Here is a 69,519-nt window from a genome sequence, read left to right as displayed (position 1 = left end):
TGATTTATCCTGATAGAATTCAATTACATTGCTTACATGATATGTATTAAAAGTTTTGTTTTTAGTTGTCATGCTAATTGGGAGAAAAGATTCAAATCCTTTATGTGTTGAGCGGCGGCTTGGAGAGCTAGGTCCATTATTATGCCATCAAAACATAAGACAAAAAAAATAAAATCATTACTATCGCTTGATCTTGATAATATGCAAAGAAATTTTTAATGATTTATCTTGATAGAATTCAATTATATTGCTTACATGGTATATATTAAAAGTTTTCTTTTTTAGTTGTCATGCTAATTGAGAGAAAAAATTCAAATGCTTTTAATAGTTCAATTGTACACAATTAAAGTTCAGTGGTCTAACTGCACAAAAGTTATAAATTTAGTTGGATATTTGACACTTTTACTTATTCAATACAACAGAATTTAATGACATATAACTACATAAATAGACATATAATTAGACATACCTAATAGAGTCAAAATGCGACTTTCATCATTATCAACAAGTGATAATATGTATTCAAAAAAAAAAAACAAGTGATAATATAATAATTATGGTTAATCCTTGGGATTGCAGAACTTAAACCCTAATGATTGCCAATGATTAGGTGATGATTCATGATTAACAAAACCTAAATCTGAGTTATAATTTCAGTTGCTTTAATAATTAGTCATAATATTGTGGACCATCACTGTGCAAAATGGACTATTGACATATATGTCCATTTTTAGAATAGTAAATATTTATTTTTGTTGCATTACATGTTTATTTTTTAAAATATTACTCTTATAGTGTACTATAATTTTATTTTTAATACATTACTTAAAAATAAATATTTATATGTGATTAAATGTGAATTATGGTAAATAGTAAGAGTTTAAATTGGCAGTAATTAATGTAGGGAATGGGGCCACCATATCTTCTAGTAGCTTTTTAAATTTTATTTTTAAATTTTAATTTTTGGTATGCAAATCAGAAATCAGAATATTAATGATCTTATGCAAGTAGTATCTTTGTCAAGCCGGCCATGGCTCACTGCCTCATTGGTCACTGTGCGACTTAACTACTATTGGATCTTCACAATTATTTGCTATCACAAACACTATATATGCTTATCCAATATCTTTCTCGATTTTCTTTTATCTTTTTTCAATAATTAATAATTCTAATTAAATATGATGAAAATAATAAATTTAATTGTTCAAAAATTATAAATATATATATTATATTTATTTTAATTTTTAGCCCAACCGTATTCATTATGCAGTTATTTTGATAACCACAAAATTTTAACGTTGAGAAGGAGATGCATGAATACACTTTAATTTTAAACTCTTTTCTAAATTTTAATAAATTAGCTTGGACAAGTAGTGTGCAACATAAGTCTTCTATTTATACTTGCATGAAGTTAATTTCTATCTTATCTTCAAATTCAAACACTTTTTTGTTGGTACTCATTCCTAGGTCAATATATAGTTGTGTTTATAGCTATTTTTTTCAGGATTTGTGCCACTTAAGCTTGTGAAATACTTTATCTCCTTACTTTTTAGCACAAGTTGATGACTATTTTTTGAAAAGTTTAGTTGCTCATGTTGTCTTTCTTTGTCTTTATGTCACGATTTTGGCGTATTCTCCTTGGTAATAGTTAGATAATATTCGAGATTTTTTATTTTTTATTTTATTTTTTTGGGAGTTAAAATAGAAAATTGCATGGTGATGCATTGATTGATTTACAATTATTCATAACATGAAGCATTTCTTTATTCCTTCCCAAAATGTTGAATCTCCAACCCCAAAGGTCCCACGCTCCGGTCCGACAGAATATTTGAGAGGATGTAAATCATGATATCTTAACTGAACATAGAGGCTAGATATTTGCTTACTGCACACAAGGGGCACAAGGAACCCTCACTTTGACAGGTTGTTCCCACACTGCCGTTGGTGAGACTCGATCGCTGATCTTTCTTTTCAAACTTTACCCCTGTGACCAATTAAGTTGTCCATGCGGGCAACATGAAGCATTTCTTGGATGGATCTGATGTTGAATTTGAGTGAAATTAAAGTGGATTACAACTAGCCTAGAGGTTTGTAGAGTCAGCGGAAATGCGGAATTTAAGGAAAATTAAGGGAATATTTAGGATCCTAATTAGGCCACGTTTGATGAGGTGAATATAAATTAAAGCAGCAGAATAAAACATGTGTAGATAGATTTATATCACTAATATAATTAACGTATGCACAGCTCATGTTGTCGATAAATTCTTAGAAAAAGACAATGTTTGATTATTTCATATGTTGTGCTTCTGGACTGCAAATGAACATACAAGCTGCGCTGTACCCTTAGTTATATCCTTAATAATATGTCGAAGGAGCAATTTAAGTATTGTAATAATCTAGGTAGATATGGTAGAGTTAGTTGCTGTTAGAGGTTCTCATTGCCCCTACGTTGATGACTTCAAATGTGCTTAATTAAATAGCTAGGGGTGATTAAGGAAGTCAAATTGGGATTAACATTGGACAATATAATTAGTTTGAGATAAGTCACATTTTAATTGTCTTTGTACTTCTACAAGGATAACATCAATCTGATTCAACTAGTCTTAGGATCAAACGCTTACCACTACGACAAAATATACAATTAATAGTGAAAACGCAACTTTATAAGCAAAAGCTATAGGTAGTAGCTTAGCTTGTTTTGATGCAAATTGTCATATTAAACGCTTACCATTACGTCAAAAGCTATAACTAGTAGCGAATGCATAACTTTATTTACTTATACTCATGTGTAGTAGTCAACGAATGACAGCGAGCCATTTAGGGAATCTGTTAAAATATGAACATTTTTGTTTTGTTTAAGCATGGATATGAGATTAGTTGTGACTTAAGTGAACGTAGTTATTAATGACTTAATATAGTCAATAATCCTAGTCTAATGTCTTACATTAACAATGAAAGATAATAAATATTAATAATTTTATTAAGATTCTTGTCGTGGAATGTTTCTAAAGATCTACACTACTATAGCTCACCTTTATATCTATTCGAAGAATAAAATAAAAGATTGGCACAAAATTGTAGTTAAGATTTGCATAATATGAACAAATCTATGTTACATAAGAAATCCAATTATTTTAGTTAAAAACATGAAATTAAACTTCTTTTAATAGATCATATCATATAATGAAATTTCATTGTTTTGGTATAAAGTACACATGGAAAGCAAAGAAAAAATTTTAACACCTCACAAGATTGACTTCGTCATCGATATGATGGATGATCGAACATTACATTAGTGCAAGGTTCGTTGAGTGGATCGGAGCAAATCACAAGTTAAAACTAAGTTGATTTGTGTTTTGGTTATTCAAGAGAGCAATTAACATTAAACTAAGCAAGACAAATAAGAAATTTAATAACTATCTACATTAAAACTAAGTATCACATCCATTTGAAAAGTTAGGGTAACCTGAGTATAAGGATATAAGTTGAAGTCACACTGACCGATAGTAAGAACAAAGCAAGTAGTGGTCTCACAGCAAGAACAAATGAGCAATTAATACGAATTGTCGTGTATGTTTGGATGAATTCTTATTTCATCTCACTTAATTTAAATGAATTAATTAATTGTTGGAAAAAAAAAAAGAAGCAGAAAATCGAGAAAGATTTAGGATAAGCATATTGTTTGTGGAAACAAATAATTGTGAAGATCCAATTGTAGTTAAGTTGCGCAATAACCAATCAGCAATCGCCGGCCTGACAAAGATACTTGCGTAAGATCAATAAGATTCTGAATTTTATTTTACTTTTTAAAAAAAAATTCTGATTTGCATACCAAAAGTTTAAAAATAAAAATAAAATAGAAAATAAAAAGAAGAAAAAGAAGGTGCTAGAAGATATTGTGACGCCACTCCCGACATATTAAGTATTAATGACGGCCAGTTTCAACTCTCATGTATAATTAAAGGCAACAGAAATTATAACTAAGGTTTAGGTTTTAATAATCATGAATCATAATCATCTAATCATTGGCAATCATTAGGGTTTAATGATCTACAATCCCAAAGATTATAACTTAATCATCACTTTTTGACTAATAAAGTCGCATGTTTGACTCTATTAATTTCTCTAATCATATGTCCATGTAATTATATCTTTAGAAATTCTGTAGTATAGAATTTTTTTTTTTAAAGAAAAAGAAGAAAAAACTCAACTAAAATGATGGGACAATTGATTTGATAATCACAATTTTTCAAGTTTAATTTATCTTGAGAACTGTCTATTCACCTTCTTGATTTGAACCGTTTAATTAAAGACAACCTATGTTACATTGGACCAAGAAGATGTTGACAATAATCAAATAAATGATATTCATGTACGATGATCAAATAAATTATTTTTTAATTTACAATTAATTAACTATTGATGCTAAATCTTCAATAATGATGAACCATATCAAACTTCATACACATGGGAATCTGAAACAGTAGCCTATCAAAGCCCAAGTATAGGGAGGTGGGATAAATAATTAATCAGATTTTGTTGTTGATGAGGAGATTTCAGTTTTCAAGCCAACTACCCTTGAGAATAAACAACCCAAAAAAGGAGATGGAAGATCGAGATCGAAGTAGCATGCATGTAAGAAACATAAATGATAAATAACAAACTCTGATCTCTATATATGTAAGAAAATAATCGTACATGCGAGAGTAGTTATTGGAGAATACATTCTCTTTGTATATCTAACAAACGAATGAATGAAGATTTAAACATACGCGATGTCATTTATGTAAATAATTAAAAAAATTGAATGAAGAAAATATGTGTATATACCCAAAACAATGAGTGCGCGTTAAGTTTTCTAATCGAAAAATAATGTGTATATAATTTTCATACGCAACATTTTTTTTGGTTAGGCCACAGGTGTCTTGAATATGCCATAATTGTAAGAGACACATTTAAGTCCGTACCATACTCAGACTAATCCCTTTTTGTACTGGGCCGACCCAATTAAGGGCAAAGTGTTAGTCAGATTGATTTTATCATAAGCAGCATTTAAACATGCAAGTTTTGGATCAAAACAATGTGGGTTTCCCTCAAAATGATGGACATGGATTTATCTCAAATTTATGCATGAATTATTGTTGTTGTTGTTGTTGTTGTTGTTATTGTTATTGTTGTTGTTATTATTATTATTATTATTATTATTATAATGTTTTATATATTTACAAAAATATCATTGACTTTTCATTTAAACTTGAAGATTTTTTCAAAATAGTATTGTTTTCAACAAAAGCGAATGTTATTTTCCTATCCTATCAAAGTGATGCTATTTTTCATTAAAATATATCAAGAGTGGGTGATCCATGCATGTGCAAGAATTGAAGCACTCAACATGAGATTTGCCATTAATAGAGAGCATGACAATAATCAAGAACTGGAGAATGTGATGATCAAAGTGAGTGTAAGTTGCATTCATAAGATAACATTTTTTTGTAATTTTCCCACTGTAATACTAGCTGTCTCTAGTATTTAATTTGCAGTCTTGACCGTACCCATTGACTGCCTAGTATTTAGCACATTTTTTAAATTATTATTATTATTATTATTATTATTATTATTATTATTTATTCTCTTGTTAAATATTAATTTTGAATATATATCTAATATTTTGTAGGGCATGCACCGCTTTTTTGCATTGGAGATTGGTGGACAATTGTTAATATATGTTAATTGCAGACACATATCATTTTTTATTAGGGTTCAAAATGTAAGCTACGTGGACCATGATCAATTATATGCCACTGGTGGAGGGGGCGGTACTTAAATAAGAGGATGAGGCTAGTGTCCACGAAAAGGACAAAATCCATCTCCCTTTTTGGTCTTTGGTAGGATTCGAACCTTGCACTCTACGGCTGCTAGCAAAACATTTTTTGAGTACTATTGACTCTGTTACAGAGTAGTATAGCAAAACAAATTTTATGAACTTAATTATTTTGATTAGTTGACTACTTCATGAGTTGTGCACCATGGGTTAATAGTCTATAATTGTAGAGTTTTGCTTTACATACTTTCATTGTATACTCCCTCACTTTTACTTTTATGACAAATAATGATAAGTTATATATCTTCATTTTCTGAGCCTACATCAAGAATTAGTGTATGTGTAGCGACTAAAAGTGGTAAAATAACAAAATTGTGCACTATTTAGAGTTGATTTTAAAATCAAAAGACTAAAAGCTAATAACAATGTTACTCAAGTCAAATGCAATAATCAACATTGAATTCTTTTATAACTCTTGTATATAAAAGTTATGAATTTGATTATTGTCAATATCTCTCAATGGAGTCCGTTGCTTTGGATCTTCTCATAGTGCTGTCTATCTAAAATGTTACGACAGGTTGAAAAGAAAAATTAAAGTTATTAGGCAAAAACTTATGTGCATGATGCTGTCTCACCGATCCTTGTTCAAAAGTATTAACCAGACCCGTGTCACGATAAAGATTGGTGAGACGGTATTATCATAAGAGTGTCACTCAAGCTATTAATATACATAATTACGTGAATTGCAGTAAGATAATGCATGAAGCTAATTAAGGAATCAAGTTTTCTTTTAAGGGTGTGTTTAGAAAACAGAAAAATAATTTCTGAAAAATGAGTCATTTTTCAAAAAACAATTTCATTTTCTGTGTTTGGTTGTATTTTGAAAAATTGTCTTTCTGTGTTTGGTTAATTTTATAGAAAATGGGTGGAATTGTATAATTATATATTCTTATTATTTTATTTAAAATATAAAATATATAAAATAATAATATTTATTATAAAAGAAAGAAAGAAGAAGAAAAACAAACTGGTTCCGGTGGAAATCAGAGCAGTTCCGACCAAAATGGCCGGCTACGGGAGAGACGACCATTTTGGACATTTCGAAAAATGACTTTTGAAAAAAAATTTTGAAAGTCATTTTCTGAAAAAAAGCAGCTTATTTTTCATGATTAACAGAAAATAATTTATCATATTTTCTGGACATTGCCAAACACCGAAAGCTCGAAAAATAAATTCGTTATTACCAAACACCCCTAAGTAGAAATTGGGCGGCGGTGTAGTTTTTGTTGAGGTATATAAATGGTATGACAAATATATAACAGTTGTCAGCAACCAGTATTTAATTACTCTATATATATATTATATAGATAGATATGTATACCTAAAAATCTGGTAGAGTTTTGGTATAGAGAAAATATCGAGTAATTTTAATTTCCTCTCTATATATAGAGGCCCTTCGACAGAACCTTCATCCCATCCCTCACTTCTCTTCTGCTCTTCCTTCTCTTTATATAGATACCCCAGGCCGGCCATTTCTCTGTCCCAAAGAACATTTATTAGCCATGGGTATTGAGAATGAAGAACGAAAACAACCTTGTGTGGAACTGTCAAAGGTTGCCGTGTCAGATACCCACGGCGAGAACTCGCCGTATTTTGCAGGGTGGAAAGCATATGACGAAGACCCTTTTGATGAGAAGCATAACCCGTTGGGAGTCATACAAATGGGCTTGGCAGAGAATCAAGTAAGTTCGACCTTCATCATCATCTTACCACACGTAGTAACGATAATATAATGTTGTTGACATGAGTACTACGTTGTTGTTTGTTTGTTTAGGTGTCGTTTGATTTGTTGGAAGAGTACTTGGAGAAGCACCCGGAAACTAGAACAAGCAGTTCCGGGTTTAGGGAAAACGCGTTGTTTCAAGACTATCATGGGCTTCTCTCTTTCAGAAAAGCAATGGCTTCCTTCATGGAACAGATTAGAGGTGGGAGAGCAAGATTTGATCCTGAAAGAGTTGTCATTACCGCCGGCGCCACCGCCGCTAACGAGCTCTTAACCTTCATTCTAGCTAATCCCGGCGATGCTTTGCTCGTTCCAACCCCTTACTATCCTGGGTAAGTTTTTAGTTTAGACTAGACAATCCTTACTATAGTCTAAGGACTCACATCTCCTGTTCCGAGGACCCCACATTTAACCAGACAGGAATGTGGTGGAATAAATAATTATTAATTAGTAGCTCATTATGTGAGAGAATCAATATTTTAGTGTTTGTAAAAAGTTACCCCACAGGATAAAACTCACACACTGCAATGCAGCTGTCAGGCTAATGAGACAATAATTCTGATTTACTGATGGTATTTTATTTATTTATTTATTTTACAGATTTGATAGAGATTTAAGGTGGAGAACGGGAGTGAAGATCGTGCCAGTCCATTGTGACAGTTCAACTAATTTTCAGGTGACTATGACGGCGTTAGAGACAGCATACAATGAAGCTGAAGTTAAGGGAATAAAGATCAGAGGGATACTAATAACAAACCCGTCAAACCCACTGGGTGCGACCATTCAAAGATCAATCCTGGAAGACATCTTGGATTTCGCGACGAGGAAGAACATCCATTTAGTATCAGACGAAATCTACTCAGGCTCCGCATTCTCCTCCTCCGAATTCGTCAGCATTGCCGAGATTCTAGAATCCAGAAACCACAAAGATTCCGAGAGATGCCACATCGTCTACAGCCTGTCCAAGGATCTAGGCCTCCCGGGATTCCGTGTGGGAACCATATACTCCTACAACGACAAGGTGGTGACGACCGCCAGACGAATGTCGAGCTTCACCTTAATCTCCTCGCACACGCAGCAGCTCTTGGCGTCCATGCTGTCCGACACGGACTTCACCCACAACTACATAAACACCAACCGCCAGAGGCTGAGGCGGCGCTACGACATGATAGTGGAGGGGCTAAAAGCCGCCGGAATCGATTGCCTGAAAGGGAACGCGGGCTTGTTTTGTTGGATGAATTTGAGCCCATTCTTGAAGGAACCCACGCGGGAATGCGAATTGGAAATCTGGGAAAAATTCTTGCGTGAAGTGAAGCTCAATATATCGCCGGGATCTTCTTGCCATTGCTCGGAGCCGGGGTGGTTCAGAGTTTGCTTTGCTAACATGACTGAACAAACACTCCAAGTCGCACTCGCCAGAATCCGCCGTTTCATGAAAAACAGAACCAAGATTAATAATGGGGCCATTTAATACCTTGTTTAAATTCTTAATATTTTAGTCACATTTTTTCCTCAAATCGCACCGTTTAAACTATGTCTGGCGTGACAGTATTTGATTGAAGCGATTTGAGTTATTATTTTTTAAATCTGGGAATGGAGAAATCCAATTCCATGATTTGAAATTTGCTTATGTTGACATATAATGTAAAAAATAATTTGAAACTGGAATTTGATCCTATTGGTCTATATATACTTTGTTTAGGGTATGTATAATATATGCACATGCATATATGGACATATGGTTATAAAAATGTGTTTTATTATGCATAGTCAATATGCTGCTGCTGCAGCAACAAAATTTGAGTATGAATTATGACTTATATGAAATTTGCATGAGTTCCAATGTTAGATATAATATACGGGTGCACGGTCGGATTCAAGCTGGATCAATAGGTTATGCATCAAGCTTTGACCAAGACGTACTTGGAATTCAACTTATGTTCAATTAATGTCATCAAGTAGTGCTTGTATGCCAGCTTATTTATTTGTTAAAAAAAATATAATTTGGCTCAAATATATATATATATATATATATATATATTTATTTATTTATTTATTTAAAGAAATTGCACGGGAAATAGTAGCGGCAATAGTTCTTGCCATATATATATGTGTGTGTTACTTTTATTATTGTAATGTATTTATATTTATTTTCATTTTTTCTTGTACTTTTTTGTATGTATAGTCACGAATTATTGAATCATGATTTTAATTGTTAATAACAAATTTTTTCTTAAAAAATGTTAAGCATATTTGCCCAACCAACGAATTGGTATGCAAAAACACACCCAAATTAGGTTCACGGTGGGGCATGCCTAAAGAGTCGTACGATCGACTTTGAAAATACTAATAAAAGTGGCATACAAAAAAAAATTACGATCTATTTCTTCGTATTTTGACAATGCAATGATCAACAAGCAAAATTATCCATGGTGATTAATTTTTTTCTATTGATAGCCATATATATATATATATATATATATATATATATATATATATATATATATATATATAAATAAAGGACTTCTGAAATTTTTTAATTTCCAAACTCACCCTAAGAAAACTTCATCATGGGAAAGAAGTTATTGAAACACAAAATCCTTCAAAAAAAACAAAAACAAAAAAAACTCATAGATGTAAGAAGAAAACAAATTCCTTAAACATGGAAATCTTTATGAAACCTTATTCTATTGGGAACCAACGTCATGTGTGTTCACATAATTTCTTTTTAAAGTCGTTGTGTTGGTGTAGGTCTAACAAATATTCTCCTTTCTCATCAACATTTATTTGGTACATACGATTTTATTATCATTTGAATACAAAATTTATATGTGGTAATTTCTTAGTGGTTTCATATCATCAAAGAAGATCCTTGCCCTCACAATAGGGTACCAAAGATATTTACTTCTATTTTAATTTGTGAAGACTTCTACACATAGTTAGTGATAGTGAGGATGATAACCTTAATATCACCTTTATATATATATATATATATATATATATATATGTATATATATATAATTTACTGGAAAGTCCACAATCATTACTTAGAGATGTGCTTTAAGTGAAATTTATTTTGTAATCCTAGTAGAAAAATGACCAAAAAAAGATAAACCAACTTAAATTGCACATAGCTGACCAACTCAAACCAAGAAAGCTAATGAACAGCTCCCACAGACAACTTGAAACCTTGTGATTACCAAACTAATTGTTTCGTCAACTTAACTAGGGATTACCCGACGTCTTAATTAGATAAACCATCTAAATCTTATCAACAGTTGCTTTTAATTTGTGATCTTGTTCTATAATGTTCTAAAGCACCATAAAATAGGGAGTATACATGTAATTTCATTATATTAAAAAATGTTTAATTTCTTAATCAGATTTCTTATGTAACATAGATTTGTTCATATTAAGCAAATCTTAATTAAGTACAATTTTATGCAAATCTTTTATTTTATTCTTTAAGCAGATATCTCAAAGGTCAGATATATATAGTAGTTTAGGTCTTTAGAAACAGTCCATGACAAGAATCTTATAAAATGCTTAACATGTATTTATTTATCATTGTTATTTTGGGACATTAATAGAGTAGGGTTATTGACTATATTGAGTAATTAATAACGTTTGCTTGAGACACAATTAATCATATGCTTAAACTAATCAAAAATGTTCATAAGAGAATAAATTATTTAGACTCGGACAATGCAACTTTATTTCAGGATACTAGATTTGACCCTCCAAGCATGTCAAAAGCTATAGCTAATAGCAAAGGTGTAATTTTATTTTCTTATACTAGCGTAACAATCAGTGCCACATTTAATTTCGATAGAAAGATGTTGAACTTAGTCTTCCCAATTAACAATCACATTTGAATAATACACCTATTAAGATGCAATAATTTTAAAAAATCTCTATAGCCACCATCTAAGAATAATACACAAGAGAGCTAAATTGCACTAGTACGAGTTGAGAATCATGCTCTACCAAATTAGCCATAACTTTCAGACACATATTGTCCTTTTTTTTTTTATGTACAAAAACAATATAAAATAAAATGGGAATGTTAATCCCAATTTGGCTTCCTTAATCAGTGTTTAATTAAAGCACCATTTGAGGTCAACGTAGGGGCTTAATGAGAACCAGTAACAACAACTCTACCATATCTACCCTATTACTAGACTTAAATTGCACTTTTGACATCTTATTATTAGGGATATATATATATATATATATATATATATATATATATATATATATATATATATATATATATGTAAGGTTACAGATTGTATGTTCATTTGCAGTCCAGAACCACAACATATGAAATAATCAAACATTGTCTTTTTCTAAGAACTTATCGACAACATGAGCTGTACGTTAATTAGTGATATAAATCCTATATATACATGTTTTATTCTGCTACTCTTTTTTTTTTTTTTCCAAGAGATGCTGGAGCTCCTTTATGCTGATGCCAACAGGACTACGTTTAGAAGGATCAATTAATGCCCGTCATGAGTGAGACGATCTCACCAAACCAAAAAAAAAATAAAAATCAATTGTATATTCCAACTCGTACTCCACTATCGTGGTAATCCAAATTAAATTTGTTCAAACAGAAATTAAAGTAAATATTATCCTTCACTAGTTTCTATTCTTTCCAACTATAAATATGTATCATATAACTTAGTTGAGAAACTATAATATGTATCATAATTCATACAAGTATAATCTTAATATATACGGAGTAGTAAACTAACTACCAATTGCTAATTGTGTGTAGAAATTTTAAAAATAAAAATAGAAGTAAAAAAAATTTGGGTACCCTATTGTGAGGGCAATGATCTTCTTAGATGATAGGTAACCACTCACAAATTGCCACATATAAAAAAAAATTATTCAAATGATGATGATAAAATCGTACCAAAAGTTGATGAGAAGGAGAATATTTGCTAGATACCAACACAACTTTAAAACAACATTTGTTAACACACATGATGACGTACACTTTGGTTCCAATAGAATAAGGACTTTGTTTAATTTCTTGTTACACCTCTGTCTCTTTTCCCCTCCAAAGTCAACATTCTCATTCATTATATATTACAATGTTTTTTTTTTTTTTAGGGATTTTCTTCTTAGGGTGTGTTTGGAAACCCGGAAAATGATTTCCGGAAATCATTTTCCGGGCTTTGGGTGTTTGGCAAGCATTGGAAAATCCAGTCAACGGAAAATGATTTCCGTTGACTGGGGAAAATGAGTCTATTTTGGCGGAAAATGGCTTCCGCCCAAGGAGAACATGGTGTTTTTGAGAGAGGGACGGCTGACTGATTTTCCTCTTTCAGTCCGGCGGACTGGTTTCCGACAGGGCTGGCCGGAAACCAGAGCAGTGGTCGCTGGTCTGGTTTCCGGCGAAACCAGAGCAACGACATCGCTGTTTTTTNCTGGTTTCCGGCGAAACCAGAGCAACGACATCGCTGTTTTTTTTTTTTTTGAATTTTTTTATTTTATTTATAATAAATATTATTAATTTATATATTTTTATATTTTAAATAAAATAATAAAAATATATAAATATACATTTCCACTCATTTTCCGGAAAATAACCCAAACACACAAAGACAGTTTTCCAGAATGTAACCAAACATTGGAAATCAAACTGTTTTTCGGAAAATGACTCATTTTCCAGAAAATATTTTCCAGAAGTCATTTTCTTACTTTCCAAACACAGCCTTAGTGTATTTCAATTACTTCTTTCCTTCAATCACGTTTTCTTAGTTTCTTCCCTCCTTGTCATTGTCATAGTGTTCAAAATTCTTTGCATATATATATATATATATATATATATATATATATATATATATATATATATATATATATATATAGAGAGAGAGAGAGAGAGGCCATTCAAATGAATATAACCAAAAGTATTTTAAATATTAGTTTAAACAAATATTAATATTATCTCAACTAACTTTTAGGTGAACATAATAGAGTATTTGTTCGGATATGTTTTTAGTTTTTTTTTTGTTATAAATATTTTTAGTTATGTTATATACGTATATAAATTTAATTAAGATATCAAATGTAAATATTTTACATATATTATACTTAAAAATAAAATTTATATTTATTCTATTTAAGCCAAACTTATTCAAAAATAATACTTGAAATTAAACTTGTGTTAATTTTATAACATTAATATAAAAAATTAAAAGTGTTAATAAATAAATTTTATATAAAAATAGAGAATTAAAATTAAAAAAAGAAAAATTATAAAAATATAGAACAATTTCTTAAAGTAAACATAACTTTCCGTTCTCCCCTCATCTGGTATCATCCCTAAATGCGAATAGCCTAATATGACGTAGGAGACAAATTATTCTGTGGACTCGGGTCCACCTTATAAGGTGAACCACGTATAAAAATACATAATTTATGTATTATATGTTCACAATTTGCATATTAGATGTTCATAATTTTATATAGTGAATGTTCACAATTTATCTATTGGATGTTCACAATTTATATATTGAATTTTCACAATTTTATATACTAAATGTTCACAATTTACATAGTGAATGTTCATAATTTAAATAGTGAACATTCAGTATGTAAATTATGAATATTCAGTATATAAATTGTGTATTTTGATCCGGGTCCATCTTGCAAGGGCCTGTGTTCATGACATCACTATTGGATTTATGAATAGAGGCGACAACTAGACCGATTTAAACTCAGCCCATGCTGAATTGGTCCGAGATTCGGAACAGTCCAGGTGTCCAGGCCGTTTTGCGAAAGCCCATCGAATTAAAATAGAGTTTGAGATTCTGGGTTAGCAAACTGGTGCCCGCTCCCAAATTAGGAAACTCGGTAGATTCTGGAAACGAGAAATACAGGACCTTACACCCTCCAGAACTCTTCGCTAACGGAACGAGTCCTAGTCAGACCGGTAGATTCTCAGACTTCGAAGCTTCATTCTAATTAATTTCTATCTCATCACATGCATTCTCATGTTTTTTATGCATATTCGTACTCAATGTGTATGTAATGTATTCGTTTCCGCATTTTTGTATTGTGAAATTGTAGCATCGCTACGATTTTTAGCTTGACGCTTAACGTGTTTTGACAAGTAAGTTTCGTATCGTATACTATGCTGCTACAATTGTTTCATTTTTTTTTAAAGATCTTGAGATTTGTAGGTTAAAGATTTGGAATAATTGATTGGCAATTTAGTTTGAAAATTTTAATTTTTTCTGGTATTTGTAGGTAAAGGCATGTGGAGTAATTGATCCTAACTTCTGTTTGAATTATTTTGAAATTTCTAAGTCCTTGAGAGGATTTTTAGCTAAATGAATTTGGAGTAATTGATTGTTATTTTAGTTGGAATTAGAGTGAAATTTTTAGGTTCTTTATGATTTGAAAATAAAACTCATAAAAGAATTTTGAGCAATTGATTGCAATTTTAATTTGAAATTTCTAAGTCTTTGATGATTTGTAGGTTACGGAATTTGGAGTAGTCGATCTTAATTTTAGTTTGATACTTCTATTTTTTATTTATTTATTTATTTTTTTTTTTTAATACTTTGTAGAGAAATGGATTTGGAGTAATTGATTGTAATGCTTTTTTCTTTTTTCTTTTTTTTTTTTTTTTTTTTTTTTTTTTTTTTTTTTTTTTTTNATTTTGAAATTGACTAAATATACTTGGAATTAGGTGATGATTTCTATGGATCCCACTGAAAATGGTTCAACTCAACTTACACCTACTCGAATGGCTGGAGAGAATGATGCAGCTGGACACAATAATCAGGATGGTGATTATAGCTCAAAGAAGAGATCGAGCTCTAAGGTACTGAAAACTTTTGGTGAATTATGTCATGGAAGTAACTTTTCATTCATAAAAGTTGTAGTTTAGGAACTGCTTCTTTCTCAAGTGACTTTTGGATTTTAATTTGTAAGCACCTTAGTTATCTGAAGCTGGTAAAGACACCACCTATCTTGTTTATATTCTTCAATCTGTAACTATAGGATTGGGTTGGCTGAAATGACTATGAACTGTAACTGTATGCTTGGAAGGACTTTGGTTCTACTTCATGTCTTCATCTTTGATGCTTGCTACCGGAGTGCTTGTACAGTGTTTTTTATTTTTTTATTTTTTTTTATCATCAGTTATGCGAATGACAAAATTGTATCCACAAAGCCACAACTGTAAAAGCAGGATTTCCACATATCTAATTTTTTTTTTTCAAAAATCCTGTATAAACCAGATTTCCTAGGCACAAGTGCAAATTTCAACTACTTTTAAGTATCTTTAATTAAATATAAGTCTTTTGCCTTGGCATCGTTGATATTTTGTTTATTGTATCAAGTGTATTTTGATGAATTAGTTAAATATTACCAATTTCAACGAGATGTGCCAGTTCTGTTCTTTGCTTGAGGTTACTCTCAAAATACTATTTGTTATACTCGAATTACTTTGCAGAGATTGTTATTGAAACTATATAAAGTGAATTCCTCTATTTGAAGGGATTGTTATTGAAACTATGTAAAGTGAATTCCTCTATTTGAAGGCAAAATACTATCTTTTATGTTTGTTTATGAAAACTACATCCTGCTTCCTGGCTTTGAAGATCTGTATTATTTGTCTCTATATAGCTTTCTTTTCTGCTTAAGCTTCCAATGTTGTACTCTTCAGCATAGTGACAATGAGGATGAAAAAGAATCTTCTAGAAGCAGGGACAAGGAAAGAGAGAGAGGGCGTGATAAAGATAGAGAAAGAGAAAGAGATAGAGAAAAGGATAGGGGTCGAGAGAAGGATCATGATCGCCACCACAGGGATAGAAGCGAGAGGAGGAGAACCAGAGATAGAGATGATGATGCTGATAATGAAGATCATTACAATGGTCAGGACTCTGATAGGTGCGAGGATACCTGTGGCAACTTTCTTTCTATATGCATTGGTTCTATTGTTTGCCAGTAGGATAATGATGTCTATATTTTCCCTAGTCTTTTAATATAGGGTCATGCTTTGATAGTGCAAAGGGCTGCAATAGAATCAACATTTTCCAGATTGCATTAACCACTAAAATTTTATGATACAAGTTCTAGTTTGTGATAAACATTAATTTGAGTCGTGTAAATTGACTCTTTTGAGCAGTACAATTTGATGTAGTATAGTCATGGGATTTCATAATACTATGACAGAAGTGTCCTATTCAGGCCAATTTTAATTGCTGTAGTTGTTTTTAACAATCATGTATAATGATGTTTCTTGACATATTTTGGCTGAGTGATATATCAAAATATTACTCTTTAGACAATAATCTTGCATGTTTTGTTTGAATGGTCCTATTCTTGCCTGCAGGCACAGAGACCGTGATAGAGAGGAGAGACGTAGCCATCGATCTAAATCCTTCGACAGAGATAGAGAGGAAAGTCACAGAGTCAGGTCCAAATCCTATGACAGAGATAGAGAGGAAAGGCACAAACATAGATCCCGGTCTAGGGGTAGATCTGATCATAGATCAAGGTCAAGGTCCCGATCTCGATCAAGATCAAAGAGGTAAAGTGCTAATTTGCTTTTGATTTCAGAACTCTTCTAGTATTTAGTACTAAAATATTTTAGCTAATTCTATTGTAGAATATTCCTGTCTTCTTTGAATACATCTAGTTATCTCTTTGGTCAAGGACAGGGGGGAATGAACATTCTTACCGAGTAGTGACTGAGGGCACTTTTGGGGCATAGATAGATCCATGTAGGAGTGTTGGATCAGCCTTAGCAATTGTCTAAGGAAACTCTGGTCATGGTGTTATGCTATTGGTAAAGAGGGTATAACCTTTTTACGGGTTCCCTGTGTTGGAGAAGTGAATGCACTATGCCATGGAAATTGCTTTTTGGGCTGATGTAATAGTTAAATCTTTGTTGTGTTGATTTTATCATATTCTCTATTCCTTTCATTCCATATAGATAAACTGATCAAAGTGATTTGCACTTGTTTGTCTCTCTGCATCCTTGGTTGTTGATATAAATGGTAGTAATGATGTTTGTTTTCAGCAAAAGGATCAGTGGCTTCGACATGGCTCCTCCTGCTTCTGCAATGTTACCTGGTGCTCCCAGTGTTACAGGTAATTATTTATTCTTTCATTTTTACCAATATAATATCTTGATAACTGCCATCTTTTTTGTTTTTTCCCCCTTCTTTTGGACGTAGTGTGGAAAGTTCTTATCAAAATGCATGGTTTCATTTCGGTAAGTGTCCTTGGTTCTTTGATTTTGCACCAAGACCAATATAGACTTCTCGTCCCTAGATCAACTGTTAGTTCCAATTTAATTGTTTACTTAGTGAAATCATTCTGAAACTGAGAGTGTTTCTGCTTTCTTGTTGTCTTTGGTGTTGTTTGTTTTTTTTGTATGTCATATCTTATGTTCTAAGAAGGCAATAATGGGCTAGTAGGCCCACTGTGCTGACAATGGGTGTGAGCCGACCTCTGTAGCTTTTATGTACAAGGAAGAAAATAAAGGTCTCTTTCATCTTCAACCAGGAATTTCCTGTTTGGTAGCTTTTCAAGTTTTTTATTTGATACTTATGTCAAATATTTTGTGGTACCAACTATTTATTACAAGGGAGTTCTTTTTTCATACGCCTCAGTTACCACTGGAGAAATAGCTAATGTGTCAAGACGGTCCTTACCATCAAAGTATAATTTCCTCATTTTCATTCGTTTGAGATGTACAGGTCAGCAGATGCTAGGGACTCCTACTCCTATTTCTGGAATATTTCCAAATATCTTTCCTTTGGCTCCTGGACAGGTATTCTGCAACTATCTAATATTCATTCACATTAGAACTTTTGAATTAATATTTTAATTCTTTTTGCTTGTTTATGGCAGTTGGGAGCTCTTTCTGTTATGCCAGTTCAGGCGATGACTCAACAGGTCTCTCCTATCACTGGTCTAGAAGTTTAATGTTATCCCTGCATCTCAAGTTGAAGTTTGGACTTAGGAATTGGATATACCAAAGTGGTTGCTACTAATTTTTTTTTTTTTTTTTTTAAAAAGCCAATTTCTCATAAACTTTCAATTTGTTGTTAGGCATTTTGACTAGAAAAGTTCTATGGCATCATCCTCTATTACAAGATAATTTCTCATAAACATTTATACTCCCTCCCCCCAAAAAAAAAAAAAAAAAAAAAAAAGAAGTTTCCTAGACTCCAAGACACTATTTATTGTGTAATTCATGTGAAACAGAAACAATGCCTCAACCCTAGAATTGTTATCCAAAAATGTTATAGAAATATGCCTTAAAAGAAGGCAAAAGTTAGATTGTGTTGACACTTAGAAAGCAACTTAGGAAGTCCTTTTTTTTTTTGGACTAAGGGAATATTAGAAATTTGTGAAACTAAACCATGGAATTCAATTTGAGCTTACAAGTGAGTTTAATGGTTTATGCACTCCCTTTGATTTTTTATTTTTTATTTTTTAAATTGTGTAAAATAGGCTACTAGACATGCACGGCGAGTTTATGTTGGTGGACTCCCTCCAAGTGCTAATGAACAGGTAATTTGCCCCACATGTTGATCATTTGTTCTTTACTTTGTTATATTTTAATTCTTTTTGAACTTCTGACAATGATTTGGTTGCTTGATATAGTTAAGTGGAATTTTGTTTTATAAATTTTCATGCAGTCAGTGGCCACTTTCTTTAACCACGTAATGTCTGCAATTGGTGGAAACACTGCTGGTCCAGGTTTGTTGAACACTTATATTATAATTTGTTCTATACATTTAATTATAATTGCTTAATACTCATTTCATGATGTATAGGTGACGCTGTTGTCAATGTTTACATAAATCACGAGAAGAAATTTGCCTTTGTTGAGATGAGATCAGTTGAGGAGGCCAGCAATGCAATGGCCTTAGACGGCATTATACTTGAGGTACTGAACATTTCATGCTCCTGAGCTCACGTGGGTCATTATATTTTCTTTGAGCTGTCTGGATGCAGATATTGGGAACACACAATTCAGGACTGTTACACATGCGTTTTTTTCCTGCAGGGAACACCAGTTAAGGTCAGAAGACCAACTGATTATAATCCATCTCTTGCTGCTGCTCTTGGTCCAAGCCAACCATGTCCAAACCTGAATCTTGCAGCTGTTGGGTTAAGTCCAGGATCTACTGGTGGTCTTGAGGGTCCTGACCGTATATTTGTGGGTGGTCTCCCCTATTATTTCACTGAGGCACAGATCCGGGAGCTGCTAGAGTCTTTTGGGACACTTCGGGGTTTTAATCTTGTGAAGGATAGGGAAACTGGAAATTCAAAAGGCTATGCCTTTTGTGTATACCAAGATGTTTCAGTTACTGATATTGCTTGTGCAGCTCTTAATGGGATTAAGATGGGTGATAAAACTTTAACTGTTAGGCGTGCCAGCCAGGGTTCATTGCAGCCTAAACCAGAGCAAGAAAGCATTTTAATGCATGCACATCAGCAAATAGCATTGCAGGTAGATAATATTTCCTTTTGTTGTGGCCCAGATATCTTTATGTCTATAGCAAATGTTTTCTCAAGTGGTTGAATATATGCTCCCTTGAACAAAAGATGGACACTGACTTGTCTTTGCAGAGGTTCATGTTACAACCTGGTGGACTGCCCACAAAGGTGTTATGCCTAACCAATGTAGTTAGTGCGGAAGAGCTCAGAAATGATGAAGAGTATGAGGATATTGTGGAGGATATGAGAACTGAATGTGGGAAGTTTGGTAAATACATTCCTCTTCACACTCTAGTGCATATGAGATTTTTCATTTTCCTTTCCTAATTGACTATCAAACACTATTGTGACAATCCCTTCCCCCACCATGTTGAATCTACCTTACCTTTTTCTGGACTGAAGTTCTTCGGTTCTTCCTGCTAAATCAGCTTATTTCTGGATTGAATATGTATTTTTCAGATTTCATTATGCACTTTATTCTGTTTAATCTTGAACCAATTAAGGATCTCATTTTCATGTCCTTTCTTTGCACATTTATGCTGTAGGTACTTTAGTTAATGTGGTAATCCCTCGCCCAAATCCTAATGGTGAGCCTATGCCTGGAGTGGGAAAGGTTAGTAAAAACTGTGTTGGTGCAGTGCTTCCTACCTAAATGTGATACTTGACATGTTGAATTATTGGGGTCTATTTTTTGTGTGCTTGATTATTAGGGGTACCAACTGATCGGTGTTATTGGTATATAGTGTAACTCCTCTCTCCTGTTAATAAAATTATTATTTGCCCTCAGCAGTGTTTCATGATTTTCTTCATTTAACTTGATGAAATTGTAAAGAAATGTGATGTGCACCCAATGCCAGAAGTTAAAACTGTTGAATGATGCCCAAAAAGTGGGTATAGCATGATTCTCGTACTTAAAACTTAAAAGTCAGAGCTCAATTCTTGTCAACACTTTTTTTGTCGAGCCTGGCACACTGTGTCTTTCTAGTGTGGTTTACCTCTCCTATGTAGTTTGCGGGTTATTATACAAAGAGTTTCCCTTATCACCCAAAAAAAAACTGTTGATTGATATTGTATTTTCCACAGGTGTTTTTGGAGTACGCTGATATTGAGAGTTCTACGAAAGCTCAAGCAGGATTACATGGAAGAAAATTTGGTGGAAATCCAGTGGTTGCAGCCTTCTATCCTGAGAATAAATTCTCTCAGGGGGACTACGAGGGCTAGTCTCTTTTCTTCCACCTCCCATCCCGGATTAGATTGTTGTGTACTAAACTGCGAACTAAATAACTAATCTGACTACATCTCAGTCCGCCTTTGGTAGAAAGCCTCTTCCTTGAACAAATAGATTTTCTAATTTGAACATAAGTGCCCTTCGACTATTTGTATTTGGCATTTTTGACTGATCGTCATTTGTATATACTCTTTGCTCTATCCCCTCAAAATTATAGACTTAAATGAATTTTTAGAATATTCAAAATAATTTTTAATTTATATGTAAATAATTTTTTTTATTAAAGTCCACATATAATAAGTAATTATAATTAATCTATTATTTGTAAAATAAATTGTTGATATTGAGGTTAAACACATGCATTGAGTATATGCTTTTGTAGTTGATGAATGGTGAATGTTTAAAATTTGCATTAACTTTGGCCTTGACTTAATGATGAGTTGTAATAAGATTTATCAATCTTAGTATATTCACTAGTTTTTTTTTCCTGTAAATTTAACGATCATTTATCTTGGCCATCCCATAAGCCATTAAACAATAAACACTACTATCAAGAAACAAATTTTTTTTTTAAATCTTATTATAAACAAGCCAAATGCCAATATTTTGGGTGAAAGGTTGGGTTAAAAAAGAGTTAAATAAATAATAAACAAACAAAATATAAATACAAGATAAATTAATTAAAATTATTACAAATCTTATTTTATACTACGTATATTAACCATTGTCTTTCAGTAGCTCCCTGTTACTTTGGCTGTTTGGCATGGTAGCCCTGTTTGGCTTTAACTATTCATAGTTAGCGTAAATTTATCAAAACTTATTCCCGTCGGAGTGTCGGACTGCGAGCCAAAGAAAACACCTCTCCAATGGCATCTTCTCTTTCTCCACCGGAGGTCCCCATGGAGCTTCACGCAGTCAACCGTGAGAAGCTCCTCAATTCTCTTCGAGCGCATCTCTCGTCATCCTCTCGTCCCTCTCAAGGCTTCGTCCTCCTCGAGGTAGAATGGAATTTCTCTCTCTGCTTCACATCAGTTTCACTACTATTTTCCTTAATTTTTCTTTTCTTTTCTCACTCTCTCTATCTTTATTTTTTGTTTTTACGATCATGTGTGTAGGGAGGCAAGGAGCAAACTCGATACTGCACTGATCATGAAGAACTGTTCAGGTACTTGATTATCCTATCCTCTCTATACAAAAAGAAAAAAAAAATTGATATGCATCTGCAGTTCTGCACTTAGGTTCTAATCGTTTAATTGTTCAAGCACTGGTGTTGCAGTTGTGTATTTGATAACAGACTTTGCTGTTGGAATTAATTGACAAGGACTGAATCTCAATTGGGAGGAACTGCTTTGGTTGTATTAATTTCGAATTTGTGATGAATTGCGAAGTATTTCCGTTTCTTAGTGAATCCATGTTGTTAATTATAACTTTTACAGTTTTACCACCCCCTATCTCTTCTTGTTATGAACTTTGAGAGTTACGTTTATTGTTTGAATGAAAGAGTGTTTACTATTCTGGCCTGGATTTATTAATTTCTATTGGTAATTATGTCTTTTGTGTCTAATGTGAGGTCGGCTTCCATTTTACTGTTATAGTTCTCCGTCTTGATTGATCTAATCCACTGATTGATGGCTTATGCACAGACAGGAGAGCTATTTTGCCTACCTGTTTGGAGTAAAAGAGCCTGGGTTCTATGGAGCTATTGTAAGCTTATTATTCTTGAAAATGTAGCTTTTTTTTTTTCTTTTTTTTGAATAATCAATTACCTATCTGTTTGTGCATAATGCTCAAACAAGTTTGTCAACTCCCAACCCCCAGAATATTGTAAAAAAGAGGTTTATTATGATGTACATCGTACTAGGTTAACTGAAAAATGTGCAGTTGCTGCTACAATTCCCAATATGCATGAAATGGGCAAATCTTAAAGTCCAGATTTACAAAATTACAACAGAAGATTTTGAAAGATTGGAAAGAATAATCTTTGGACAAATTAACTTTTCACCCTACTACATATAAGGACAGTCGGTATTTTCTTTCAAAATGGGGACCAACTTATACATGTTTGATTTTCTTCCTCTCTGTCTTCAGACAACAGACCAGATTAATTCTTTAAAAAGTGATTTGTTTCTTTAAATAATGGTGATGCCATCAACATGTACGCGCTCTTCAAAATTTTGGCTTCTTAGAACTTAGAAATCAACCTTGATTTTATTTCTTTTGCACAAGGATGTAGCAAGTGGGGACTCAGTGCTCTTTGCTCCAAGATTACCAGCTGCTTATGCAGTTTGGTTGGGAGAAATAAAGCCTCTATCCTACTTCAAGGTAATTGCCCCTCTTAAAGTTGTCTATTTATTGTCCTGTTGCAATGATCATAAACCAATTAACTTATTTATTGCTTGTTTGCAGGAAATATATAAGGTTAACAAGGTCTTCTATACAGATGAGATTGTAAATGTTTTGCTTGATCTCTACAAAGGAATGGGAAATCCCTTGTTATTTCTTCTGCATGGGCTCAACACTGACAGCAGTAATTTCTCCAAACCAGCAGAATTTCAGGTTCCTATCTCATTTTTGTTCTGGCTTGAATTACTTGCCAGTGCTTTGAAACATAGGATACTTTTTCCATCATTCATTGTAGTATTACCGTCGTGGCAACAATTAAACTGTGCAGACATGTTACCATCTGTGTGCTCAAACAAAATGTATGAAGGTGAAACTGTGAAAGGCATGGATTCAGCAACAAGAAAAAACCCTACATAATTTGGATTATATCTTGATGAAAATTTGCACCTTTGGGAAGCTACTATCTAATCATTTGCTATAAGGCTTTTACTTATTTACTTTTGGGTGGAATAGAATCTAATATCCATTTATCCAACCAAAATACTGGCACAACTGTACATATACTGAGTCATACTACAATTACTATCAAAATAGTCAACCTGAAAAGACTTCTGCTACCCTGCACATCCTGAAGGCAGTGTCCATACTGAAAAATAGACAAGCAGTATATGATTGTCCTTGTAAACTTGTAAATTTTTACCATTCTACTATCTCCATTTAAAGAGATTACTAGTAAAATGTAGCTATGATATATTCATCATATGTTTGTAACAATGCACTATCATACTTGGTCAGCAATCATCTTTATAGCTTTCTAGTCGTAATAGTTTGACTATTTTTCCTCCTCCTTCTGTGATCATGGGAGGCTACAGTCTACATGGTAGTGTTATCTTAAACATCTTCTTTAGGTTATGCATGGATATTAAACTCCACCCAACTAGAAAACCATTGTTTTGTTCTTTTTTTTAATTGATTTTTTAAAAAACTGTTCAGGGCATTGAAAACTTTGAGAGAGATTTAAATACATTACATCCTATTTTGGCTGAATGCCGTGTAATAAAGTCAGATTTGGAGCTTGCTCTCATCCAATTTGCCAATGATATAAGCTCTGAAGCTCATATTGAGGTTAAACTTCTCCTACTATGTAAAATAGTTATACTGATTTTAGCTATGGTACTATATTATTATTATGTTTGCTTCAAGTAAATTAACATAATTTGGCTGCATTTGCATTTTTCTTGTAGGTTATGAGAAAAATACGAGTAGGTATGAAAGAGTATCAGTTAGAGAGCATGTTTCTTCACCACACCTATATGTTTGGTGGCTGTAGGCATTGTTCATACACATGTATATGTGCTACTGGTGAAAATAGGTGAGTTTGCTTCTCAGCTAGCATTTATACAATCACCTCTGAGAAAGAAATTGTGGATGGAAGGTAAATTTAGAAATTACTGTTTACACACAACCTACACGTTTGAGGTCTATTGCAAAAATTAACTTTCATCTATTCAATGGCATATTGCAGTTCTGTTCTCCATTATGGTCATGCAGCTGCTCCAAATGACAGGGTATGCTGACTTCTTGTTTTCCTGCTAATGCAAAATGCTTAAGAAATTATGGAGTTCTATATTTTATTTATTTGTTTATTTTCTTAATAATAGCAGTTGGAGGCTGTCTTGTTTATTTTTGACTGTTTGAATGAGTTTAATTAAGACAGTGATATGTGTGTGTGTGCTTTTATTTTATTTTTAATTTGTATTGTTTGTATGTGTATATGGGCACTCATGACTCATGAGTGCACTACTTTGGGGTAGGGATTCTTGTCGGAGATTTTTTATTTTTATGTACTCAACCATAGGGACAGTTTAGGTTAGTAAGGTTCTATCAAATATGTACATATGTTACTGCTAAAAGTGAACTGTGAAACATTAGAAGCTTGGAAGTTCACCCAATAGGAGTAGAGTGTGATGTAAATGGAAGTCCACATGGGAATTATTGATGCACACATGGTTCTGTTCTATAGTTTACCACTAATAGTTGATGTTTTCCTGTGTTGTCCAGGAATTATTATTAGCCCTCTGTTTTTCACCAATTTTTGAATTATGGCTATTTGTTATTAAAAAAAAAAGAAGAAGAAAGAAAGAAAGAACCAGCAATAACAACGACAACAACACCAACACCAACAAACAAACATAGTTTTTACAATTTTATGCATACCTTTTTACTTGTTGTTTCTGCAGACATTTCACGATGGAGATATGGCACTGCTTGATATGGGAGCTGAGTACCATTTTTATGCTTCAGATATAACTTGTTCCTTTCCTGTGAGTGCATTTGTTTAGTCAGCTTAATGGGAACTCTTACGATTTCTTACCTTTCATGCAATTCTTTGGATCATATATTATTGTCCACACATATTTTCTCATGAGGTGATTCTATTGGACATGCAGGTGAATGGGAAATTTACTTCTGATCAGTCTCTCATATATAATGTGAGTGATCTCTTTGTTAAGCAATAATAATATCCTCAATGCCATAATCTCTTGGAATGTGCAAAGTGTTTTGCATACATATATTTGCAATTATTGGGGCTTCTATTTAGCATATTTCTGGCATCTTTAACATTTGAAAAAGCCTCAAAACTTACTTTGTTATAAGCAGTTTAAAGTATTTGAGGGTTTAACCATGTGTGTACTGTCCATTCTATGAGAAGGGCAATACAGTTCTTCCACTGGGTGAATTTGTGTCTGTCCATTTGAATCGCAAAAACTTAATTGGCCAAAATTCTGGAATTTCTTTTTACGCATGCCCATTTTGCTGAAGCATCATTTAAAAACTCCATCACTGTGGACAAGGAATTGCATAGTACAGTAGAATATTGTGTTAGCCAACTATCAATCTTCAGTATAGAACATAATTGGTTTGGAAACATACTATATAGCTACTGGGGTAGGGGAGAGGAGAGTGGTGGCAACTGGTTTTACCACTTTCCTTTACTTTCACATTTCTAGATTGGTGATTTAGGTCTTTCCAGTTTCCACTCTTTCACATGAACCTTCCCCAGTCAATCTTATCAACCACTTCAATTGAAACATAGCAAAAGAGCCAAGTTGCCATGGCCCACTGCAGGCTGCTTGGTAAACTTTTCCAGATTCGTAAAGAGTTTATCTGCTTTGAAGAGATGCAAGACTGGTATATCTTATTGCCTTTCCATCTGCTTTACTTTTCCAGGCAGTCCTTGATGCTCATGATGCTGTTATATCTACTTTGAAACCTGGAATTAACTGGGTTGATATGCACAAGTAAGACTTGAAAGTCAAAATTTTGATTGAATTAACTTGCATAAAGTTTTGATTCAGAGATCTAGTACCATTTTTGCTTTCCCCCTCAATTTGCAGATTAGCAGAAAAAGTAATATTAGAGTCATTGAAGAAAGGGAACCTAATAATGGGGTATATTCTTTTTCCACTCCATACAACTGTCATTATAGTTGGAGAATGTCATTTGTTATAGTGTTATACTGCTTTGTGTTTTTACTCCCAGTGATGTTGAGAACATGATGGCTGAGAGACTGGGTGCTGTGTTTATGCCTCATGGTCTGGGGCACTTCCTCGGCATTGATACTCATGATGTTGGGGGTTACTTGAAGGTTACATGTCTTCTCTGCAAACTTTACTGATTAGGCAAATTGCAATTTACCAGAACATTTTGCTTCAAGTGTGTGATAATATTCTTATTTGAAATACTATGAAGCAAATAAGTTTACCTCAATTTCAGGGAGCAGAGAGACCCAAAGAACTGGGGTTGAGCTCTTTGCGTACAAGCAGAGAACTCTTGGAGGGAATGGTTTGTACATGCATTCAAACTTACTGCTTTGATATTTTCATTGACATATTACTTTTTTTGGTAGTTTATTGTTTGCCTATATATCACAGTATCCCAAGTTATCTCCTACCCAAAATGAAGAAATAAACAAAATTTGAAGAGATCACCTAACAAGAATAGTAAAGTACTTAAGATTCCCTTCAGTCTCCTGCATTGGTTTTATCCTTCTCTCATTCCATTTTTCTGAACAATCTGATTAAATTCTAAAACTGAGTTAGATCTAGACCAAAACATGGAGACACCTATCTTCTGTGCACTCATGCCTTCCACGATAGTTAACTGCATAACCACACTTCTAACCTGCTCATATTGAATGAGAGTAAACATAAAGCATTGCTGCTGTTGCAGGTGATAACGGTGGAGCCTGGATGTTACTTCATTGACGCATTACTAGTTCCCGCAATGGAAAACACAAAAACATCTAAATTCTTCAATCATGAGGAGATCCGCAGGTTCAGAGGTTCTGGCGGTGTCAGAATTGAGAGTGATGTGGCAAGTGTTTACTATTCGACTCTTAAATTCTTGAATTTTGACTTCGGCTCTTATACTACTATGCTCTTCAATTGATTGTGGTGCCACAACTCACTCATCTCTACTTGTGTATGTATTCTCCCTTCTCCATATCTACAGCGGATCACTTCGGATGGTTGCATAAACATGACTAAATGCCCTCGAAAGATTGAAGACATTGAGGCCGTGATGGCGGGTGCTCCCTGGACTATCAAAAAGACCAGTGTTGGCTGTGTAAATGGAGGGATTTAACTTTCAGAACTGGGCATGAACATAGATAAGTTGCATTCAGACTATATTTGTGAAACTGCATTTTATTATGGTTTCATAATTTTAAAGAATTTTGCTGAACACAGATGGAACATTATTTTCCACATTTATCGACTCTTTATTTAACCAGCTAAAGCTACGTGCATAAGGTGGTTCAGAGAAGTACCATTTAGCAGTTTATCCTCACCTAGGCAACATTGTGAGAATGGGCATCAAAACAAATAGAGAAATGACAATTAAAAAGTTAAATTACACTTTTTTTTTCTTCTGAAATGATTTGGTCGGTTGATATAGTTAAGTAGAATTTTGTTTTATCAATTTTCATGCAGTCAGTAGCCACTTCCTTTGGCCACGTAATGTCTGCAGTTTGTTGGACAATAACAAAAAACTGTTATATAAATGGTTGTAGAATAAAAGTAAAAATGTAACTATTAAAAAATAGTGTTTTAATATTGATGGATTAATCAAATTTAGTTTCAATATTTTTTAATAGTGATGGATTAATAAAAAAGAAAATGTAACTATAGTATTTGCACGCAATCCGTTGGTGTCGGTGAGTATTGTAACTATAACAATAATCATATTAAAGAACCACAATAACAACTAATTGTTCTCAAAATTATTCTCTATGTTTTTTATTTTCATAATAATTTATAGGACCAGACACATGATTAAAGATTACAGTCCATTATGTAATGTCATGCACAAATATACATATAAAAATTCACTAAAAAGAAAAAATTAAGACAATAAAATATTAATGAAATTAATACCTCTCGGTCCAATCTCATAAGTCATACATGTGCAAGCATACAAAATTTATCCAAACTTCGCATCCATTACCCAAAGTCTGGGTATTTTACTATCCATTGTGACGGAAATTTGATTAACCTATCGGGTGCTTAGATAGAATTGATATCCCTCCACGATGATATAATAAAATTATATATATATTATTTATTTATTCATTTTTATTTATATGGAAAAATGAAAAATCAGAAGACAACGAGCATTACTGTAGTCACGAGTGCCTTGTTTAAAATAGAGCAGAATTCATTCGTCTCCCATTCTTAAACCCTAAATCATAGCCTCCATCATCTCCTAAAACCCTAAACCCACTCGAAGATGGATTCCGAGGGTCTAAACACAACCACCACGGCCGGCCACGAGAAGCGGCCAACGAAGATCAGATTCGATTACGACGACGAGGAGCAGCAGCAGCAGCGCCCGGACCAGGACGAGACTCTCACGGAGAGCTCGAATCTAGAGGTCGAGGAAGACACCGCCATGTGTGACCCCTCCGCCGATGACGACTCCATGGCCGGCGACGATAAGACCAGCGCCGATTATTACTTCGACTCTTACTCTCACTTTGGTACTTTCGCTTTATTTGCCATCCCTTTTAGCTATATATTTCTTGGAATAAAAATAACAAAAATAATTAACTTCGTTTTATTGATTTATCTGTTTTTCGGCGAGGAGGAAATGAGGGAGTATAATCAAATTGATTTTAAAATTTATCGTTTCGTATTGTAGTGTTTCATTTCATCTGTTTAGTGACATGAGAGAATTTGCATCTTGTAGTTGTAATGATAATGCACTATGTAGAGGGTTTTGTTCTTTATTTCTTTCTTGGGTGTTCATATGTTAATGGCTGAAGTATTTGCAATATCAATGTTTCTTGAGGTATTCATTTAGTTATTGCTGTCCAATTATAGTTTTTCTTCAATGACCAAATCCATATGTTATTGAACCTCCTCAGTGAGCTGGTAATAATATGAGATTATGTATTTGAAGTTTTACTAGCAAAGTTACATTGCAGAGTCATAAACTTGAACCGCTTTTATGTGTCTTACTTTTCACAGTTGGTTTATTCTCATTTCAAGAACTAATTATTGTTCCCCTTCATTTGTTGATTGTTGTTGCAGGTATTCATGAAGTAAGTATTCATCTTTTGAAGTGGAGTATTTTATGTTGCTGTGGTTCATGAAGTTAGTACTATCGCGGTTGTTTCTTTCTTTGGGTTGGGGTGTTGTCCTAAACTTTCATCCATTTGAAAAACTGACGTATGTGCATTTTCAGTCAATGAATTTACATGACCTAGTCATGGTGAGGGCAGAGAAAACCAAGTAAATATAGTAAAATATACTACTGGTAGTAATGTTCTTTTACATAAAGAGCAATAGCTTGTACCCTCATTCACAGTTTCTCCTACCCTTTTACTTGGTCTCATTGAAGTGAGTGTTCCCTTTGATATCTGTGTTTACACTCATTTTAACATTTTTACTATCACAGGAAATGTTGAAGGATGTAGTTAGAACTAAGACTTACCAAAATGTCATCTATAAGAATGCTTTTCTGTTCAAGGATAAAGTAGTCCTTGATGTGGGTGCTGGAACTGGGATCCTTTCTCTATTTTGTGCAAAAGTTGGTGCTAAACATGTTTATGCGGTATGTATCCAATCTCTGCAAAGAAATTGTATTATTGGCCCTTACCTTGTTAATTTGCATATATATATATATATATGCTAATATGCAAGATTTTATTTGGTCTATATCTCATTATAGTTACTAGATTGGCTATGTAATCAACAAACGCAGGGGGTCTTTGTAGACAAAATTACAATATATATTTCCTCTTTCAGGTTGAATGCTCTACCATGGCTGAAATGGCACAAGAAATTGTGAAGTCAAATGGTTTCTCAGATGGTGATGCCCAGTTACTTTTATATTATAATATTTCTTATATTTGTAGCATTTCTTTTGTTGTACTTTCCAGCTGATTCAGGTGTGCTGATTCTCTCATATTATCTTGCTTTCAGTTATAACCGTTATCAAGGGAAAAATTGAAGAGATTGACCTTCCTGTTGCTCAAGTGGATATTATAATCTCTGAGTGGATGGGATACTTTCTGCTGTATGAGAACATGTTAAATACAGTACTCTATGCTCGTAATAAGTGGCTTGTAAGTATTCATTTTAATGCACTGTTTTGTAACAAATGATTTTTAATGCTTTAAAAGGTTTTCTGTATAAGCAAGCTTAGTTGTGTACAGATTGTTGAGTCCTCTTTTTTCTTTTTTGAAATTTTATTCTCAGTTTCATGATCATACTTGTCATCTTCTATTGCAGGTTCCAAATGGCCTTGTGCTTCCAGATAAGGCTTCTCTGTATTTGACAGCAATTGAAGATGCTGACTACAAGGAGGACAAGATTGAATGTGAGCTTATTCTTTTCCCACGTGTCTTGTAGATGATGAATATGTACTTGCTTCTGGATTGAGTCATGATATACTTGTGTGCTTAAGTGCTTTTACTATCCTCAGTTCATCTTGTCCTTTATGGGGCTTGGCTATCTAATTTTTTGTTTTTAGTCGCTAGTCTAGTAACTATTGGCAATTATTGAAATTTGCAGTTTGGAACAATGTATATGGTTTTAACATGAAATGCATAAGGAAGCAGGCAATGTCGGAACCTCTTGTTGATACAGTAGATAAGAATCAAATTGTTACCAACTGTCAGTTACTCAAGGTGGAGAGATCCTCTTATTTTGATATAATCAAATTTTCTTATGCCCTGCATTTTGATTTTTCCAGGCTATTGCAATGTGCATAAACACTTATATTATCTGTGCACTGAGACATTATTTGTTTTTACAGACGATGGACATCTCTAAGATGGATGCAGGAGATGAATCTTTCACTGCTCCTTTCAAGCTTGTTGCAGAACGTGATGATTACATCCATGCCCTTGTAGCATATTTTGATGTATCATTCACCAGGTGTCACAAGTTAATGGGCTTCTCTACAGGTATCCTTTTATGCTTGAAGGCCCATTATTTGTTGCTCTCTCTCAAGTGGTGTTGTATGTGTTATTTTCTTTCTTCCATCTCTCTTAATTATTATGAATGGAGTTCTGCACTGGGTAATATCAAATGGTCAACAAGTGCTAAAACTATCACTTGATGGGTATCTCTTGATAATCCAATAAAACCATTCTGAATCCCGTCACTATGTGTCTAATTACCATTACCAATGTTACTGGAAATTTAACCTTGGTCTTTAGCAATAACTTTGTCATGCTGTTCACATTGCTTAAAAAACAATGAAGGAAAAGGAAAATGTTGTCAGTAAAGACTTTTCTAGCGTTTAGTAGTATTCAGAAAGTGTTTCACACTTGTTAAATCAGGGTATATTTTGGGATATAAAGATAAAAGACAATGTTTTAAGGTGCCTTTTAATCTGGAAAAGGTTTTATGCCTATAGACATAGAAGTGATGTTTCCAGGTAACCTATTTATGTGCTTTTTAGTAAAGTGAACAATGCAAATCATGAAATATTTCACTTCTTTTTATGCGAAGTGAATGGGAAATGAGTGTTGTGTATTGATGATAACACAGCTGCTAAAAATATCATTTGCTGAGAGTATTTCTTTGTGCTCTTTAAATCCTGTAGCTTGAGTGTAATTGCCAATATTGCAAAAGTTAGACAATTGCATCAAAAGCATGTTTGCCTTTTGTCCATACCTTATTGTAACTTGTAAGGTATATCTACTACTACTACACTATTTGCTCCGTGTATCCAACCATTGACAGTATTTTGGCACGCAGGGCCAAAGTCACGAGCCACACATTGGAAGCAAACCGTTCTCTACCTAGAGGATGTCCTAACCATTTGCCAAGGGGAGGCCTTAGTCGGGAGCATGACCATTTCACAGAACAAGAAGAATCCCCGAGATGTAGATATTATGCTCAAGTACTCGCTAAACGGTAGCCGTTCCGTTGCCTCAAGAACCCAATATTACAGAATGCGGTGACAATTGTGAGTCGGCACAACACCAATGTATTGGCAAATTCATGGCGTCTTCTCGCCATAGATTCTGCACTTTCAGCGACATCATTTTTGAAGCAAAATTGCCCCTGTTTACTTCTGTTCCCCCAAAATTGTTAAAAAGATCCTGCAATGTCCTTATTAGTAACTTGATTTTATTTTCAACTTCTTTTCTTTTTTTTTCCTCGATTTATTTGAATTTTATTACCCATTTTTCCTTCGGCCGTGTTTGGGTGTTTGTATCTGTGTTGTGGTTGCCAAAGCATATACAGCTTAATGTAGTGATCTTCAGTGAACTTTGACAAACAGTGCTTTTGCACTGATTTCTTCCACCAAAATCAGCACGAGAGTCCTTACTTTCAGATTGCCTATAATGGGAAATCTCCTTGACAGCTTTTGCATACTGCTTGCCGTAATTCAAAATGGCATAATAAATAAAATAATTTAAAAAAATGAGTTAATACCACAAATGGTCATCTGACTATTAGGTTAATACACCTTTTAGTCCTCGACTTTCAATTTGACCACAAATGGTCCTCTGACTTTCATTTTTGACCACAAATAGTTCTCCATTAAAAATTCTGTTAAATAGATGTTAAATCTAGGGGTATTATCGTCAAATTGATATATATAATTGTCACAAAATAAAAATGTTTACAATTTTTCACCAACAAACATAATTGAAAAATTAACAAATATAAATAATCCTAAATAAAAAGACAATACACATTATTCTTGTAATTATGCATACAAAATGAAAATTTAATATTAGAGTTATCTGTTTTTAATTTAACCAACAAATTAAAATGGAATAATTTTTTTTAAACCTTGTTTCCATAATCTTCATGGTTGTTCATACATGGATGATTAATAGTTTTCACTCTTCATTAATCGATCAAACATTTTGTTTGGGACATAACTGAAGGTCGCCACCGTTGAATTAATATAATTAATCAAGCACAAATTGCAAACATTAATCATGGAATTTTTTTAAAATTTGTTCATTTATGTGATTTGTCACGTCTATTTTGTTATATTAACTTAATGTTTATTAATGTTTGAAATTAATTATGGTGTCATATAATTCTCAAAAAGAAGTAATCATAATAATATTAATCAATTTGACGATATTACCCATAGATTTAACACCTATTTAACAGAAATCTTAGCTGAAGACTATTTATTGTCAAAAATGAAAGTCAGAGGATCATTTATGATCGAATTGAAAGTCGAGGACTAAAAGGAGTACTAGCCTAATAGTCAGGAGACCATTTGTGTGGTATTAATTCTAAAAAAATTAATCACTTGCACGATTTATTGTGGAGATAGTGGTTTTAATGTAAACACAATAATTGCTATTCTCACTTGTTTGGTGGTGTATGCTAGTTTTTACGGTTTTATCCTTAGTGTAGTAGTTTTAAATCTTCAAGCTAACTGTTCACTTTTAGAGGTGTTTACAATTTAATTAGGGATTAGTCATTGTGTCTAGTTAAAATCTTGATTACTCTCAAATACTCTGTAATTAATTACATTTAGTAAGGGGATTAGTCAATGTGTCTAGTGAAAATTTTGAGTTATACTAAAAAAAATAATTAATTATGAAATATCAATAGATATCGAAATGTGAAACTTCTAGTATACCTAATAGGCGGTTGAGTTATCTTGATTTATTCATTCACTATCCTATGGACCTTTGAGGGAGATGAAATTTTGCCTTTTGTTAACAATTAATTACCAGTATTTTAGTTCTAAACTATGTGTTTTTTTTATGTATAATATTATTAAAAAAAAAATTACTATTGCGATAAATAAAGTCGTAGAAGACAAGGCTGCGTACCAAACAGCATACTGACGTAGTTTCACGTTGGTCAAATGTTGCAATCGTCAATTCAGACGTGTTTGGGAGAAATGAGAATAAAAAAACGTGTTTGGGAATTGGGAGGACAAAAATGGGACATTCTCTCTCCTATTCTTTTTGTTTTTAATTTTCTATTCTCTGTAATTTTGGCAACCACAATTTTTTTATTAATAATAAATGAAAAAAAAAAAGAAGGGGAAGGACAAAAATAAAAGTAACATAAAAAAAAGGGAATATAAAAGGACAGCTAAGAGCTCCGGCCAAATGAAGAATAGAATCCGGACAACAAAATTGAGGAATGATTGATGATTCTCTTTTTTGGTAAAAAATGATTAGCTATGGAGTAAAGAAAATTGCAAAGCACCTCAATGACCTCATTGTTACTATTATTTTACTTATCAAAAATTTCACCTTTGCCAAAAGATGACCTCATTGTTACAGTATTATTTTACTTAATAAAAAATTTCACCTTTAACAAAAGATTACAATAAGGTAAGATAAATCAATTTAGACTGTCCCACATAAAATAGAACTTGAAATTTTATGGTTACGAATTGAACTATTCAACCAACTTAGTTGGGGTTGCCACCTCTTTATTCTTTATTGGTGGACAAATAGTCATGGTTTCATGGAGTTCGGATTCAAGTTCGATCACTCTTAAATTAATCTAAAACGTCTTTTGAGTTGAGTCAATATTTCGATCATTTATCAATTTAGAGTTAATTAGGGATAAGTTTGGAACCGATTGAAATAAATTTTAAAACCTCTCATACCATTTGAATGATTATATTCAACATCTATCTATATATAATAACAATATCCTCCTTCTAAACTTTCCCGCTCAAAGTTAGGGGCATTCTGGTAAATTCATTTATTTTATTTATTTATTATTTTAAATTAATTTATTGGTGATTCAATTATGGTTATTATGGTTTTCAATTATGGTTATTTTATTGCAATTATTTTACGGAACTGTTTATATTGGCAGGTAGATTATTATGGTTAATTTCTCTGCTATGGTTTTCAATTATGGTTATTTTATTGCAATTATTTTACGGAACTGTTTATATTGGCAGGTGGATTATTATGGTTAATTTCTCTGCTAAATGCCAAATTTCCGGAGATGTTTATATTAGCCAAAGGATTATTATGGTTAATTTCTATGCTCAATGCCAAATTTCCTATTCATAATTGTCTATTAATTTCCTATACATTAATTTCCGGAGATGTTTATATTAGCCAAAGGATTATTATGGAAATAAATTCCTATTCATAATTTCCTATTGACAGACAATACCGATTATTATGTATATATATATGTATATATGCACAACTAAACATATTCATTCTGCAATCTACGAGGAAGTGATAAACCAGATGCTGAAATTCCTGACCCAGATGCTGACACTGAGTACCATGACGTAGTTGGCGAATTCATGTTGCACGGACCGTGCGGACAACTTCGGAAGAATTCGCCCTGTATGATTAATGGTAAATGTTCAAAGTTTTTTCTAAAAAAATATGTTAGTCATACGTGTTTGGATAAAGATGGTTACCCAATATACAGAAGGCGTGATAATGGGAGTATAATCACTAGGAATGGAATCGAACTTGATAATCGTTATGTTGTTGCGCATAATAAACATCTACTCCTAAAATATCGCGCACATATTAACGTTGAATGGTGCAACCAATCCAGATCTATTAAATATTTGTTCAAATACGTGAACAAGGGAAACGATAGGGTCACGGCAAAGTTCATGAGTAGTTCTACAAATGGACAGAATGATGAGGTGGTTGATGAAATTAACATGTACTATGATTGTCGGTACATATCAGCATGTGAAGCAACGTGGAGGCTTTTTGGGTATGCAATACATTATCGGAAGCCACCTGTGGAAAGGTTAAATTTTCACTTAGAGCACCAACAGAATGTTGTCTATGGTGAAGATCAGACACTCGATGAGATTGTGGAGAACCAAACAGTTAAGCAGAGCCAATTCACAGCTTGGTTTGAGGCAAATAAGAAATACGAAGATGCACGTTCTCTCACTTATGCAGAGTTCCCAAGTAAGTTTGTTTGGAAACAAGACCTGCGTGAATGGCAACCAAGAAAGAGAGGATTTTCCATAGGACGATTGTTCTATGTTCCGTCAGGTTGTGGAGAATTATACTATCTAAGATGCCTTTTAAATCTAATACGTGGACCTTCAAGCCACGATGATATACGCACTGTTGCTGGAGTCATTCACAAATCATATAGAGATGCATGTTATGAATATGGTTTATTAGATGATGACAAGGAGTACATCGACGGCATAACTGATTCGAGCTACTGGGCTTCTGCGTCTGCTTTAAGAAGATTGTTTGCTACGCTTCTGAGTTCAAGTACAATCAGTAGGCCAGAGGTCGTATGGGATGCTGTTTGGGAATTTCTTGCAGAAGATGCACAGTTTCATCATCGACGTCGCATGAACAATCCAGGTATTTCGACATACAAAAAATTAATTCCACTTAGTAATTTGCTTATCATTATTTATTATTTATAAAATTAAATTATTTGATCTTTTTTTTTTGGACCATGAAGATCTGTTGTTATCAGATTCCAATAAGAAACAGTTTGCTCTTGTGGAATTGGAGAAATTGTTATCTTTGTGGGGGAAGAGTCTGAGAGACTTTCCACAAATGCCACTTCCAGATGAAACCAACATCGGGTTTATGGAAAACATGTTGATAGCTGAAGAGTTGGCGTATGATAAGGAATCATTGAAGATAGAACATGAAACATTAATAACACAATTGACAGAATAGCAAAAGAATGTTTACAACTCTGTGATGAATGATATTGATTGTAATGGAGGTGGACTCTTCTTTGTGTATGGTTACGGAGGAACAGGCAAGACATTCGTGTGGAGGACGTTATCCTCAATGATAAGGAGCCGTGGAGATATTGTTCTAAATGTTGCTTCAAGTGGAATAGCATCTTTATTATTACCGGGAGGAAGGACAGCGCATTCTAGATTTGCTATACCACTTTCATTGAATGAAGATTCCACGTGCAATATATCGCAAGGTAGTGACCTTGTTGAGCTTATAATTAGGAGCAAATTGATAATATGGGATGAAGCACCAATGACTCACAAACACTGTTTTGAGGCTTTGGACAAAACCATGAGGGATCTATTGAGGTTTGCCATACCGGGTAGTGCTCAAAAGACATTTGGTGGAAAGACAGTAGTTTTGGGCGGTGATTTTAGACAAATTCTTCCAGTTATCCCCAAAGCAGCGAGACCGATAGTTGTTGGAGCAACTATTAATTCTTCATACCTTTGGACAAATTGTAAGGTATTGAGGCTCACCAAGAACTTAAGACTACGGACCTTAGCTTCAGAGGAAGATAAGCAGACGGTTGATTGGTTTTCAAAATGGATTGCAAACATAGGAGATGGGATAACAGGAGTTGTAAACAATGGGTTGTCTGAGATCGATATTCCACCAAGGTTTCTCTTAAACTGTGGCCATGATCCGATAGCAACTATAGTGGAAAACACATTCCCAAGCGCGAGATATGGCATGATTGATGAGTTGGACCTAGAAGGTCGAGCGATCCTTTCACCGACTTTAGACGTAGTTGATCAAATTAATCAATACATGTGCAACATGAACACTGCAGAAGGTCGAACTTATTTAAGTTGTGACTCTTTGTGTAAGGCAGAATCAGACGGCGAAAATCTATCACAAGTACACACTCCTGAATTTTTAAATAGTCTGAGATTATCAGGACTTCCCAATCATTCATTGATATTAAAGGTTGGTGCACCTGTTATGTTATTACGGAACATAGATCACTCTCTTGGTCTTTGCAATGGTACGCGCCTCATTGTCACAAGATTGACAGATCATATTGTGGAAGCAAAAATAGTTAATGGGACACATCAACGGACCAAAGTTCTTATTGCCCGAATGTCTCTCACCCCATCTGATACGAGATTGCCCTTCAAGTTCCAGCGTAAACAATTTCCGTTGATGCTTGTATATGCAATGACTATCAACAAAAGTCAGGGTCAAACACTAACCCACGTTGGGTTATTGCTAAAAAAACCGGTCTTTAATCACGGTCAGTTGTACTTGGCTTTTTCGCGAGTAACTCATCCTGATGGTTTGAAAGTTTTAGCTCTAGACGAGTATGGACAAACTTCTTTTACTACTACCAATGTTGTCTACAAAGAAGTTTTCAATAATGTGTAATTCAAAAAAGTTCTATTACATATTGTATTTTTTTAATGCAAAGATGACAACTTTTTTTATATATCTATATAAAACATATATCTTGCGTACATATAATTTCTATAATTGAGTTGCTACACAACGAAGTAATTTAACCAATTAATACAAATCCTAAACATTGATATGCAAATTCATTAATGTATCAACACCAAATGTATATATCTACATGTTTGTTATTAATTGGTACTTAATTGGTCATATTCAAGTTATTTGGAAAAAAAATTGTTCATATTCAACCAATAATAACATCACAAAACACAATGAATTAAACTCAATTCTCAAATTTGATTATATAATATTTTATATTACGGTTTACACAATTGTATTACGATATAAATATTATTCACATATTATAACAAATCCATTCCGTGCAACGCACGGGTGGAAATACTAGTATGATATAAAAAGTGCTACTTTAATGTAAATTGAAGAATAAAAATGAGTATGCTCATAAATTTATATATAAAAAATTATAACTCAAGAATTACATTCACTATTCGTATATAAGTGGATTTTAAAATGCCATTTTTTTTTTCCATTTTCATGTAAAACTAGTAAGCTGCAGGCATGACCTTTTGGAGCATCTTGTGATAGGAACACAACTATGTATGTACATATAATGTTTGCATATATCCCTACACAAACATCATCTGCCTCTGTTATCACTTTACAATCTTGACTTCATAAAAAGAACATAAATTACTTGGACTTTTACCCACCACCTCATTTCACGTTAGAAAATTTATGATAATTTTTTTTAATGACGAAAAAAATTTATGGTGGTAAATCACACTAGAAATATCATATGTATGTGACTGGGTCAATTAAAAAGATGTTGACAATAATTGAACTCATAATTTTTTAGTATGTTAATTATGTTTTACCAACTTAATCATCTATTTCGAGGTATCATAATAACATTTAACAACAAGGTGTTGGGTGCTGAGTTCTTTTGTTTGAGTATCTGCCATGTTTTGTTATGTTCTTGTAAAAGATTTTTCTTTGATGGATGTATACTTGGGGAAGAGTTTGTGTGGTGGTTATAATCAACTATGTATTATAGTGAGAATCTACTTATTTTGTTTTGTAGAGATCATCTGTCTTACTCAATCAAATCAAGACACATCTCTTTATACCTTTTTATGGTCTTGAACCAAATCCCTTTCCCTTAATGGATATATTAATTTACTACTTAAATAAGCTCATTGCGTGATTAAATATGAAAGTTAGTTAATGTAAACTATATTTGATTATTTTTAATATAATAAAAAAAGTGAGTATTTTCAACTTGTGATGAAAGTAATACTTAAAATGGAGAAAAAAGTTAAAATACACCCTCAAACTTTATCTAAGAAGTCAATTTAATGCTCAAACTTTTGAAGTTGCAGTTAGACACACTAACATATTAATTTAGTGCATCAAAATCCAAAACCTTAACAGTGACTTGCAATAGCAGGTCAATAATGCACCAACAAAACTCTAGTAACATTCTGGCAAGCGTGACCTTTTCTTGCAACCAAATTGGTTCCATTTGTGTATACTAATTGTTTTGAAATACTCATGACTTTTTACGATGTAGTATTTATTATATACTTTCTCAATAATTTTCAGTCCAAAGAATCCAAAGCCGCACCATCCGTGATTCAATCTTATGACCACCCATTTGGAATGGTAACAGATGTGACATCATACAACGTAACATAGTAGTTGGTTTGTGTATACTAATTTAATTGTTACAATAATAATATTAAAAATACCCATTTTATTATTATTAAAGTGATGAAAAATATTTTGTAATAAGTCAAGTCAATAAAAATAAAAATTTAAATGAATATTCTATTACTAAAGTTTATACATTGAGAAGTTAAAAAGAAAATATTGTAAATTTAGAAATATCTCATCATTGCACCAGGCAGAAATCAAAATGAACAAATTATTAATGCACAAGATTACAGTAACATATTTTATATTCTCATTAAAATCTCAACAACATTAACTCTTATATAATTTAGTAGATTTGACCAAACCTTATAGTATTGATTTATAACCCTAACAATGAACTACTTTGTATTCTATTCTTTTAGAGCGCAGATTTGGTTGGATTGAAAAAGTTTTCCTTAAATTTAAGGAAAATTGAAATTTTCTCAGTTTGGTTCATGGAAAACTTTTTTAATAGGAAAAGTTTTTCGAGAGGAATGGGGTACGTATTTTATTTTCCATACTTTTATTATCATTGTGCATGGAGCAAAATGTTTGGAGATGTGCTACCAAAGTGTATCAAACTCACGACCTCAAACATAACACCACAAATTTCAAGCCGCCAAGCTACCACACATCCTATGTATTAAAAGGTTGGATGCTCTATTTAGTTGTGTGAAGATGATGACATCCTGGTAGTGAGGGATATATGTATAGCCAATATTAAAGGCAAGCTGAGCCGTACATTTGTCAACCGTTCGAAAGTTTTCAACAATATATAAGGCACCGTCCCCTTTCCTTAAAAGACATCCCTGGGTTCATTCAATCCCCTAGTTGAGGTCCTAACAAACAATTTTATTTAACTGAGTAACGTAAATTTCAAATGCACATAACATTGTATTGAAAAGTGGAGGGGAATATGCATGTAAGAGGACAAAAGTGTTTGATGAAAAGTCTCGCAAACGGCATGAAATGCTGCTATGCATCATCCCTAATTTAGCACATCAATCATGCCGTAAATATATGCTAAGATTAATATAATGGATCACACTCCATCTTTTTTAATAATAATAATAATAATAATAATATTTTTTTTCATACTTTTCCACCTTTAAGTCAAAAAGACTACATGCATATATACATACATTTGGTAAATTGGATTGCAATCAAAGCTTTCAACTTTGCCTTCTTGCTCTTCGCTTTACAATCAAGTTCAACCCCCAACACTATTATTTTATATTCTACTTAATTATAGCACAACTAATTTAGTTCCACTTTTTGAAAAAAAAATTTGTTTTTTTTTTAATACTAAATAATGTATTTTATGATAGAATGATGTTATTTTATCATCTTGATTTTACGTTATAATGTTCACATCCTGATATGACAGTAAAATTTTATTTATTCATTGACGACTACCGTAAATATGCCTATATTATCCCGCTTTAAAAAATGAATATACTTATTAATCAAAATTAACAAAAATCAAATCTTACCAACAAAAATTAAGAGAATAATGTATCTTTTTTTTTTAATTTTATTACGGTAAGTGATATATTTATTCATATTTATGTATCTCTCCGTGGATTGATGGATTTTGTCACTAATATGACATTTAATTTTACTTAAAGTTACAGACCAGTACCACTATATGACAAGGTTTTAAACATGATTCGATATAATAATTACGCGTTGACAATTGCAGAAATTATTAGCGTTGCTTCGCCTAGACTAATAGAAGTTATTTTTGCTGTTTAGTTTTTGTTATGTTCCCTTGTGAGGGTGATATATATGAGTGAGATTTGGTGTGAAAAGGATTTCACATGCAAAAACATGAAAGTTGCACTTTAAATCAATGCACTTACACTTTTATATAATAAAATGTGAATGTTTAATTACAAAAAATTATAAAAATGTCATTACGTCACCTTTATATAGTAAAATGTGATTTTTGAGCATGTTGTATAATATATTTATCCCAAAATAGGAAAATTAAAGATACAATAATTTAGAGGTAAAGAACTTCTTAATTTGGTTCGCTTTTTTTGTTGTTATATATAACGTACATTTTGAGAAACAAAATACTACGGTATGAAATTTGAATATAAATTTACTATTTAAAATGATATATTCTATTTGACCACCAAACTTCGAATCTAAGAACAACATTTCAATTAATATTATGATACGATATCACAAAAATTTCTATATACAAATGTGAGTGTACACTCGCTATTATTATTATTATTATTATTTTGGTATTGAACATTCTCCTAAATAGTATATGTAATTAATAAAATTAATTTAATGATTTTGTCGTTTTAAGAATTACCTTACCTAAAATTATTCCATACTGTACTATAATTATTTATTACTCAAGATCTCCTACCAAAATAACACGTGGTAAGTTCTTGCTTTTTTTTTCTTTTTCTTTTTTTTTTTTAGTTGGCAGTTTAACTTTTCACGGATTTTTCTTTTATTATTTGGCACATCAATTGCCAATATAACTTTAATAATAAGTGAAGGAAAAAAAATTGAATAAATAAGTAAATAACAAGTCATAAATAAGAAGACAAAAAAATTAAAAGAAAAAAAAAGGTACAAAATAGCCGCAGAACCAGCTAACGTTTCTCTTTACAGGTGGCACGTTATTTATATAATTTATAGTTAATTCGAGTAGTGCCAAGCTGTCGGTCGTGTTTTTTTTATTATTATTATTTTCACCATTATAATAATGCATACATACATACATATCCCATACTTGATACCTCACTTATCCAATAAGAAAATGTTAGAAATCTTAAAATTTAAATAGTGTTAGTAATTTTTTTTTTTGGTGTGACTATAGGTTTACTCAATCAGTCAATTAAGATTATACATCAAAACTAATTATATTCGTATCGAATAAGATCTCAAAAATGACAAAAAACGCTCTTTTATGTGTTTTAGGTAATTGTTAATAAATTGTAATTTAAACACGCTTTTACTGTCAAAGACCTTGTGGTCTAGTGATGAATGATGGGAGTGGGTTCGAGCTTCAGTGGAGGCAACTGTTGACTCTTTGTGCTTCAGTGGGTTGAGAAAGTAGCTATGAACATATACTACATTGTAACAGAGTCAATAGTACTAAAAAAACACGATTTTACAATGTTTCCATCATTAACCAAATTCGATTCGGCCAGCTGTCCTACCCAATAGAAGTGTCTACCATTCAGCAAGTGAATTAGTCATTGTGTCCTACGATGAAAAACATAAGCTACCCAAAAAAAACGAATGTTTCCAAACAGATACTTACCTAGTAGCGATTACTAAAATTGAGTGAAATTGTAATGAATAATTCATCACATAATTAAAAAAAAAAAAGACGTTATTTATTCTAATTTGTACAATTAAATACCGATATTAACGAAATTTCTATTTTACGTTTTTTTTTTTTTTGAAAACTCTATTTTACGTTATTATTATAGGTTTTTGGATTATGATGAAATAAGTTATATTTTAAGAATTTGATTTATGCGTGTGGGGGAATTTATGATTTAAAAGAGTGTGTACATAGGTTTACCATTGGTTTACTATCGTTGTTGTTTTCTCAATAATTTTGACTTGAAGGCGTCGGTGGTTAACCGCAGATTTTATTTACAGTTAGATACACAACCGTTGGATTTACACACTATACATATACACATATATACATATAGAGAGAGAAAAATTAGGGGATAGAGAGAGAAAAGGGGGGAGGAGAGAAGAAAGAGAAGAGAGAAAGAATCGCTTCGTATATAAGCCAATCCATTGAAGCTCTGCTTGCCCAGGGCGTCTTCTTGATAATATTCAACCAATAAATACATACATTTTATATATAGATATATATAGGTGTATGTATGTATAGATAGAGAGCTGTGATTTAGAGATAGAGAGAGAGAGAGAGAGAAAGAGAGGGAGAGAGTTTCCTTGGCCTTTCGGCTTAATTTTCTATTTTCCAGACATAGAGAGCCGACGGCCATGCCAGATTCAAGCAGCGATTCCGTTTCTATTGACGTCGAGACCATCTATCTTGGCGGAAAGGTTCCATTTTCTTGCCGTATAATATTTTTGTGAATTGCATTATGTGCTATAAGCTTATATTGTGGATGAATTTATTTCTGGTTGGGTTAAGAGGACATTGCAGTTATTTTTGGTTCTTAGAGGATTGGGAAATTTATTTAATTTATGTTTCTGTAGTTTTTCATTTTCAGATTTTGGATTACTGGTTGCAAAATTAAAATTTGGAAACTATTGAATGTTGATTGGGGTTGAGGGAATTAATCTGGCTGGTTCCTGTTCAAGCTTTTAAGTTTGCAAAAGGGCTTTTCTTTTTCATTTTTCATTTTTTGCCATAGGTTCCATTTAGGTAATTCAGGAATTTTTTGGTTTTAGATTCCTATGACTATGAGAGAAATGGAATTTGGGGTTTCAATTTTATTTTATTTTTTTTATTGTCGGTTTAATGAACAAGTAAACTCCTTCAAGTTTTGCCAAATGGCCTTATGGGCTTGTAAGGTTTAGTAGGGATAACTGAAGTGGTGAAATTTCCATTGTCTCTTCTTGGAGTTCACCTTGAACAAGGTTTAAGTAATTATTGGAATTTTGTTTGAATTTTTTCTTCAAGTTTTATCCTTTTCCCATGAATTCTTGTTGTTTTCTTCTGATTCCTCTATTTCATTGGTTGAAAACTTGCCTATCATCTGTTGTTTCTTGTCATACCTGTCATCTTCTTATTTTATTTGATCACACCTTGCCTTACACTCTATGTGTTACCTTTTTAAATCATTGGAGTTATTATCATTGATGTATTAGTTTATCTTTGAAAGCAATGTTAATTATCTTAGTTTTCATCTTTCTACTTGAAAAATAAGTAAACAAATCGTGTTTCCGTTATTTTGCTTAATGGCTAGTGCTAGTCAAATGATTAGCCATGTGAGCATTAAAAGATGTGTATTTTGCATACTAAATGACAGTTCTTTTAAGTTGGTGGTTATGAGCTGTGATAGTGTATTAGTGGTTTAGCAATTAGTAACCTATTAAGTAAGAAGAGTATGAAGGAGTATATGATGTTTTAATTGTGTGCCTTTTTTACTTATGGGATTGATGGCATATTTTGTAACTTTAACCTAAATGAACTTTTTTTTTCAGGAGCATATCATACACACTGGCTCTGGTTCCGTGTCTGTTATAGTTTATGGAGACCATGAAAAGCCAGCACTAATCACTTATCCTGATTTAGCTCTAAATCGTGAGTTAGAACTGAGAAATTTCGTTTAGTTTGTTCCAGTCGATTTCCAGAATTCTCTTTGGAGTTTTGCCTTTGTCTGAGCCTAATGGTGGATCTCTATGTTTTGTACAGATATGTCCTGTTTTCAGGGACTTTTCTTTTGTCCAGAAGCCGCATCTTTGCTGCTACATAACTTCTGCATTTACCATATCAGCCCTCCCGGTCATGAGGTCTGTCAATTGGCTAAGTTGTCTGCTCTTACATATTCTCGTTAGTTTTGGGATTTTATCTATTCAAACTGCAACATAGATACCTTTTATTGTTTTATTCACATGATGTTCTGTGACTTCCACAAGAGTTCTTGCAGTTGGGAGCTGGTTCAATTTGTCCCGAGGATCCTGTGCCTTCTGTGGATGATTTAGCGGATCAAGTACTTGAAGTTCTTAACTATTTCGGGTACTATACCGACTCTTTGGATTGTATTATTTTGGTTGCTACAGTCACAAACTCACAAATGCCTTTTATTAACTTGTCTCTAATGGTATGACCGTAACATTTTTCAGGCTTGGTGCAGTAATGTGCATGGGGGTAATGGCCGGTGCTTATATCCTCACCTTATTTGCTGTATGTCTCCCTTGAATTATTTTACTTACATATATGAAGATGTCCCGTACGTTTTTTCACTGATAGTGGTATCCGTGACAGATAAAATTTAGGGAGCGAGTTGTTGGTTTGATTCTTGTTTCCCCACTATGCAAGGGGCCATCTTGGACCGAATGGTTCTATAATAAGGTTCGTATTTTCTCCTTCATTTACTTTTTCAGATCGAGATGGAAAATTGATGTGAATGGTGTTGAGATCGATGTTAATCTCTGTAGGTGATGTCTAATTTGCTATATTACTACGGAATGTGTGGCCTGCTTAAGGAGTGTTTATTACACCGATACTTCAGCAAGGTAATTCTATAATGCGTTCAAATCGTTCGTTCTGTGTGTTTGTTACTACTCGTTGGTAGAGTAATAAGGTTGCTTCAAATGGTCTCAGGAAGTACGTGGCAGTGCAGAAGTTCCGGAATCCGACATCGTTCAGGCTTGCAGAAGAGTAAGTCCCCGAAACGCAAACGCCCTTTCTGCATTATGGCCCGACATTTCTCGACACTAATCTGTTCTCCACTTTTTCAGTTGCTTGATGAGAGGCAGAGCATCAACGTATTGCGATTTCTTCAAGCCATCGATAGGTAAGAATAAGATCACGGTTTTATCAATAAAGTTGTCTTTTCAACTTTGGGCTCAACGAGTTATTAAGTCGAATTTCTCTGAACTGATTTTGGAAATGAGCAGGAGGCCCGACATCACTGAAGGATTGAAGACACTACAATGTCGAACCCTAATATTTGTCGGGGATAGTTCTCCTTTCCATTCAGAGGCTCTCCACATGACCGCTAAACTCGATAGAAGATACAGTGCCCTAGTCGAGGTATATGCTCTGAGTTATATTTTCACTTTCTGCAATTTTTACCCGATATTCAACAAATTAGGTAATAGAGTAAAAACGGCATTTAAGTTACCTGATCAATTTTAATACTAGAACCAGAAAGCATTGATTAGATTCTGTAGAATTCTGAGAGCTTAATTCAGGCCAAGCTGTCAATATTTTTTGGATCATGTGTCCAGCTGTAGTGTATGAAATAAACTGCTGCATTTATATCCCCGCGCTGCTGTTCATAAAACATCGGGTCATTTTACGACACAGGTACAAGCTTGCGGATCAATGGTGACCGAGGAGCAACCACACGCAATGTTGATCCCGTTAGAGTATTTCCTAATGGGGTTTGGACTATACCGGCCAAGCCAGTTCACGGGGAGCCCTCGGAGCCCTCTAAGCCCATCTTGCATCGCGCCCGAGCTTCTCTCCCCCGAAAGCATGGGACTGAAACTAAAACCGATAAAGACCCGGCTCACGCCCCATCAACTCCCGAGCACGAGACGCTGATATATGGTTCCGGCCAGAACGTGGTGTAAATCCAACCAGTCAAGTCAACCATATAGATTTTTTCTTCTTTTGTTGTTTATTTTTTAAAAAATTTATGGAGATTCGGGGCGCTTACATTACATCGGGGTGACAAGGGGGGGTAGATATGGTTGTGTAGATATAATAGAAAATCAGCAAATTCTTTGATGGACATATATAGGGAGGGAGGAAGATTTGGATTCATTTATTGTAGTTCAGGGCCATATAAAAACACACCATTTTGTTGAACTGTACTGTAAATTTTTTCATGGGGATGATGGAGAACAGTGAATAATCCAGCTGTTGGAGCTGGTGATTGATGTATGATGATGATGATGAATATATTTATTTGTGGACAATGGATTTTCTTCTCCCAAGTAATGAATATTCCCCATTCTTCAATCTGTACATAACAGCTCTCTAACGCGCATGTGCACATGGAAAGAATCAAGAATGGACAAATTTGGATTTGGATTGTTAGGCTCACCTCGTGACAATATTCAAGAGGTTTATGGATTTAGAAAAATTCAAGATTTTGTCTTGTGAACATTTAGGTTGTAACATATCAATTGAGAATAAGGTTCAAATTGGCCACCGAACGAAACCTGAAAGTGCAATTACGTCACTGAACGAAAAAAATGTGCAATTAGGCCACTGAACACTCCAAATGCATGCAATTCCACCTGATAGCAGGTTACCTTCCATTTCATCATGTTGTCTGCTTACCTGGATGACGATGTGGCAATTTAAAATATTTTTAATAATAAATAAAAAAATTAAAAATTAAAAATATTAATTTTTAAATATTTTTTTAAATATTTTAATATTTTAAAATTAATATTTTAATATTTTTAATTAATTTTTATTTTTAAAGTTTATTATTTAATAAATATTAGAAATAAAAATAAAAAATAAAAAATATTAATTTTTTAATATTTTTAAAATTTTTAATGTTAATATTTTTAATATTAATTTTTTAATATTTTCAATTAATTTTTAATTTTTAATTTTAAAGTTTATTATTAAAAAAAATATTTTAAAATGTCAATTCACCATCCATGTAAGCAGGCAACCTGATGAAATGGAAAGTAACCTGTTATCAGGTGAAATTGCATGCATTTGGAGTGTTCAGTGGCCTAATTGCACATTTTTTTCGTTCAGTGGCCTAATTGCACTTTCAAGTTTCGTTCAGTGGCCAATTTGAACCTTATTCCTATCAATTGCTTTAGTTAATCTCATATATCCGACAAGATTACATCAGAAATAAAAATAAGGACCAAACCAGACCACTCGCTACAATCAGCAATGAGCACGGCCTCCCTAGCTAACTTATGAGCTGCCATATTCGCAGATTGCTTAACAAACATAAAGCTAATGCAAATACACAATAGGAAAACACTCAAACAAATTGTGTAGACTGAATTGTGATACATCATGATCATCTCGATCACCTATTACTTTGTTGGTTGATATCGTTGTTAGTATCGAGGAAGAAAAATATTTTGTAATAATCACGTCAACTACTTTGTTGAAAGAGAATAATAATTCATTAGGATATCACAAAATCGAATTTGCACTTCTAATCACATCAAAATGGTGATGCATCATGACCATTTCACCCATGATTTTCATTTATTTAAGACGGCATATATTCTATATTAATGCTATTGGGGTAAAAATAAAAATAATAAGTTCATTGCATATGTGGCAGTGTCAACACTGAGGCTACTAGCTTCCATTTTTTGTATTAAAATCTTAGAATAGATTCGGATACACATCGACTTGTTAAGTACTCCGTAATATTTATTTTAAAAAAAAAATAGTTGAACAGTATAAACCTGAAATTGTACAGTTAAATATACTAAAAAAAATCAAGTGGTATCGATGTCTGCAAATAATAAGATGCACGTAATAGCTGTTGGGACACGGATGTACTTCTGCCTCACCAGATTATTGCCCACTCTTGTTATTATTATTATAAATGACAATATTTTTTAGAAAATGAATAATAATAATAATAATAATAATAATAATAATAATAATGTAACCTATTTTTATAAATTTAATAATTATATTTTAGAAAATAACTAACAATAAAAATGTAAATTTATGTTACTCTAATATAATATCTACACATATAATATCATTGGAGAATATAACAAAATATATAGTAAAAAAGTGTGCATGGTAACAATAATGAGAAAAATAACATAAATTATAGCGGGGCAAATAGTACAATTCTTATAATATATGTATCAACAAAAGTAATAAAAAATAGACATAAATGAATGGTACCAATATTTATTCACTTTTATTAGATTTTTATTATATATTTTATTTTTATTAGATTATATAATCTCTTTCGTAAGGGTTACACTTGTGTGAGACCGTCTCACGAGTCTCGATCTGTAAGACAAATCGGGTCAACATAATTTGGGTCATAAAAACAATCAAATGCCAACTCATAATACTAATTATGACCCAAATTATGTTGATCTGACCCGTCTCACGGATTAAGACCTAGGAAACGGTCTCACACAAGTTTTTACCCTTTCATAAATAATACTAGTTGGTTGTAATTTTGTTTTTTGTTTTTTTTTTTTTAAATGAAGGATGAATACTCAAATAAGGTAGGCATGTCAATCAAATCTAAAATAAAGTAGTTGGTATGCTTTATCAATATTAAGTAATTTGCTTTTTAAAAAAACCGTAACATTGGCCCTATTTGGTAGAGTTTATTTTAAATTACAAATAAGATATAAGCTCTATTTGATAAAATATGAAAAGTTTAAAATAATAGTTTATTTTAAAACGCTACATCAAGTAACACTTTTTTTTTCTTTATTAATTTACAAATATAAATCATTTATCCTTCATTAATTAAAATCATAATATCTTAGTTTATCATTTTATGTCTTTTTACACTTATTAGCTAATTCACACAATTCATTTTATCAAATACTTTAATTTCAATTAATTAACTTATTAGTTGCTAATTTTTCAGCTATACGTACCAAAGTAAAAAGGACTCCTAATATATAAATTAACACGATTTGCATATATATATATATATATATATATATATATATATATATATATATATATACACACACACAAACAGACATATATTAATCAAATATAATTTGAATATTTATATATAAGTTTATTATAGAATGGAACAACACTGTTTACACAGTATAATTATTTCAAGGGACTCAATTGCATCTATAATTGGTTTCTCAATAAAAGATATTTTAATGAGAACAATCATGCAACCATTTCGTACGTTTCATAATTTATTTATTTTATTTTATTTTTTGGAAATGAACTCTAAATTTTACACTAAAAGTCAATTAGACATCTAAACTTTTAAACAGTGTAATTATATCCCTTCAAATTGAGTCAATGAAGTCCAAGAATCAGTAAATAACCTATAATAGCAGGTCATTTAAACTCGGACAACAAAATCCAGCGACGACTCTGATGAAAAGCGACAAGAACTGGTTGCCTTCCCCCGGAGAAGGCAACCCAACCAGACCCACCTTCTCCTGGGGAAGGTGACTAGAAAGGTTGCTTTATTTTTAATTACTCCTTAGACTGAATTAACTTCTAGACTTATATTTCAAAGAAAAAACTCCTAGACTTATAATTTCTTAGGTCTAATTAACTTGAGACCTAAATTCAATATTTCCATCCAGCAATAATACTTATCCATATCTTTTTTATTTGCCAAAAAAAGGGAATAGAAGGAATGTTTATCTCATATTATTTAAAAAAATTGTCCGAATATTCATTTTATTCCTTTATTAGGATGGGATATTATAGTAAAACACATTTTAGAAAGTTGTTACTTTAACGAGGCATGACTTACCCAGAACCACAATTTTGATTTTTGAGTTCCGCACTACACACGAAGTAAGAATATTCCTCAATAAATCAAAGTCATATATAAAAGCGTTTTCGATTCTCCCTCTTTCTTCTTCTTTCTTCTTTCCCTTCGAGAATCGTTCATCTGCGTATCTACATTACGTATTCGTTTTCTCCTCTCTCTCTCGGTGTACGTGTTCATAGAATCTAGGAAGGGGGATTAATCTCTTTCTGTTGACTTCCGCTTTCTCTCTTTCTCTCTCTCTGTGTTGTCGTGTCTGGGAGATTATTGATATTGAATGGCAAAGCAGGGAAATGAGAGGGAAAGGGTCTTCGAAGGGTTGCCTGTGTTCGCTAAGGAGTTGATTGCCGGGGGTGTCGCCGGTGGTTTTGCCAAGTCCGCCGTTGCCCCTCTTGAGCGTGTCAAGATCTTGTTTCAGGTCTTCTTCTAAGCTCTTCATAACAAAGATGATTTCTTTTTTTATTTTGCAATTTTGGGTTATTTTGTTTTTGTTCTTTTAAATTGGGTTCGAGTTATGAATGATGTTCCGGTGTTGGGTTAATGGAGGATCATTGGCCTTGATCATACATAATTGAATGCTGTAAATTTACTCCGTACTTCACATTGTAAGTATTAGGAGTTTCCCCAATTTTGTAACTGTATCTAGATTCTATATAGTCTGCAAGGAATGAACTTTTTTGCCCCGCGGACTAGCTCAAGTGGTCGATCACATGAATTTAAGTCAGCACTCTAGCAGCAGGGTTAGGGTTCAATTCCCACCAATTTGGAGCTAGGCTCTCCAAGTTAGAGTTTCGATCCTTAGATTGGAGATCGAGGTCTTCAAATTGGCGAAAATACATGGATCCCTTGTGCGCAAAGTGAACGACGGATAATGTATAAAAAAGAAAGTAAATAATGAACTTTCTTTGTCAATGATTTGGATTGAGATGTTCTAATGGTTGTTGACAGTTAGCCTTGAACACTTGATTGGAGAAACTAGAGCTGAAATGAATCAAATGCATTTTATACTGGGATGTAGGTACAAGAAAGTTTGAGGAGAGGAAAATATAGTTCTGTCCATTTTAATGTTCTTGTCTGTTGGATGGAGAATGAATGAGACTGGTGTTTGATGTGGCAGGAGAATAGATTTTGTTGGGGGTAAGAGATCAATCAGAGTGGGTAAAGCAAATCCTTCAATGAACAGATTGCAATAAACTATTCAGTAATTTAATTCATAGTGTTCAGAAACTTTCTTACGGATTAGCATAATCTCCAAATGTTTTCTTTTGATGGTAGTAATGTAGATGGGAATTTATGTTGTGCAGAGCACTGACATGCATTTTCCTTTAAAAGCATAAATATGGGTTTCACTGCACTAGCAATGTAACAATTGGAGAAACAATTTCTTTCCTGAAACTCTGAATTCTGGCTTTAGAAATCCCGTTTGAATGTTGGGATTGTTGGAGTGTCACGCTGTGAACTTAATGAACAGATATGTGGCAATCTCCCAAGACCTGTAAATAGACTAATGTATTTCATTGTGTCTCAGACCAGACAAGCTGAGTTTCGTAGTTTGGGGTTGTTTGGATCCTTTACAAAGATCGCAAAGACAGAAGGGGTGCTTGGTTTTTACAGGTGGGGAGTTTATTCCCTTTTTTCAGTTTATTTATGTGGTTATCTTTTGTACTCTTCGTCTTTCTCACACGTTTACTAATGCGTGTTGTAATGGGCTAACCTGTAGGGGAAATGGAGCGAGTGTTGCTCGTATTGTCCCATATGCAGCATTGCATTACATGGCCTATGAAGAGTACAGGCGGTGGATCATTCACTATAATCCCAATATTAAAAGAGGTCCCGTTCTAGACCTAATAGCTGGATCGGTCGCTGGAGGAACTGCAGTCCTTTTTACCTATCCGCTTGATTTAGTTCGAACAAAATTAGCTTATCAGGTAAGTATAATATAAAGATGTGCTCTATTTCATAATTCAATTTCTACTTTCATAGTTTCATTTCAAGAAAATTTGATGACTGACTGTGTATGATAGTCTAGGTTATTGAATCGCCAAAATTGAATGTCAAAGGGCTTGTTCCCGGTGAACAAATTTACAAGGGGATTCTTCACTGCTTTTCGAAGACATATAAGGAGGCAGGAATACGAGGCCTCTACCGTGGTGTTGGTACACAATGCTTTGAATAGATAAATATTCCCGAGTAGAAATTTTCTTAGGTTTTTGTCTGCTTCTTTACGTTTGAGTTGTATTTTCAGCTCCTTCACTTTATGGAATCTTTCCGTATGCGGGATTGAAGTTTTATTTCTACGAAGAAATGAAAAGCCATGTCCCCGAGGAGCACAAGAAGGATATCACAATAAAACTAGCGTGTGGATCAGTAGCAGGACTACTTGGCCAGACTTTCACTTATCCCCTAGATGTCGTTAGGCGACAAATGCAGGTATGACTGCCAAATCAATGCATCGATATTTCATGATTGGCAAAGATAAGATAACACGAAGTTTGCAGGTCCAACGACTTTCAGCATCTAACAGCAGGGAGATGAAAGGGACAACCGAAACTCTAGTTATGATCGTCCAGAGACAAGGATGGAAACACTTGTTTTCGGGGCTTAGTCTCAACTACCTAAAGGTAAGAATAAAACCCTAAAACCGCATCTTTCCAACAGTTTTTTTTTTCTCAGTTGTCCGATCCACATTGCACGTGTAAACTTCAGGTTGTACCGTCAGTTGCAATCGGTTTTACTGTTTACGATGTGATGAAATCATATCTGAAAGTCCCATCGCGAGATGAGGCCGTTATAGAAGTCGTGACAAACCGTAGGCATACTCAAGCAGCACCGTCCCTCCCCTCCTAACAATTCTCGCTTTTCAGACATGTCTTCGTTGTGATTTATGGGAGAGTTGAAGCTCTCTCAGAACCCGCCTTCCTTTCTGCATTTGTACATGATATTCCTTTGATGCATAGCAATAGATTTGACAAGATTTTTTCAAGAAAGCAAGCTAGACATGGCAGAATAAGAAATAAGCAGTGCTGGTGATTGTTTCTGTACTTGAAGCATATATAGTCATATAGATATACTCTGTGTACATAAATGTCTGTATATATGCACAGATGACTGTCAGGAAATAATGTAGCACTGAGATTCAATCCTCAGCACTGATGCAGTTTATGAAATATCAATTCTAAGACTACGAGAGTTTATATCGGGGATCAGGGTTTACATTTTTTAGTTCCCGTTAGGGGCATAATTTTATTGACTTTTATTAGGTTTGTATTTGTATTTATATGTATGTAGATTTATTTAATGTAAACATAGATAAAACTATAAAACACCAATTTATAAGAAATTAATTTTATAATAAATAATAATTTATTTTAAATTTGGAGGATATAACTTAAAAACCTTATTTTTCATGAATGATATAAAGTGCAAACATTTAGGCAACCAAAAGATAAATCCCAAATTTCAAAGTTAGGTATGAATTTCATGCTTTCTATGTTCCACTAAAGGTGGCAATTGTTTTCATTTATTCATCGTTTAGCCCCAATGGTAGGCAAGGCTTGTCTTTACACGTGACCTAATTCCACCAATAATCATACAAGTGTATGTATATGCCCTACACTTCCTCATAATAATTAAACTTATATCATATATTAGTCATTTGTTTATAAAGTTCATTTGTCCACCTATAATCCTTCATCTCATTTGTTTATAAAGTTCATTTGTCTACTTATAATCCTTCATCTCATTTGTCCACTTATAATCCTTCATCTCATTTGTTTATAAAGTTCATTTGTCCACTTATAATCCTTCATCACTTTAGTACTCAATCATCAAATTAGGAGGGTAAAACATGATTCTTATACTTAAATATTACGAATTCGATCATTGTCAACGTCTTTTTGGTTAAACTTACCGCACGGGAGAAACTAGGTAAAATTGTAAAAGCGAGAAATTTTATAATGTCAATAGTAAAACTATGTTTCAAATTGACATTTTTCAACTGAGTTTTTTCCACTTGTAATGCTACAACTATGTAACTATTTTCACATTTAGCTTCTGATTATTATTTTTTTTTAAAATTTGGTGTTAGGACTTTCATTTGGTCCATCCGACCTAATTTTCAGTCACCAATGCCCAAATTTTAAATAAGTGACTTATCTTGAAGTGCAAAATTAAGTAAATTTTAAATAAGTGACTTATCTTGAAGTGCAAAATTAAGTAATAAAAATACTATTGACTCTGTTACAATGTAGAGTCTGAAGCACAACGCCTTACTGGGGATTGATCCTGTGACCTCTCACTTGGGAGGGCCACAGCTATGCCGCTTGACCATTTCAAATTAGATTTTACTTTTTAAGATTAGTTACTGGGAATAAAAAATTATATCGAAACCAAATGTGACAAGAATTTAACTTGTATGGGATCAAATATGAAACAATTAATAATCAGAGATCAAATGTGAAAATGATCATATAATCACGATACCAAAAAAAGTTAAAAAACACCATTTCAACCCGACATTTGCCTAATTTTTCCAAAGGTTAGTAATCCGAAAAACATTATCCCCTCCCTAGGGATTATGCTATAAAAGTAGGCTGACTTGAGGTCTGATAGGGACATGGTTTTCAATGTCAACTTTGTCTGACCAAATATGATTGCCTTACAGTTTCTTCTTGTGGGCTCAAGAAATATCCTTACTGGAAACCTCAATCTGTTAAAAAATTTGTTTACCTTCCTCTTTCCTCACCCCAATCTGAGAATTTCTTTGGATTTGACATTTTCTTTAGACAATCCAATCCTTTTCCAGGTTTGGCACCTCTCAGTTGTTTGTATGTGTATGAATAAATGCTCCCCATTTCATAAAAATAAAAGAAAAGAGAATCAATCAAGCCTGCAAATTGCTGGCTTTGTTGACATTTTGGCCTTTCCCGTCTACTTAACCCCAATAATACGTCCCTTTGCTCTCTGTCAATCTCTCATTGGTCATGTATTCAAGATTTCCAGATACTATTTTCTTGCTTGGAACAGCGTTCCGTTGTTGACTAAGAAGAAACCCGTTTCTTGACTAAAGTTGTTGCCATTTTGGTGGGAATTAGATTGAAATAAACAGTTCCAACGATCTTTTACCTTTGTGAACTTTTGTCCTGCAAGTCAAAGCTGCTAGGGGATGAGAAACTGAAGTCTGAAGAAGTTTGCTAAAATGGGCACAAGGTGTTCGATGAAATGAAGGTGCTTCTTTGGTTGTTTTAATTTGGTGGGTCAAGATGAATCTGAGGCAAAAGAGTGTGAAAGATAGAAGTTTGGATGTGGCAAAAAGGGTTGTGTTGGTTTGTGTTAAAGCTTCTAGGGAAATCCCAAGAAGTGCTTTAGCATGGACTCTGACTCATGTTGTTCAGCCTGGAGACTGTGTTAAGCTGCTGGTGGTCATCCCAGATCATCATTCAATAAGTACCCTCTCTTGCATTGATACTCTGTAATTTTTTGTTATATATATAATGTTTATATTACATGTTCTTGTCAACATATGCTAAGAATTTGCTATTAAAACCTGGATGTTTTTTTTTACCTTGTGAATGCTGAATAAGCAAGCTGCCATGATATCTGTAACTCTGTAACTAACAGCATATATTGCTATGAAAGACTAGTAAATTATAAAAGTATGAGTCTTATGGTCTTGGCTGCTAATGTGGCATCATATGAACCACTGGTTAATTAATGTCTGTAAACTTAAGTCATATAGTCTTTACTAGAAAACAATTGGAGCTTGTTCTTTGGAAGTTTAGATAGAAATTTTAATGGTTTCAGTTTTTAATTGTGGATGTTTACATCACAGACAATCCCATTCGTTTGCACAAAGAGTCAAAGAGTCAATATCGCCTTCACTGAGGCTCGAACCAACCACCCTCTTCCATATGGGAGTGCAACTGGGTGCTACTAGACCACAAGGTCTTGGCTATAAAAGCTTACTTGAAATATTGTATTTCTAAAGTCATTCAGAGTATAATTGTTCTGTTACAATGTATCTTTACCTCAAGTATATATGGAGCAGTGGCTGTATTCCTAGTTTTCTGCCATTTGTTTAATACAGCAGTATTTGGACTCTTCTATCTTCTAAAGGAGCCAGTGTTAATGCTTGAAGAGCTGGTGATTTTTATTCCAGGTAAACTATGGGGGTTTTCAAGATTCCACAGTGATTGTGCACACACAAATGGGAAATCATTCTCGGGAACAGTTTTTGATCAGAAGGATTACATTACAGATTCATGCGCCCAAATAATGCTTCAGCTCAATGATCTTTATGATCCAAACAAGGTAAGTCCATCTGTCAATTTTCAACTTTCTTGGTATCATTGGAATGTAGAGTATTTCACATCTTCAATTATGTTTGCAGATACAGTTGAAGATCAAAGTCATTTCTGGATCAGAGTGTGGAGTGGTAGCTGCTGAAGCCATGAAAACTCAAACTCACTGGGTGGTATTGGATAAGTAATGCAGAATTCTATTTATTTTAGTTTTTTTTTTTTTTTAAAATAATTGATCCTCATACCATATGATTTGATAGATGCATTTGAAATCACGATGTTATTGTAACGTTCTCTTTGTGGATGATACACAGCTTAGATTTTATGTATCTTGAATCAAATTTCATATCTCTAATCATTTGGCAGGAAAATGAAAAAAGAGGCAAAAATTTGCTTGGAGGAGCTAGAATGTAACGTTGTTATGATGAAAAATTCTCATCCCAAGATTCTCCGTATGAATTTCGTTGGATCGCCAAGCACAGAAAATGAAGTAATCGCTTGGTCTCAAATATCTAGAAATCTTTTAACTGAGATTCGGGTGCCAAATGTAACTCCTGTTAGCAGTCCAGAGCATGTATCATCGACAACAACTGCTGCTCGAACATCCTCAATTTCAAGCTCAGAGCTGGAAGCTTGTCTACTTGCTACCTCTGATTTCCGTTGGGATCTAAAGAAAGGAGGCTTTCCACATCGCGATGTCCGTTATCTCTTTGATGAGTCTGATTCTGACACAGACATTGAAAAGCTGATTTCTCCTTCCACGAGTATATCTTCCAAGCAATCGACAGCAGATACTTTCAGTTCATCTGGTGAATACTCAAAGTTCTTGAAGAAAGGCTCACAAAAGTTATCTAAGGTTAAGATGCGAAATTTTACTGGTCAGGACATTCATGGAAAATTCTTTGAACTTGATCCGAACCTTGAAGTAGGAGGAGAAAGAGAGAGACTTTCTATGGAGTTAAGCAAGAATGTGAGAAAAATGGTATTATTATCCAAGAGTTCACCTCCTGACCCTCCCCCTCTTTGTTCAATATGTCAACATAAGGCGCCTGTCTTTGGAAAACCCCCACGGTGGTTTACATATGCCGAGCTTGAAACTGCTACCCGTGGATTTTCTAAAGCTAATTTTTTGGCTGAGGGTGGATATGGTTCTGTACACCGTGGAGTCTTACCAGATGGCCAAGTCGTAGCTGTCAAGCAGCACAAATCTGCGAGTTCCCAAGGTGATCGGGAGTTTTGCTCAGAAGTGGAGGTCTTGAGCTGTGCTCAGCATCGAAATGTTGTGACGCTAATTGGATTCTGTATAGAGGATGGAAGAAGGTTGCTTGTATATGAATACATTTGCAATGGTTCTTTGGATTCTCACCTATATGGTACTTTCCTCTCCACTAAATGCACTTTGTACTGATAAAAATGACATTTTTCCTGTTGTGAGTTTCTATTAACTCTTCATCTGACAATAGTTAGGGATTTCTGAAGAAGGCTATTTCAATTATGTATTAATGTTACATTTCTCCACAAAACAGGGCACAATCGAGACCCATTAAACTGGTCTGCGAGGCAAAAAATTGCACTTGGAGCTGCTCGAGGGCTGAGATACCTTCACGAGGAGTGCAGAGTAGGATGCATTGTACATCGTGACATGAGGCCTAATAACATTCTTCTCACTCATGATTTTGAGCCATTGGTATGTCTTCCTCTTCCGTTTTTTTAGCCTCGAGATGATTTCTTTCACATAATTTGGCAAAATAGAGACATCACAGATGTTAGTTGCAATCAAGATACATATAATTTATACAAAATCAATCATCAAATTATCAAGTTTAAGCGATTGACTCGCTCTCTAAAATAGGTTGGAGACTTTGGACTAGCAAGGTGGCAGCCAGGTGGAGACTTGGGTGTTGAAACAAGAATAATTGGAACATTTGGGTAAGATGAAGAAATGAAGAATAACAGTTAACACCAATCCTGCAATCCACACCCACAATTAACCGGTGAAACTATAACGAGGACATCTTTCTGTATGTAGGTACTTGGCTCCAGAGTATGCTCGAAGTGGGCAAATCACTGAAAAGGCCGACGTCTACTCTTTTGGCGTGGTGTTAGTGGAACTCATCACCGGGAGAAAAGTGATGGATATATACCGCCCCAAGGGCCAACAGTGCCTCACAGAGTGGGTGTGAAGACGAAATCCTTCTAATGTCTTGGATCTGTTTTTGACAGCAAACATATGTTCACAGACTTCTTCAATCCCTTTTATTAACGCAACCTTGGTTGCTTTTCGTGTTTTGAAATGGCACAGGCGCGCCCTTTGCTGAAAGAGAACGCCATCGCTGACCTCATAGATCCATGCATAAGGAACTGCTACCTAGAACAAGAGGTTCGCCGCATGATGCACTGTGCATCATCGTGCATTCAACCCGACCCTCTTTCCAGGCCTCGGATGTCTCAGGTATGTCATATACACGGAACTCAAAATTCCAGAGCCTATATTATTATCATGGCATGCAATATGGTTCAAACTCAACTACACTTTTCAAACAGACTCTGATACTAAACTGAATGATGTGTTTCATCTTAACTAAAAGTTTAAGCTAATAGTGAGATTGCACATTTATATATAGCTATTTGGACCACCTCGGAAAGTACCTTAAAGGCCTTGTTTGTGCATCATTGAAAATGCGTTAACATAAATACAGCAGTAAGAAGTTAGAAGCAGCAACAATTGGTCTTTGATGCTTCCTTTGTATGTATAGGTACTTAGGATGTTGGAAAGTGACATTTAAGAACTCAGAGTTGATATTGAAAAAGACACAAAGATGGAACCAAAACCAGGATGCTTCACTGTCTTTGCTGCATTAGATAATGTATCTGGCAAGAAGCTTCTCCCATGAGACAAGGGAATCTCTCCAAGGAAAAAAGGATATGGAGTGAGGGCTTTTTTGTACTTTCATGTTTCCCTTTGTTGCAATCTTGCCTATGCTGTAAAACTGTTGAATCATTTATTTTTATTCAAGGTAAAAATGAAAGTTAAATCTTGTATTTTTGTGTAAAGGTGGAGGTTACTTGTTTAACACGTTACTATTACGGGACTCTGATATAATTTAGTGATAAATTATGTCTTAATAATAAATTTGAGTTCGAATCTTATCATTCTTGCTCCCTTTAGACAAATTTATATTCTATTGCTACTTAGCATTAGTTTTTGAACTAAATTTGTTTTTCTTGATTTTATTTTGTCATGAATTGTTTTAACGAGACTAATTAAAGTTGATAACTTTAGTCTTGTTAAAAAAAATATTTGTATTTTATAAAATTTCCTTATGGAGAACACAATTAAGAAAATTCATTTGTTCAATACTTTATAAGGAAAGTTATATTTTCACTCATGCGCATGCAAGCTTTTGAAGATAGTTTGATTTCAATCTTCCGCATCACATGGAGTGATCATGAATATATAATTATTTGATTTTTTTTTAAATCCACTCCTGAAGTACGAGAATTATGTTTCACTCATCCGGTAATACATTCAAAACATATAAACAATATTTTTAAAGAGGTGGGGAGATTGTCGCCCGCCCCTGTCAAATCACAAGAGGAGGCTACCTCCATCCTGACTATGACGGAGGAGGTAACCCTCTTTCTTTATCCATTTTTTTTTAATAATCAAGGGAAGAGGGAAAGTTGCCTTCCATCAGTCGACGACCTAGACGTCCTCAATAAAATTTTAAAAATAAAAATAAAAAAGTAAAAATTTTTACCGATTCTACTTTGAAGCAGCATACTTTCACATTGTGGCTGTCAAGTATCGATCTTATGTCATATCTACAATCTACCATTCAAGAACTAATTGAGACACTGTGTATGTTAGAAAAGATACACACCTAAACTAATCATAAATTGTGTCGACTAAGACTTTTGATTAGGTTATAAAAGACTCGTATTATCTCATTCATATTTCAGATTTATTTAATTTATTTTTTCCCTAAATAGTTTCTTGCTGGTCCTATAATATGTACACTTAAATTAGAATTAGACCCTCAAATTTTGCGAGTAAAATGTGTTCACTTTTCTGCGCCCGCAGCCACCGGCACCTCTCTTTCGCTCTCAGTCTCAAAGCACTCTCTCTGCCTCTCCACCGACTTTCATCTACAGTGACGCGTAAAGCTCCCCCCCTGCAAATACCCCTTCTCAGTTCCCTCTCTACTTATGAATTTCTGAAACTTCAAGAATTGAAATTCTAATCATTTGTTTGAATTCAGATGTTTCGGAGGAAGATAAAGCTAATGATACTGCCGAGAAAAAACCCATTTTCGTTCACCCATCTGCACTTGTCCACCCCAGTGCCGTTCTTGGAGAGGTACACGATTCTTCTTCTCCTTTTTGAGGTGGGGCGGGAGATTAGATATTTAGATGTACATTTTGTGCTGTTTTTTGGAGTATATCATCAAAGAAGGAGTTGCCCCCTGTAGAAATAATTGAAAAGTTTTCATTTTTATTGATATAATGCTTTGCATCTCCATATTTTAAAGCAAATGTGCAATCTTGACCACCAGAGATAGTCTATAGTATCAACTTGAGGCATGGGTGTAGTAATGACACATATGAATCAGAAATGGGAACTTAAAAGAAGTGAGTTAGTTACTCCATAGCTTTTATGATATTCTTGTAGATTGTGTGTTGTATTGAGAGTGAAATTAATCAATTATGGTATTAATTTTGCAAGAAATTGACATAGAATTGATCAGGGTGTTTTTTTGGTCATTTGGGATTTAATGTCATATAACAATCACATTGTCATTTTTGCTGACTTAATTTGCTTCTTGAGGCCAATCTTAATGTTACATGTTGTTTCCACGCGAATCATAGCCTGTTGGCACAAATGGTAAAACAAGTGTTTTGCATGTGTAGGGAGTGGCGATCGGTCCATTCTGTACCATTGGTGCTTCTGTGACATTGGGGAATGCTTGTCAGCTATACTCTGGGAGCCACATCTTTGGAAAGACTATTCTTGGGGAGAATTGTACTTTGATGACGTATATTTGAAGCTTCTATCTCTATCTCCTTTAGTAGATCGTATTTCGTTTTGGTTCTTCCTTTCAATGTTTAACATGTCTATATCTAGCAGTGGTGCTGTGGTTGGAGATGATCTTCCTGGTTACACCATCATTGGGAGCAATAATGTAATAGGGCATCATGCCGTTGTTGGTGTTAAATGCCAGGATTTGAAATATAAGGTTAGAATGAGTTATACTTTGGTCCTCGGGGAACAAAAATGTGACAAAATTAATGTGATGCACTTTGAATATCAATTTTTTTTAATCACAACTTTAGAAGTATATTTGTCTTTTTATTGTTTTAGCCAGGGAGTGAATGCTTCCTCGAGGTTGGTGATAACAACGAGATCAGGGAGCATACATCCATCCATCGATCTTCAAAGCCTTGTGATAAAACGGTATGCAGCATGGTTGTTAATATTTGAAAACCGAAAAAATGCTTATGTTCGTGATATACTTATGTTCTATTGAGAACTAACTAAGCAGGTCATTGGTGATAACAATCTTATTATGGGCTCTTGTCATATAGCTCACGACTGCAAAGTGGGTAACAACAACATTTTGGCAAATAATACACTTTTGGCCGGGCATGTTGTAGTCGAGGTAATTCATTAATTCGTTGCAATAAGGTGGAGCTTTGTTTAAGAATATAACAATTTAAACGAAGGAGCTTTGTCTTAATAGGGATTGAATGTTTTTTACGTAGGACTATACCCACACTGCAGGAGCCACGGTGGTTCATCAATTTTGTCATATTGGTTCGTTTTCCTTCATTGGTGGTGGCTCGGTGGTAAGATTATTTTCTAATGTTTTCCATAGTTCTGGTAAACTTGTAATGTCGTATAATGACCCTTGAACACAATACGTGTAACTTTGAATATTGGGGAACTTTTCATTTTACAAGGCTGATTTTCTGCACATTCTAGGTTTCGCAAGATGTTCCAAAGTACACGATGGTGTCTGGCGAAAGAGCTGAGCTTCGTGGATTAAATCTGGAAGGTCTTCGTCGCCGTGGATTCTCTGTGATGGAGGTTTGTTTAAATTGAAAAAATTATATGTATATGGTTGAAATTTTTCTGCCTTCAATTATATTTTTCCTGCATGGATTCAGATTAGGAGTCTCAGATCTGCTTATAGAAAGATATTCATGACAGCTGGTGCTGATTCTGGGAGTTTTGAAGATCGACTAGCTGAAGTGGTATTAAATTACTCAGATATTTGAAACTTAAAGTGTGTGCACGCACATATATGTATAATGTGTATAGATGTATGGATGCATGTATTTACGTCAAAAGACGGCCTTAAATTTTCAGGAGCAGCATGAGGAGCTGATCCTTGTGCCAGCTGTTTCCTCTATGGTGAAATCTATACGAGATTCTTTTGTGGAGAGTCGTCGTGGCATTTGCAAGTTCAGAGCTTGGAATGAAACTTAGCATCTTTGCACTGTAAGTCTATATATGCCTTTTTGCCACACAAAAATCTATAGTTCATTTCTTTTATTTGTACGAATAACAACACAACCTGAAGCTACATATATAAAACGCATCAATGGAGGAGGATCTCAGCCTTGGGGCTAAAAGCAAGCACTCAGACACTGTGTCCATGAGACACATCCCGCGATTTACCTCCTCTCACAATTCCCAGGTTAGGGGGTGAGGGGCCCTCAGGTTTAGCCGTTTAGGGTTTAAACCTAAACCTATATATAAAACGCATCTTCATTGTCGGGAATTTCCAATCCTACCCTATTTGAATGTTCAGAATTGCATTGAACTCCTTACTGCTTAGATTAGGAAGTTCAATTCATTTGCCTCTTCTTGCAGATTGCATTGCTCGTATTTGCCTCAGGTGTAAATTTTGGCTTGATGGGAGCATCGAGGTTTCAAACGAGACCATCTTTACTGCTTCTATACAAGGAAAGAAGGAAAGATAACACACATGCGCCCACTGTGCTCCACACAAAACCCGATGGCCAATTGCCCATCTGGTGTAGATTGCAATGTTTGTCTCGATCAATTCATCTCAGCGCAAGTTCAGAAAATTGACAGATCAAAGTCTCAAAGGACTGCGTGTATCATATAAGTCTTCTTGCACATACTTTTCAACATTGATCTTTATTGTGATCTATGCGAAGGCGTTTTTATTTCATGGTTTTTAGTTTTCATAACATTCGGCATTGTTTCATAAACGCAAGGTTCATTCTTGGCTTGTAGATGTCAGACAAGGTATTTTCATAGGATTTGTGTTTCTGTGATTTAAACCTTGGAACTTTCTTGTGTTTCTCTTATGTTTGATCTTGTGGAGATTTAGAAGTTACTGATTAGAAAGGAGCTATTCGAGCTTTTGGTCCATTGACTATTATTCATTTTTTACATTTGAATGTTTGATACTGTTGAGCATATAAACATAAATGTGTAGTCCAACTATTAGCTTAGGCTTTTAGTTGAAATAGAGCACATGCTTCAATTAATTTTACCTATTAATTTTGTCACATTTGGTGCATAACCATGTTTTTGTTGCCACATTCGGTCCCTGAAAAATGTAAATTTTCTATCATCCGAGGTGTGTTACATGGACAAATTTTAGTAATAGTATTGTGTATTTAGAATTGATGAATCATTTTTTTCCATTTTAGCTACTTTGAATAAGAAAGAAATTTACATTTTTCGAGAAGTAGTTGTTTGAGGTTTGGCTTGCGATTTATGTGGCAAAATTAATAATTGGATGTCAAATGTAAAAATAAATAATTATTAAGGAACCAAAAGTGATAATATCGAAAGCCATTTACTTATTAATAATCTATTATATTTGTCAATTTCATATGGGATAATGATGATGAATGCAACGAAGGATATTATTTTCTTGTCTAGGAAGATAAGGATAAAATGCATTAAAATAATTGATAAATTTTCACTTTTAGTCTTATTTTTAATTGTTACATTATCTCATTTAGTTATTGATTTTTAATTTGATCATGCTTATTTTTATGGAGCATGTAATAATATATAAAAGGGATAAGACCATCAAAGTCGACCTAATTAAACACAAAAAGTCATTTAGGATTTAGGGTCCGTTTGGAAAGCAGGAAAATGACTTCTGGAAAATGTTTTCCGGAAAATGAGTCATTTTTCGGAAAACAGTTTCATTTCCAATGTTTGGATGTATTATGGAAAACTGTCTTTGTGTGTTTGGTTCATTTTATGGAAAATGGATAGTATTATATAATTAAACATTGTAATTGTTTTATTTAAAATATAAAAAATTATAATAGTTATTGAAATAATGGTATTTAATAAAAAGAATAGAATTTATTAAAAAAAATAAAAAATTAAAAAAAATTAAAATTTTTTAAAAAAAATGTAGCAAAGGTTTCCGGCGGTTTCCTCATCTCCTTGGTCTATGGTCATGGGTGATATGACTTGGTTTTGGTCGAAAACATGCGAAACAGCTATTCTGGCGATTTCGTAAAATGACTTATGGAAAAAAATTCCGTAAGTCATTTTCCGAAAAAATGAACTGATTTTCCTTGGTCAACGGAAAATGTGTTTTCCGTTGACCACATTTTCCAGACGTTGCCAAACACAGAAAACTCGGAAAACATTTTCCGGAAGTCATTTTACGGGTTACCAAACACACCCTTAATCGAGAAAAATTATTATAATCGAAGGCTAAATTGAGTATTATATACTACTAATGAATTTAAACCCGTGTCAAATGATTAACTCAACATATTAGTAATACATTGAGATTTCAGAACTTATATTTTGGTATGTTTCAAACATGTGGACTGAACTATGAATCAAATTAGTCGGGATGTATGTTAACATGGTAACTATAAGGTTATAAATTTGATTCTTAGCGGGAGTGGTTTATTGACTTTTTTTTTTGTTTGAGCCAGTTATCTATAAGCAATCTAACATGATTTACCTAGCTCCTTATGGTCCTTTGCCGATAAAGGTCACAAGACGAGATTTATTTAGTGCACACTCTCAAGTAGTAGCTGCGGGATTTCCTCTACACTAAAAAAAACTATTTAATCCCATAACGTGATTTGAAATACAAACAACACTACTAATTTTTCTTGAAAAAGAATTCATTAAAAACTCAAGAAACTAAATGTTAAATACAAAAAGGAATACTGAAAATTCAAGTAGAAGGATCAGATTGAGAACTCGCAACTCTAACGAATGCATGAACAAATAGCACTACTAATTTAAAATAAATAGATAGAATAAACAATTAAGTAAAACATTCACACCAAGTTTGACTAATTGAGAGTTGGAATGTTATTGAATCCTATATTCCTATCCGTACAATATAGTATAGTAATTTATAGGAAAATGTGAAATCCAGTGTGGAGGATGAATGTTCAATACTTTGAATGAGGCGTTTGATGCTTAGCTTCTCAGGTTTAGATGAAACCCCTGACCCAATCGCAAGTAGCTAATTCAAGTCTTTGGAAAAATTTTGGAACATTCACAACCAAATTTGACTTAAATTTTGACATCACCTACACTAATTTATATTCCTTGGAAGAATTAACTTGTCAATGTTTTATTCCAAATTCTCTTCTAGAACAATTTGCCAATTTGCAATATATATATATAGGGAAAATTGTAATTTATGTTCCTCCATAATATGCCAATTATCAATGTCACCCCTGAATTTTAGTGGTGTAAATATTACCCCTCAATTTTAAAAAACGGTACATATATTGTCCCTCCCGTGGTGTAAATATTGCCCCTCCTGTTGGTACGGGAGGGGCAATATATGTACCGTTTTTAAAAATTGAGGGGCAACATTTACACCACTAATAATTCAGGGGTGACATTGATAATTGACATATTATGGAGGGGCAAAAATTACAATTTTCCCATATATATATATATATATATACACACACACACATACATACATATAAAAGAGCGTAACCGTCTTGAACACATTTTATATATATCATCGATGACAATTTGATAAATACTATAATTTTTTTCTAAAGAGAGTAAATATTATAAATAATATAATTATAATATTATAATATTATTATAATATTTATAATAATATAATATAATAATAAATATTATAAATTTTAAATTACTAAATGTGTACCTACAAAACTGCAAAGTGTATTCGATAATATGTAAGAGTGTAACCATATTAAGCACCCTTTTATATATCATTGATGCACTTTGTAATTTTGTGTGATGCACTTTTAAAATCACATATCTTAAATTCTTAGTGCACTTTTACATATAATCAGATACACTTTTTAATTTTGCACAAGACACGTCCACAGAAGAACTATTCTCACATGAACCCGTTCTTGTAGTTATATATTTATTTATTTTCATATAGCATATCAGATCCACCACAAACAAGATTAATCTAAATATTTTTAATATTACAGTTACCTTATACAGTTGGGTTAACATATATTTGCATACACGACCTAACCTTCATTAAAATAAGGAAAATGTTAAATGTAGGTTAGAAGTATTACTCCGGTTAATACAGAATAAAAGGACAAATGGGAGAAGAATAAAAGGACAAGTCAATAAGTATATATCACGCAAGAATAAAAAATAAAAAAAATAAAGTAATTACTTTTAAAATAATGACTATATATATTTGACCCATTGAATTCCAAGGGACTGCGCTATGATAAAAAGGAATAATTTATTAATAAATAATAACACAGATAATTGTGGAATTTAGAAAGAAAAAATTGAACATTTTATCTCGTGTGAGATAAGGTTGTATTTCTTGTTTGTTGTTTCCTTGTCTTGTCTTTCTTCAAAGAAAGAGAGGCCAGCTAGGTTGTTGCTTTCCTTTTCAAGCTGGATAATAAATAATAAATATCCAACAAAAAACAATCAACTTCCATCCAATCATATATTTTCTCATTCTTTGCATATACATCCCAATATTCTCATAAATCCCACTTCAACTCCATATTCTAAATGTGATAAGAGTATTTATGGAACTTTATTGGGGTAAAATTCATGTATTTTTAAGACTATGAT

The 69,519-nt window shown here is 33.4% G+C and overlaps 10 protein-coding genes across 11 annotated transcripts; all 10 read left to right on the top strand.

Annotated features, from left to right (window-relative positions):
- The first annotated feature begins 7,323 nt into the window (after positions 1-7,323).
- LOC116012987 (1-aminocyclopropane-1-carboxylate synthase 7-like) lies at positions 7,324-9,075 on the top strand. Its single transcript, XM_031252653.1, has 3 exons — positions 7,324-7,563; positions 7,656-7,936; positions 8,205-9,075. The coding sequence occupies exons 1-3, from the start codon at positions 7,384-7,386 to the stop codon at positions 9,073-9,075; spliced, it is 1,332 nt and encodes a 443-aa protein (XP_031108513.1). The 5' UTR covers positions 7,324-7,383.
- Positions 9,076-15,327: 6,252 nt separating this feature from the next.
- LOC116013254 (splicing factor U2af large subunit A-like) lies at positions 15,328-21,567 on the top strand. Its single transcript, XM_031252912.1, has 13 exons — positions 15,328-15,450; positions 16,297-16,520; positions 16,966-17,163; positions 17,656-17,726; positions 18,338-18,411; positions 18,492-18,536; positions 19,098-19,157; positions 19,286-19,346; positions 19,424-19,536; positions 19,657-20,103; positions 20,223-20,358; positions 20,636-20,703; positions 21,174-21,567. Exons 1-13 carry the CDS (start codon positions 15,328-15,330, stop codon positions 21,309-21,311), a joined length of 1,758 nt encoding a protein of 585 aa, XP_031108772.1. The 3' UTR covers positions 21,312-21,567.
- Positions 21,568-22,067: 500 nt separating this feature from the next.
- On the top strand, positions 22,068-28,461 carry LOC116012628 (xaa-Pro dipeptidase). The gene is made up of 16 exons (XM_031252231.1): positions 22,068-22,316; positions 22,434-22,483; positions 22,962-23,022; positions 23,545-23,640; positions 23,725-23,874; positions 24,655-24,786; positions 24,906-25,033; positions 25,187-25,229; positions 25,902-25,985; positions 26,112-26,153; positions 26,893-26,963; positions 27,060-27,113; positions 27,205-27,310; positions 27,439-27,507; positions 27,895-28,038; positions 28,177-28,461. Exons 1-16 carry the CDS (start codon positions 22,185-22,187, stop codon positions 28,306-28,308), a joined length of 1,494 nt encoding a protein of 497 aa, XP_031108091.1. The 5' UTR covers positions 22,068-22,184; the 3' UTR covers positions 28,309-28,461.
- Positions 28,462-29,326: 865 nt separating this feature from the next.
- On the top strand, positions 29,327-33,449 carry LOC116012629 (probable protein arginine N-methyltransferase 1.2). Its single transcript, XM_031252232.1, has 9 exons — positions 29,327-29,701; positions 30,255-30,265; positions 30,622-30,777; positions 30,972-31,035; positions 31,149-31,291; positions 31,458-31,545; positions 31,740-31,855; positions 31,984-32,134; positions 32,934-33,449. The coding sequence occupies exons 1-9, from the start codon at positions 29,452-29,454 to the stop codon at positions 33,137-33,139; spliced, it is 1,185 nt and encodes a 394-aa protein (XP_031108092.1). The 5' UTR covers positions 29,327-29,451; the 3' UTR covers positions 33,140-33,449.
- A 3,322-nt stretch (positions 33,450-36,771) lies between these two features.
- Positions 36,772-37,822, top strand: LOC116012986. Its single transcript, XM_031252652.1, has 2 exons — positions 36,772-37,495; positions 37,614-37,822. The coding sequence occupies exons 1-2, from the start codon at positions 36,772-36,774 to the stop codon at positions 37,820-37,822; spliced, it is 933 nt and encodes a 310-aa protein (XP_031108512.1).
- Positions 37,823-37,846: 24 nt separating this feature from the next.
- LOC116012985 (ATP-dependent DNA helicase pif1-like) lies at positions 37,847-38,774 on the top strand. The gene is made up of 2 exons (XM_031252651.1): positions 37,847-38,638; positions 38,727-38,774. The coding sequence occupies exons 1-2, from the start codon at positions 37,847-37,849 to the stop codon at positions 38,772-38,774; spliced, it is 840 nt and encodes a 279-aa protein (XP_031108511.1).
- Positions 38,775-44,703: 5,929 nt separating this feature from the next.
- Positions 44,704-48,631, top strand: LOC116011811 (protein NDL1-like). The gene is made up of 11 exons (XM_031251221.1): positions 44,704-45,058; positions 46,166-46,265; positions 46,377-46,474; positions 46,612-46,700; positions 46,808-46,868; positions 46,950-47,036; positions 47,123-47,200; positions 47,289-47,345; positions 47,426-47,481; positions 47,585-47,720; positions 47,997-48,631. Exons 1-11 carry the CDS (start codon positions 44,996-44,998, stop codon positions 48,234-48,236), a joined length of 1,065 nt encoding a protein of 354 aa, XP_031107081.1. The 5' UTR covers positions 44,704-44,995; the 3' UTR covers positions 48,237-48,631.
- Positions 48,632-52,229: 3,598 nt separating this feature from the next.
- On the top strand, positions 52,230-55,341 carry LOC116014411 (mitochondrial carrier protein CoAc2). The gene is made up of 7 exons (XM_031254463.1): positions 52,230-52,561; positions 53,672-53,757; positions 53,864-54,071; positions 54,173-54,299; positions 54,389-54,573; positions 54,642-54,764; positions 54,850-55,341. The coding sequence occupies exons 1-7, from the start codon at positions 52,421-52,423 to the stop codon at positions 54,988-54,990; spliced, it is 1,011 nt and encodes a 336-aa protein (XP_031110323.1). The 5' UTR covers positions 52,230-52,420; the 3' UTR covers positions 54,991-55,341.
- A 1,473-nt stretch (positions 55,342-56,814) lies between these two features.
- On the top strand, positions 56,815-61,595 carry LOC116013712 (inactive protein kinase SELMODRAFT_444075-like). Of its 2 annotated transcripts, XM_031253608.1 has the most exons (9): positions 56,819-57,588; positions 58,301-58,452; positions 58,532-58,626; positions 58,809-59,815; positions 59,969-60,129; positions 60,295-60,371; positions 60,472-60,619; positions 60,745-60,894; positions 61,199-61,595. In XM_031253608.1, exons 1-9 carry the CDS (start codon positions 57,405-57,407, stop codon positions 61,226-61,228), a joined length of 2,004 nt encoding a protein of 667 aa, XP_031109468.1. In that variant the 5' UTR covers positions 56,819-57,404; the 3' UTR covers positions 61,229-61,595. The 2 variants fall into 2 exon arrangements, with proteins under 2 accessions (XP_031109469.1, XP_031109468.1); XM_031253609.1 differs by lacking the exon at positions 61,199-61,595 and having other exon boundaries at positions 56,815-57,588; positions 60,472-60,615; positions 60,745-60,890.
- Positions 61,596-62,490: 895 nt separating this feature from the next.
- LOC116012364 (probable acyl-[acyl-carrier-protein]--UDP-N-acetylglucosamine O-acyltransferase, mitochondrial) lies at positions 62,491-65,847 on the top strand. The gene is made up of 11 exons (XM_031251885.1): positions 62,491-62,603; positions 62,705-62,802; positions 63,354-63,478; positions 63,571-63,679; positions 63,805-63,897; positions 63,986-64,102; positions 64,206-64,289; positions 64,426-64,530; positions 64,611-64,697; positions 64,813-64,944; positions 65,320-65,847. The coding sequence occupies exons 1-10, from the start codon at positions 62,501-62,503 to the stop codon at positions 64,930-64,932; spliced, it is 1,041 nt and encodes a 346-aa protein (XP_031107745.1). The 5' UTR covers positions 62,491-62,500; the 3' UTR covers positions 64,933-64,944; positions 65,320-65,847.
- Positions 65,848-69,519: the final 3,672 nt, after the last annotated feature.

The sequence above is a fragment of the Ipomoea triloba genome, chromosome 3 (assembly GCF_003576645.1).
Source record: "Ipomoea triloba cultivar NCNSP0323 chromosome 3, ASM357664v1".
NCBI classification, from domain to species: domain Eukaryota; kingdom Viridiplantae; phylum Streptophyta; class Magnoliopsida; order Solanales; family Convolvulaceae; genus Ipomoea; species Ipomoea triloba.
The sequence above is the reverse complement of the archived record's forward strand: the minus strand, read 5'-3'. Positions and strand labels throughout refer to the sequence as shown.

Bases quoted from the DNA above. Each gene is read 5' to 3' on its own strand.
- LOC116012987 (XM_031252653.1), top strand. From the start codon at position 7,384: ATGGGTATTGAGAATGAAGAACGAAAACAACCTTGTGTGGAACTGTCA. The intron at 7,564-7,655 runs GTAAGTTCGACC...TTGTTTGTTTAG, and splicing joins TGGGCTTGGCAGAGAATCAA to GTGTCGTTTGATTTGTTGGA. The intron at 7,937-8,204 runs GTAAGTTTTTAG...TTTATTTTACAG, and splicing joins CCAACCCCTTACTATCCTGG to ATTTGATAGAGATTTAAGGT.
- LOC116013254 (XM_031252912.1), top strand. From the start codon at position 15,328: ATGGATCCCACTGAAAATGGTTCAACTCAACTTACACCTACTCGAATG. The intron at 19,158-19,285 runs GTAATTTGCCCC...ATTTTCATGCAG, and splicing joins CTCCAAGTGCTAATGAACAG to TCAGTGGCCACTTTCTTTAA. The intron at 20,704-21,173 runs GTTAGTAAAAAC...TATTTTCCACAG, and splicing joins CTATGCCTGGAGTGGGAAAG to GTGTTTTTGGAGTACGCTGA.
- LOC116012628 (XM_031252231.1), top strand. From the start codon at position 22,185: ATGGCATCTTCTCTTTCTCCACCGGAGGTCCCCATGGAGCTTCACGCA. The intron at 23,641-23,724 runs GTAATTGCCCCT...GCTTGTTTGCAG, and splicing joins AGCCTCTATCCTACTTCAAG to GAAATATATAAGGTTAACAA. The intron at 25,034-25,186 runs GTGAGTTTGCTT...GGCATATTGCAG, and splicing joins TGTGCTACTGGTGAAAATAG to TTCTGTTCTCCATTATGGTC.
- LOC116012629 (XM_031252232.1), top strand. From the start codon at position 29,452: ATGGATTCCGAGGGTCTAAACACAACCACCACGGCCGGCCACGAGAAG. The intron at 31,036-31,148 runs GTGATGCCCAGT...TCTTGCTTTCAG, and splicing joins GTCAAATGGTTTCTCAGATG to TTATAACCGTTATCAAGGGA. The intron at 32,135-32,933 runs GTATCCTTTTAT...TTTGGCACGCAG, and splicing joins GTTAATGGGCTTCTCTACAG to GGCCAAAGTCACGAGCCACA.
- LOC116012986 (XM_031252652.1), top strand. From the start codon at position 36,772: ATGAGTAGTTCTACAAATGGACAGAATGATGAGGTGGTTGATGAAATT. The intron at 37,496-37,613 runs GTATTTCGACAT...TGTTGTTATCAG, and splicing joins ACGTCGCATGAACAATCCAG to ATTCCAATAAGAAACAGTTT.
- LOC116012985 (XM_031252651.1), top strand. From the start codon at position 37,847: ATGAATGATATTGATTGTAATGGAGGTGGACTCTTCTTTGTGTATGGT. The intron at 38,639-38,726 runs GTAGTTGATCAA...TGTGTAAGGCAG, and splicing joins TCCTTTCACCGACTTTAGAC to AATCAGACGGCGAAAATCTA.
- LOC116011811 (XM_031251221.1), top strand. From the start codon at position 44,996: ATGCCAGATTCAAGCAGCGATTCCGTTTCTATTGACGTCGAGACCATC. The intron at 47,346-47,425 runs GTAAGTCCCCGA...CCACTTTTTCAG, and splicing joins TCGTTCAGGCTTGCAGAAGA to TTGCTTGATGAGAGGCAGAG. The intron at 47,482-47,584 runs GTAAGAATAAGA...GGAAATGAGCAG, and splicing joins TTTCTTCAAGCCATCGATAG to GAGGCCCGACATCACTGAAG.
- LOC116014411 (XM_031254463.1), top strand. From the start codon at position 52,421: ATGGCAAAGCAGGGAAATGAGAGGGAAAGGGTCTTCGAAGGGTTGCCT. The intron at 52,562-53,671 runs GTCTTCTTCTAA...ATTGTGTCTCAG, and splicing joins GTGTCAAGATCTTGTTTCAG to ACCAGACAAGCTGAGTTTCG. The intron at 53,758-53,863 runs GTGGGGAGTTTA...GCTAACCTGTAG, and splicing joins GGGGTGCTTGGTTTTTACAG to GGGAAATGGAGCGAGTGTTG.
- LOC116013712 (XM_031253608.1), top strand. From the start codon at position 57,405: ATGAATCTGAGGCAAAAGAGTGTGAAAGATAGAAGTTTGGATGTGGCA. The intron at 58,627-58,808 runs GTAATGCAGAAT...ATCATTTGGCAG, and splicing joins CACTGGGTGGTATTGGATAA to GAAAATGAAAAAAGAGGCAA. The intron at 60,895-61,198 runs GTATGTCATATA...TTGTATGTATAG, and splicing joins CCAGGCCTCGGATGTCTCAG to GTACTTAGGATGTTGGAAAG.
- LOC116012364 (XM_031251885.1), top strand. From the start codon at position 62,501: ATGTGTTCACTTTTCTGCGCCCGCAGCCACCGGCACCTCTCTTTCGCT. The intron at 62,803-63,353 runs GTACACGATTCT...TTGCATGTGTAG, and splicing joins CCAGTGCCGTTCTTGGAGAG to GGAGTGGCGATCGGTCCATT. The intron at 63,680-63,804 runs GTTAGAATGAGT...TTATTGTTTTAG, and splicing joins GCCAGGATTTGAAATATAAG to CCAGGGAGTGAATGCTTCCT.